Source organism: Ylistrum balloti, unplaced genomic scaffold (genome assembly GCF_031769215.1).
Source record: "Ylistrum balloti isolate Yb309-2 unplaced genomic scaffold, AGI_CSIRO_Ybal_v1 Utg370392, whole genome shotgun sequence".
NCBI classification, from domain to species: domain Eukaryota; kingdom Metazoa; phylum Mollusca; class Bivalvia; order Pectinida; family Pectinidae; genus Ylistrum; species Ylistrum balloti.
Window position 1 is genome coordinate 830,218 of NW_026782271.1, and position 72,089 is coordinate 902,306.

General features: G+C 34.0%; 4 protein-coding genes across 4 annotated transcripts in view; 2 read left to right on the forward strand and 2 right to left on the reverse strand.

The window, feature by feature from the left end:
- Window positions 1-440: 440 nt before the first annotated feature.
- LOC132554335 (carbohydrate sulfotransferase 3-like) lies at window positions 441-7,288 on the forward strand. Its single transcript, XM_060218641.1, has 3 exons — window positions 441-568; window positions 5,683-5,895; window positions 6,502-7,288. The coding sequence occupies exons 1-3, from the start codon at window positions 441-443 to the stop codon at window positions 7,286-7,288; spliced, it is 1,128 nt and encodes a 375-aa protein (XP_060074624.1).
- Window positions 7,289-11,160: 3,872 nt separating this feature from the next.
- Window positions 11,161-26,457, reverse strand: LOC132554344 (chitin synthase chs-1-like). Its single transcript, XM_060218651.1, has 21 exons — window positions 25,924-26,457; window positions 24,651-25,571; window positions 23,326-23,472; window positions 22,640-22,802; window positions 22,163-22,311; window positions 21,272-21,368; window positions 20,409-20,605; window positions 19,790-19,957; window positions 18,414-18,669; window positions 17,967-18,082; window positions 17,482-17,602; window positions 16,949-17,146; window positions 16,198-16,285; window positions 15,692-15,840; window positions 15,319-15,428; window positions 14,901-15,071; window positions 14,353-14,503; window positions 13,844-13,897; window positions 13,105-13,263; window positions 12,613-12,738; window positions 11,161-11,492 (listed from the first exon to the last, which is right to left on the reverse strand). Exons 1-21 carry the CDS (start codon window positions 26,455-26,457, stop codon window positions 11,161-11,163), a joined length of 4,407 nt encoding a protein of 1,468 aa, XP_060074634.1.
- A 12,904-nt stretch (window positions 26,458-39,361) lies between these two features.
- Window positions 39,362-41,104, forward strand: LOC132554336 (uncharacterized). Its single transcript, XM_060218642.1, is given in 3 exon segments — window positions 39,362-39,468; window positions 39,794-40,265; window positions 40,268-41,104. Coding segments are annotated over 3 exon segments (1,416 nt in total).
- A 28,297-nt stretch (window positions 41,105-69,401) lies between these two features.
- The window catches only part of LOC132554346 (flavin-containing monooxygenase 5-like), a 7,539-nt gene continuing 4,851 nt past the window's right edge, over window positions 69,402-72,089 (reverse strand). Inside the window, exons 3-6 of the mRNA XM_060218653.1 lie at window positions 71,675-71,862; window positions 71,079-71,431; window positions 70,533-70,636; window positions 69,402-69,878 (exon numbers count right to left, since the gene is read on the reverse strand). Of these exons, the coding sequence (XP_060074636.1) occupies window positions 69,402-69,878; window positions 70,533-70,636; window positions 71,079-71,431; window positions 71,675-71,862 (1,122 nt within the window). The remainder of the gene's footprint in view (window positions 69,879-70,532; window positions 70,637-71,078; window positions 71,432-71,674; window positions 71,863-72,089) is intronic.

Consider the following 72,089-nt stretch of genomic DNA (forward strand, 5'->3'; position numbering starts at 1 on the left):
TTTCGTTTATTTATTTTTTTAATTTGTTTTTTACTGGTGTGTAAACTGCATTGTTCTATAGTTACTTACAACAGAAAAAAACTAACATTCAAAACTATATCTGAAAGTGAATTCAAAGTTATTCTACACATTAAAATTAAATACCATTAACTAGTGAAAATCGATAAGTGACAATCTCGATCAGTTACTAATAGTTATTCATTTATCTCAAGTTTACTCCGTGGATTTTAGAATCATTTTACAGATAAGTGTGGACCATGACTGGAACCTTTAATATCCTCAGCCATATTACATACGAACCAGATGAATTATACATGAAGTATGTACGACTGTTATGCCTGAATTCACACTAACATATTGATATGCTCGGTTCAAACAAGCTGATATTGAATTTATCTCCAGTGGGTGCCCCGGCCTCAGAGCCTTTATACTAGACAACAATGACGAGGAATCTTCTTCAGAAGATCAGGTTAAAACATTTGATGTGCGGTGCAATACTTACTTTGCTAGTCATCGTTGTTTTATGGATGCGGGTAACAATCGAAAATGTGTATGTCGACATCGAACGGTATGTATACTCAATATCTATTACTACAAAACGTAACCGTGTGTAGAATATAGCACTTCATCTGATTGGCAGGTTAAACTCAAAGATACACTATATATGATATGTACGTATAGTGAGCTCTTGGGGGTTTCAGTGTATTTCTGTATTCTCTATAAAGAAAACAATGTACCGATAGTGCTATCAAATCTATATTTATCCGAGACTGATGTTTCTATTTGACACTTTTCCTGACAAATATTACTAAACATCAGTAATATTGATTTCAGTATTGAGTATTTTGTCTATAACTTCTCATTTCACTGATTCTAGACATCAATATTGTTGGAATATTCGATATTTTTCCAATATTGTCCTCCCCAAATTTCTATTACATTGAAAACATTTTACGTTTAAAAAAATGAGGTATCATTCTTACAAGTGTGATTTAACGGAATAAATGCAATCCCAACCCCCCCCCCCCAAAAAAAAAAAAAATAATAAAATTATATAATAGAAAACAAATAAACAAACAAGCAAACGAGAATAATATATCACGTTTTCTTTTCAAGCATTTTTGGACATGTTATAAAATAGTCTTCACTGACAAAGAAATTTCAGAGAAATTACAACCGTTTCACATTTTCTTGTGTGAGAGTTTATATAGAAACAAATCAAATAAACGCGTTTCACTTTTAATTATTATTAATATTCTACGTGCCACTTACTTTTCATATATTTAGTTAGTTTATCATTGACTTCACAAAAATGTAGGTAAATATTTTGTAGAATTGATTTCAATATTCGAAAGCCAGTTGCATTACTCAGTATATAGAACCAATACATGTTTGGACGCACATACGGAATGGTCGTTACGGTTCCAATCATCACTGCTTACCTGTAGGTTAATTGTTTGCTTTTTTGTATCGATGCTGTAATACATTTCATATCATTTCTTTATCGATTTTACCTTAAACCATATTTACACTGTTCACCTACTGTTGTGTCCCCAACAAAGACTGATCGCTATCACAGAAATTGATTATTGGAAACTGATCTTTGCAACGGTATTGTGTGTAGTATATCAAAACTAATATGTTCATAATTATTCACATCAGACTCATCCTCTTTCATTTACCAAGCGACAGTTGATTTCCGGCTCAATATAGACCGCACCACATCTAAACATATTTTTTATACATATACATTATATATAACCACAAACAGACGTGCTAAACAATACACACTTGTTTCCTGTGATATTTGGTTTATACAACGTGTATGATGTCTGTGTTGGATCATTACACTAATTTTATCCACGAGTTTCAATATATTATTTAATGAGAGGATACTCTAAAGGTTAACTGACATGCTCCATATTTATTTTATTTCGTTTTTTAGAAATACACACATTCGTTTTATCGAAATAATATTTTATTTCGTTTTTTCGAAATAATAATTCGTTTTTTCGAAATAATATTTCGCTTTTTCGAAATAATTTTTCGAAAAAACGAAATAAAATAAGTATGGAGCATGTCAGTTAACGGGCTCCGTATTAAGGTGACACACACCGAAATACTTAGATTTTAATTTGTACTCGGTTTTTGAATACACTAGAATCTGTTGTCCCAATGTGTTGAATTCAACAGTTAACATAACATAAAGTAATATTTGATGTCCCAATGTGATGAGTTGACTATTTAACATTTATGGAAAGTAATATATGGTGTCTCTGTTGTGACGAGTTGACCTGCTGACATAATGTAAAGTAATATCTGTTGTCTCAATGTGACGGGGTGACCATTTAACATAATGTAAATTAATATGAATTTGCTCTGTTGTGTCGAGTTGACCATTTGGCATAATGTAAAGTAATATATGTTGTCTCTGTTGTGATGGTGTCGACCAATTCATAATGTTATCTGTTGTCTCAATGAGACGAGCTGATCAACTAATCTAATATATGGTAACATCTGTTTCTTAATGTGACAAGTTGACCAACTGATAAAACATAAAGTAATATATGTTGTCTCAATGTCACGAGTTGACTGTTTGACAAAATGTTAAGTTATTTTGTCTCTGTTGTCACGAGATGAAAATTTGACATAATCGTTTGTCTCTGGTGTGACGATGTTGACCAATTGACGAAAGTTATATCTGTTGTGTCAATGTGATAACGTGACAATGGAGTCTATTTTTGTATCAGTTATCTCTTTTTGACCAGAAAATAGAATTGTTAGGACACGAACGTAAATCCAAATCGGCCTATACAAATACATAACTATAGAAGAACGGATGCTTTTAACCTATACTTGAAAGGTATTTTCTCCACACTAATTGCACCATCCCTTTACAGAATGTACAGTGCATTGGTTCTCAACACAAAGTGTTATTCTCCATACTTAGTACAGTTTCCTATATATAGGCTGCTCTTAAGCTATGTTACCGGCTCCGCACTCTATGGATTGCCTTCATGTTAAGTGTAAAATCCAATAAGTGTACCATTCCAACATAAAGTGCCTAGTCCCATACTTAGTGCCCCCGTCCCTTATACTAAGTGCCCCCGTTCTCTATACTAAGTGTCCCGTCCCCACACTCCGTGCCCCGTCCCCTATACTAAATGCCCCGTACCCTATAATAAGTGCCCCCGTTCTCTATACTAAGTGTCCCGTCCTCACTCTCCTTGCCCCGTCCCTTATACTAAATGCCCCCGTCGTCTATATTTAGTGTCCCGTCCCCACACTCCGTGCCCCGTCCCCTATACTAAGTGCCGCGTCCCCTGTAATAAGTGCCCCCGTCCTCTATACTAAGTGTCCAATCCCCACACTCCGTGCCCTGTCCCCTATACCTGGTGCCTAGTCCCATACTAAATGCCTCGTCCTCTATACTAAGTGCCCCGTCACTGCACTCCGTGCCCCGTCCCCTTTACTAAGTGCCCCATTCCCTATGCTAAGTGCCCCGTCCTCTTTACTAAGTGCCCCGTTCCCTATGCTAAGTGCCCCGTCCTCTATACTAAGTGCCCCATTCCCTATGCTAAGTGCCCCGTCCTCTATATTAAGTGCCCTGTCCCCTTTATTAAGTGCCCCGTTCCCTATGCTAAGTGCCCCGTTCCCTATGCTAAGTGCCCCGTCCTCTATACTAAGTGCCCCGTTCCCTATACTGTGTGCCCCGTCACCACACTCTGTGCTCCGTCTCCTTTACTAAGCGTAATGTCCTCTAAACAATGTATACTGTCCTCACACTAAATATACCGATTCCTTACTAGATGTGTTGTCCTCATACCTGTTCCTTACTAAGTGTGTCGTCATCATACCGGTTCCTTACTAAGTGTATCGTCCTCATACCTGTTCCTTACTAAGTGTATCGTCCTCATACCGGTTCTTTACTAAGTGTATCGTCCTCATACCGTTTTTATACTAAGTGTATCGTCCTCACACCGTTCCTTACTAAGTGTATCGTCCTCATACCTGTTCCTTACTAAGTGTATCGTCCTCATACCTGTTCCTTACTAAGTGTATCGTCCTCATACCGTTTTTATACTAAGTGTATCGTCCTCATACCTGTTCCTTACTAAGTGTATCGTCCTCATACCTGTTCCTTACTAAGTGTGTCGTCATCATACCTGTTCCTTACTAAGTGTATCGTCCTCATACCGTTTTTATACTAAGTGTGTCGTCATTATACCGGTTCCTTACTAAGTGTGTCGTCCTCATACCTGTTCCTTACTAAGTGTATCGTCCTCATGTCTGTTCCTTACTAAGTGTATCGTCCTCATACCGTTTTTATACTAAGTGTGTCGTCATCATACCGTTTTTATACTAAGTGTGTCGTCATCATACCTGTTCCTTACTAAGTGTATCATCCTCATACCTGTTCCTTACTAAGTGTATCGTCCTCATACCGGTTCCTTACTAAGTGTATTGACCTCATACTAAGTGGACCGCCCCAACACAAAATCTATCGACCCACACCAAGTATACCATCCCCATACTGCTCCAAATGCTCAAGTGCCGCCTCCTATGATAAAGGTTCGATACCACATAAACCCTGCATAGTCACATGTTTAGTTCAAATGAATCCTATAATGTCGACTGTGCCATTATATAAATACATTTGTGTGTGTCGTATGGAAAGTCAGCAAAGTAATTTTGCCACGATTCTAATTCATTATTGATGAGGCATAACAACTACACCGACAACATCGGTAAACAACAGTGGTCACATAGGAATCAGGTTTTATAGCTTCACGGTCGTGTGATTATGTTGCTTGTTATTTTAGTGTGAATTCCCTTAGCTGTAGTTCTCCACGGACGGAGTACACACACGTTTCTCTTCTTCTTTTTTTTTTTTATCACAGACAGACATTTAATAGCAAATATTAATGAGAATTCTTATAGTCTAGAGAGTTTGGTATGTCGGGAATTTCGGTTCGATTATTTGTGTAATTGTTGAAGCGAATGGAACATTTTACAGTGTTTCAATAATATACAGAAACTCGGAAACAATAGAACGTGATAATGGATATCTGTATGAAAATATTTTTCATATGGAAGAATAATTTCTGAAATAAAAGAACGATGGTAACATTTTTTTTACAAAAGTATTTATTTAGTTAATTCCTTTTTTCAGGATATTTCTGAACATACTGAAAACTACTTTTGGGGGAATGCGGCATATTATGATGTGATAGAATTGTTCAACTCTTTGAATGAAATTGATATAATTTGTTATCTCATTTTACCTTTATGGGGGTGACGGGAAAGAGGGCCGGGGATAATATGGTAGCACAGGGACCTACTACTTGGTCACAATCTAGGTGAATATGGATGTAACCTCGTCTATTTCTAGGGTTTAAGACATTTTGTGGGGACAGACCTGTTTATCAAGGACTTCCTCTACATACCCAGTATCCTTTTATAGACGTTTCGTCGCCAACATAGTTTCACAAATATCGTTACCCAGTTCTTTCCTAAACTGATTGAGAAAATTTTGCGTTATTCTTGCCTTTTAGATATTGTTTTAATTGTATCTATGTTGCACATATCGAGACTTTGTCCGAACAGCGGGTATCGGAAAATGAGGTAGGTTATATAATTTGCACCTTGTCTTATTCCTATACTGCTACATATCGATTTCAGGACAGTCAATCCAATCCGGCCTCCGAATTTTTCCAAAAAAATGATAAGCGACGTACTCTTCATCGGCTACGTCATGGGAGGCACCGTATTTCCGGCTGAGGTACTGGGCATGCGCCCTGGACATTTTTACGTGCACGAACCCCTTCACAAAATCGCCAAGTATCAATATTTCAAGCCTGGCTATGTCTGTAACATGATGAATATGAATTGCAAGTAAGTGGTGTCGTTTCTTAACGAAAACCTGAATCCTTAGCTCGTTGATATGTGACATTTTCCCCGGAAACAGTATGTACCAGTAACAAATAGGACGATATAGGAATAAATTCGTCGGTATTTTTAATGAAAAACCGTAAACTGAAAATTTCTGTCTCTAAAATGATAATTCCATGCTTATGTTATTAATTTGATCGGTTATACTCATTTAAGATATAATCAGTTGTATGCGTGTATCAAATATCAATTCATTAAAGATGAAAATCAGCACGGAATTATCATTTTAGAAACAGAAATTGTCAGTCTAGTAGGGACTTGTTACGAAACGTATGATGAAATAGCGACACTCACTGAATCGCACTATGTCGTATTTTATATACTCATAACCATGGCAACTTGAATTCTCTTCCTCTCGATCTGACTGACATTGACATTATCTTAATGGGGGTGCTTTTTTAACATATCAACATGGTGACCAGCAATTCTTAAACTGTTCGTCTCTTCATCAATTTGCATGTATGCCTAACTTCACCTCTGATGCGCCTTTCGCCCTAGGAAATACAAGAAGGTACTGTAACGTCATGTGATTTTTGTTTGTATTTTCAGCGCTACTCAAGTGGCTGACAGAGAGGCACTCGGTATTGTTAATGCTGTGTATCAATGCGACAACACTCGTTACAGAGGACACTTGCGGATGTGGCAGTTACGCAAAATTGTTGGCGACCAGTTAACCTGGCAACGAAGCATGCAGGTACATTGTGGAGGCGGACAGCATAAGGATTGTCGAGGAAAGCTTTTAAGTCAATGTTCTCATTCGATGTCAAGGGTCGTTAGTACCCCTCGACTAAGTTTAAGTCTTGCTTCACGTTTATTGACACAACTGCCCAATCTGAAAATCGTTCATGTATATCGTGATCCTAGAGCGATAATGTATTCAAATATTCATGCTAAATGGTCTTTTCCTGACGGAGAAATGGACACAGCCAAATCGCTTTGTTTAAAAATGAATGCCGATTTGGCCGAATCCGTTCATATAAAAAACGTTTTCCCCAACAAATTCCTAACTGTTTTTCATGAACAACTGGCGACAGCACCAGAAAAGACAATGCAAAAAATATTTGATTTTGTTGGATATGAAATGGATGAAAATGAATCGGTAATTAAGAAGTTCAAGACACTATTTTACGAAAACTCTACATTGAAACCGAGGACATGGAGAACGCATGCGTCGTGGTCTTTTGTTAAAGTTATTAATGAAGCATGCGCAGGGCTTTATCGCTCACTTGGTTATCCAGACTTAGCCGATAGATACGAAGTATCCAATAACAGCATACCACTTTTGATATCGACAACTGGTAACAACATACCAGCTCTAAATGACACCGTCAAGTAGTTTGGTTTTAAAACGTTGGCAACGAAATCTGTGTTGTAACTGTAAGACATTGTAAGACAATGACTTTGTAGCTGTTTTGATTTGTTGGTTGTAACAGTTTGTACATTATCTTATAGTGAGAATCACAGCAGTAGACGTTTATTGAATGTTTAGTTGAAATATATTTCTTGTTTCATTTTACTTCAATTTAGATACAACTTAATAATGACATGTTTTAGATTTCATTACTGCATCAGATAAGGAATATAGGACACCTTCTTCGATGACACTCAGCAAACATTTATCGACCTACTTCATCAACGGCATTTGTTAACATAGTAACTTTACTTCATCAGCAATATTTGTTGACAGTAACTTTACTTCATCAGCAATATTTGTTGACAGTAACTTAAGTGCATCAGCAATATTTGTTGACATAGTAACTTTAGTGCATCAAAAATATTTTTGACAGTAACTTTAGTGCACCAACAATATTTGTTGACAGTAACTTTACTTCATCAGCAATATTTGTTGACAGTAACTTTAGTGCATCAACAATATTTGTTGACATAGTAACTTTAGTGCATCAGCAATATTTGTTGACATAGTAACTTTAGTGCATCAAAAATATTTTTGACACAGTAACTTTAGTGCACCAACAATATTTGTTGACAATAACTTTAGTGCACCAACAATATTTGTTGACAGTAACTTTAGTGCACCAACAATATTTGTTGACATAGTAACTTTAGTGCATCAGCAATATTTGTTGACACAGTAACTTTAGTGCATCAAAATATTTTTGACACAGTAACTTTAGTGCACCAACAATATTTGTTGACAATAACTTTAGTGCACCAACAATATTTGTTGACAGTAACTTTAGTGCATCAGCAATATTTGTTGACACAGTAACTTTAGTGCATCAAAATATTTTTGACATAGTAACTTTAGTGCACCAACAATATTTGTTGACAATAACTTTAGTGCACCAACAATATTTGTTGACATAGTAACTTTAGTGCATCAGCAATATTTGTTGACACAGTAACTTTAGTGCATCAAAAATATTTTTGACACAGTAACTTTAGTGCACCAACAATATTTGTTGACAATAACTTTAGTGCACCAACAATATTTGTTGACAGTAACTTTAGTGCACCAACAATATTTGTTGACATAGTAACTTTAGTGCATCAGCAATATTTGTTGACACAGTAACTTTAGTGCATCAAAATATTTTTGACACAGTAACTTTAGCGCATCAACAATATTTGTTGACATAGTAACTTTAGTGCACCAACAATATTTGTTGACATAGTAACGTTAGTGCACCAACAATATTTGTTGAGTGCACAACAATATTTGTTGACATAGTAACTTTAGCGCACCAACAATATTTGTTGACATAGTAATATTAGTGCACCAACAATATTTGTTTACATAGTAACTTTAGTTCATCAGCAGTATTTGTTTACATGGTAACTTTTGTGCACCAACAATATTTGTTGACATAGTAACTTTAGTGCACCAACAATATTTGTTGACACAGTAACTTTAGTGCACCAACAATATTTGTTGACATAGTAACTCTAGCGCACCAACAATATTTGTTGACATAGTAACTTTAGTGCACCAACAATATTTGTTTACATAGTAACTTTAGTGCACCAACAATATTTGTTGACATAGTAACTTTAGTGCACCAACAATATTTGTTGACATAGTAACTTTAGCGCATCAATGACATTTGTTGACATATTAACTTTAGCGCATCAATGCCATTTGTTGACATAGTAACTTTAGCGCATCAATGCCATTTGTTGACATATTAACTTTAGCGCATCAATGCCATTTGTCGACATATTAACTTAAGCGCATCAATGCCATTTGTTGACATAGGTACTCTGGTACAATTTAAGCTAGCTTTCTTGGGTACATTTGTTGCTTAGTTTATATTTGCAACATCTTTCTCACATCATTCTGTAGACAGTTAACGAAATAACACAATAAATCATCTTGGCGAATATCTAGACATATAGACTTTGAAAACCAGCAGAATGTTCTTTCCACGACCACCAAAAAAAACCCAAAACACCATTTAAACAGCATCTTCATACATCATTTCTTTATTTCACCTGGTATATAGTTTTACAGCAGAAAAAAAACTCATAGACAATCTCTTGACTCTAAAAGATCCAGACTTGTTGCATTGGTCAATATGAATAAGATTTACATGGATTTTTAACATAGAAATAAGTAACGTCACAATGAAGGGCGCTAGTTTTAGTGCCATTACATGCTTTTTATTTCCGAACTTCTGTTACAAATATTAAATATAAAACACATAGCTAAACCCTTGAATATAAGCTATTGTTTACACTGTACTTAGCTGTCATTAGTTTAGAGTTTCATGGCTTGTTGTCGAAAGAAGCTCATTTCAATTTGTCTGTTTTGTTTTGTTTTTGTTTTGTTTTTGTTTTCTTTATTTTTTTGTTTTGTTTTGAAATTCATAGCTTATTTGTGATATCGGCTGATTTTTTCTGATAACGGTGTGTATCGACGGGAACTATCTATTTAGAAATCTTTGATGATGTTCATGTTCGACTCGTAGAATACCCCAACATGAAACATTTGAATAAATAAATAAATAAATAAATAAATAAACAAATACCAATAGTCAAGGGTATTGTTTTCTTTAACATAATAAACGCACTTCCATTGTTTATGTTTGAACATTTGCTCTTAAAGGGCGCTGACAATATCAATAAAACCGTAGTAAAGGAGAAGTCATATCGAGTTAGAATTTACAATATACAAAACACATTTCTATATCAAATAAATCCGAAAATATTTAGAGGGGTCATTTCCGATATAGTAGACGTTATATAAAACCTTAATTACTCATTAATATTATCTAAAGCCATCATGCATGCGAACATCGCTTTCGATCTATCTCTCATTACTATGACCACGGACTGAACTTTAGATCTAAGTCCTAGATATTGCATTGAATTGTCTCCCTTTTATAGACTGTAGTTGTGTTTAATAGACAAATCGTCACGTCAACGGAATCAACGGTAATAATAAATCTATAGTATGAACCAATATCTCAGTGTTATTCTACTACATGAAAGCTTTTAAGACAACTCCATTAAGATCTAACGATAACACACTCATTGAAAATCTTGCCCGAAGCAGTTAATATACTTATTACGCCATACTATTAGATCGAGCATTGGGAGCTGAGTAATATAAATGGAATTATATTAAATTAAACTTCATACATTAAACGCAATGCATTTGCAGTTTTTAATTGATTGCGTCACTGTTATGATAACCCCATCATGTTTAGGAAAGTATGATGTTGAAATGGCAATCCTTATATATACATATATATATATTCCAGCTGAATTTGATTCCTTATCAGTGATCAGATACGTATCTTTTACATTGTTTTTGTTCAAATTAAAAGCAATGTCCAACGTACTACAAATCTAAAATTTTACATACGAGTAATATTGTTCCTTTACATTGCGCAGTTTAGACAATAAACACATGTTTTGTAAATTACATATAAGTATGAAATGGACATAGCGAGTCAAAGTCAATTTTCGACAAAACTTTGATTTTGAGATAGAACAGTCTTACACACATAACGAATGTCTATTCGTTACTTATATGTATAAACTTTACTGTATGGCTGATACACTACGTAACATCTCTATTATTTAATACAAACGCGTGTCACTTATGTATTTAACGAAATACGTTAAACTGGACATGTGTAAACATCAGAAGCAACTTTACTCTGACATTTCAGAATAACCGGACATGCACGTCAACCAATTTGATTCACCTGATGGACTTTTTCCCCTTCCTAGTGGAAATATTTAACTATTTTCCAGAAGGCTCAACATATCTTCTCCTGCTTTCGGGTTTTTTTTCTTTCTAAAAAAGTTAAGAGGAGAATTAAACATTGTTTTGATTTTCATGTTTCCCTCCTTTGCAAAGCTTAAAGCCCTTTTGTGAGCGGCTTTGATGTCATTTAACGATAGGTCCACTTTTATGTCTCGAAGTTTCCATGCGCTTAACCGATTGTATGACTGTCCAAACTTGTAAGGGGCACGTGCACAAAAGTGACCCAATGTGATGGCGCGATGTACTACCATACCGATAAATTGGATTACAAAGAGGGACACAAAGACACTCAGGAACAATAATCCTGAAAAGTAAAAATCATTCATTGGATATATTTGTTATAACAGGTAATAGTAACTGTGATAAAGATCCTACCTATTTGATAATACTGACATAGATAAAGACCCTACCGAATCGATAATACTGACATAGATAAAGACCTACCGAATCGATAATACTGACATAGATAAAGGCCTACCGAATCGATAATACTGACACAGATAAAGACCCTACCGAATTGATAATACTGACATAGATAAAGACCTACCGAATTGATAATACTTACATAGATAAAGACCTACCGAATTGATAATACTGACATAGATAAAGACCTACCGAATTGATAATACTGACATAGATAAAGACCTACCGAATTGATAATACTGACATAGATAAAAACCCTACCGAGTTGATAATACTGACACAGATAAAGACCCTACCGAATTGATAATACTGATATAGATAAAGACCCTACCGAATTGATAATACTGACATAGGTAAAGACCTACCGAATTGATAATACTGACATAGGTAAAGACCCTACCGAATTGATAATACTGACATAGATAAAGACCTACCGAATTGATAATACTGACATAGATAAAGACCTACCGAATTGATAATACAGACATAGATAAAGACCCTACCGAATTGATAATACTGACACAGATAAAGACCCTACCGAATTGATAATACAGACATTCTATCAAAACTATATGGAATGGTTATCCTTTTTTATCATTCATCAATAAAAATACTTATTCATTGCATGTTGCGTTCAAAAGAACGGACAACTATTTGGTGTAATTTAAATAAAATCGGTCGAAAAATGAAGAATCTTCATTATCAAAGTCTCCATAATGACTTTTTATGACGTACATTTTTGTTCAAGTTACCCTCTCATCAGATACCAGTTGATGCTGAATCGTAAAACGAAACTCTATAACACATCATTCGTGCAAAAAAACCCATTGAATTCATCACCTTCTTTGAAATATAATACAATCAATAGATAAATGATCACCGGAAGTGCTTATATCATCTTTTACACGATATCGCTTATATCATTAACAATCGATATTATTAGCGTTAAATGATTGAGATATTTTACAAGTTGTCGCTTATATAATTAAGAATAACGTTACCTATGGGATCAGTTCCATACATCTTGAGCTCTAGTTTCGAGGCCAACGTTGACAGAAGAATGAGCCACAACATATTAGAAACAGCAAGGGTCATCAGAAAATTGTTCCTTAGTTCTCCAAGTTTTTCTGGAACAAAATGATGTATGTGATGTGAACTATCTAACTATACATGTGACACATGTAAACGGATAATTGATAGAAAGGGAAACACGCTTTAATTTGCTCTCGTATTATCATCCAAGGAGGAAAATGCAGCCGGAAAGCAATTTAAATACATATATGTCATGTAGAACTCGCAATTTCCAAAACTAAGCAAAGTGACCAAAATACAAATCCGTTTAAGGTGCATGTGTCAAATGACTTGTCATTTTATTCTCACCTGAGCATTTGTAATTCTGCCAAAACCGGCTATTTATTCGTTTAAGACTATATATTTGGGGATATATGAAAAATACTTCATATTTTCTAACCATGGGACAACATTTTACGTACGCATGAGGTCTTCCGTGTGTCCGAAGGCAGCGGATCCTGGTTGTAGACATGTGTCACGTAATGTGATCCAGAAAGCATGCTCATCAGGGTTTATAATCGACAACTCAAAGAAGGCTAATGCATTCAATCCTCGTTTCACTTCTATTCGCTTCAGCTCCTCTATAACACATTGAATAATTTTCTCTTATACTTGGATTAAAGAATGTATTTTTTAAGTTTGCTGTACTGTGAATTAATTCTTTATCATTATAAAAAAGAGATTGGTGCTGAAAACTGACAACAAAAAGAATAGTGCATTGCAATCAAACAAAAATAAGGCTATTGAAATTTTAAAAATGTCAATATTAAAAGGAATTCAAAGTTTAAAAAATTTCAATGCAATGGTGATTGATGAAAACGCTGTACAAATATCAAATCTTTTAAGAATCGTCCGGAGTTCCTGTATCATAATCAACTTACCTGTGGTCGGATTACCTGTATCATAATCAACTTACCTGTGGTCGGATTACCTGTATCATAATCAACTTACCTGTGGTCGGATTACCTGTATCATAATCAACTTACCTGTGGTCGGATTACCTGTATCATAATCAACTTACCTGTGGTCGGATTTCCTGTATCATAATCAATTTACCTGTGGTCGGATTTCCTGTATCATAATCAACTTACCTGTGGTCGGATTTCCTGTATCATAATCAACTTACCTGTGGTCGGATTACCTGTATCATAATCAACTTACCTGTGGTCGGATTTCGAAGTTGTTTGATTGCCATCAAAAGTCGTGCAATATGACCTAATAAACAAAGTATAGCGTATTTCAATTAATTAATGAAGTATAAACCACAGTAAGATAGAAACAATAAAAAGACTGAAGGTAATTCAATAAAAAATGGAGAAACATATTACATAAAATTAGTAATTTATAACAAAAAATCAACCAAATACATTTTTGAGCACTTGCTGTAAACAACAAGCATGGTAAATTGATCAATGAAATAATAGTAAATTTATATAGACAATGCGTATTGTGTTAAAGTAAATCTCTCTATATGTTCGGTGTTATTTTTTCTCTGGCCTCCTGCATTTCCTTTAGACTTCCAATATAACAGATGAGTCAAATATTCACGACTCGAGTAAATTAAAACTTTATATTAGATAATGATTTTAAGCGTGAATCCAGCAAAGAATAGATTCCAATTAAGGTGTTACAATCTGTATTAACGCCGGCTACATGACTATTTAACGCACCTGCTTTAGTTATCTTTAACTCCGTTTCGATTTCTTTCCTTGAGAAGGATTTCAATACTTCCAAATCTTTTGCAGTGATGATTTTGTTGTTTTCGAACCTATCAAAGTACTGCTCAAGGCCAATATCATGAAGCCAGTCTTTCACGTTGTTCTAGAATTAAAGAAATATCGATTGAAGCATTCAATTTTCAGTTAAAATAATCATTAGGACAATTTTCATGTAGACCTATATCAAAAATAACGACATGTTAATACTATACAAAAATTGTAGACAACATGTAAACTAGGCTCTGAGGGAAAATGTACTTAAGATAGTTATTGAGCATTACATTTTACGACAGACATGTATTTACATCCAATCTAATGTAGCATTATATTGAACATAATACATATATTTATAGTAGAATAATTGCAAAAACATTATTATATAATGCAAGATAATAAAATTAGAAATTATGAGAAACAGTGAGAGGTGATCTGCAATGACCAATTTTCCTAAATGTATACAATAATGGTGCAAATTTCATTTTTTCGCATGAAATATTTACCGGAACTTTGACCTCAATACGGAAGTCTGGGAGATCGCGTATTATCTCGAGTAAAAACGTGACGTGAGCTTTTTTTCGGATTCCGATGTTTTTCAAATCTTTCTCATTCATCCCACTGATATACAGAGTATTGTCGAATCCGTGCTTTTTGAAAAGAGGTCCATATTCATCCTGTTAGAAAATAAAATGGCAAACATCAATATCAAACAGATACATGTTCAATATTTTTTTTCATTGTTTACTTATAGTGATCACGGGACATTACAAATGACACCTTTGTAGCATGATGATCATTTGTCATGTTCAAGATATTCTCCCTATGTGTTAAGTAACACTATAACTATATAGTACTGAAAGGTCAATACCATAAGTCATTAAGTACACGAAGATAATTAAACTGATATAGAATTAGGACTACCTTGAAGTCAGTGTCAAGCCATTGATCCACCGTCATGGGAATAGGTTCCGGTAGAAGATGTGGGGCTTGTTCCTTAGCAACACGGTCCGTGATATTTACGATTTTCTTTGCTGTTAGAAATTAATGTTGGTTAGTGTAGATCACATCTTACGGTTTGTCGTTTCTCTGTATATATGACAATCTAGCTTTTGATAGAATGAAATGTCCATAATTTACAGTTATATTCATCAATGGAATCCTGATATCAGATAAACTTTGTTTTGCACAAATGACACTTTATCATTGTACATTGTGCGAACTATGAGTGGACCTACCATAAAATGAGAAACAAAATTTGACCGTAATTAAAAACAAACAAACGAGAAATACCTACAATTTTTATCGTCCTTGGATTCGGCAATAACTAATTCCCTGAAATTGGAGTTGATTTTGTCGCTGGCTTCGGATAAAGAATTTTCCCGATGCCGATTTGTAGTCGATGTATTAGAGTCATGAGGATGAGATGCCTCCTTCTTGCAACAACTGTAAATGACAACAACATGTACTAAATTAAAAGTCATTCTTTCAATGAAACTTCTTAGTTGAATTTTGTTGTATAAATATGAGTGACAATGACACTGAAATCTAAATTACAAGTTTTCTGAGGAAATATTAGTGACAAAAACTGTTATAAACCGTTTTGAAGTGAAGATCTTTTTTCCTTTTATGTTTCAATTAGGTATCAATGTAAGCTGGTTGTTATAATCCTAAAATTTTCATTTCTAAGTTGAATAACTTATTGTTTAACAAATGTAGAAGCAGAACTACATGTTGAGCAATTATATGGCATGAAAGTTATTAATCAATATATTCTTTAATATTTTTAAAAAGTTTACTTACAAAAATATGGTTTTCATTTTCTCTCCGAATATTTCATACCATGTTCTGACGTCACCGAAGGAAATTGGCTCCTTTTCCTCCCGTGTTCCTGTTTTAGTATACAATTTGTTGGATCACAAATTCATATCGTTATCGGGACTTTTCTTGTAAACCATATTCGTTAAAAGAAAAAGTTGGTACCTGAATGGTGTATAGTTTTGGAGAAAAACAACTAAACAACTTTGTCATTACTGGTATTACCGACTTTCAATTGATATACAATGTTCTTTTATCAATGCATTTTTCTTTCTTTCTTTCCTATTTTTAACGATTTTTAAAAATCAGAATTCGGAAGTAGAAAAATGATAATAATAGTATCTTCTCTCTGAGGGTATTGTGCCATTATCGCTACTAAATTTTAATTGCATTTAGTATATCTTCATCGGTTCTTATTAACTGATATTCGGAGTGTTTTGTATATACTAAATAAAAACATTTACGTTCACTAAAATCCATAGCATCTGCCAAATAAGTGATCCCTTATGACCCGTTTGTGCTGTATGTACTTATGATAATCATAATGACGTAACATTCAATCACATCGTGCTGTATACACATTTTGATGACGTAATCGACGACCATCATTCACTAAAACACTTCCAAACCAAATTGATTACGCACCCCACGACAATATGTTGCTGTATGCAATATCAAGATGTTAATAACATACATCACGACAATGATTTGCTTAAAATGCTATAATGTGACGTACCCCAAGATCTGTCTGTGATATTGCACACACTGTAGATGTTGAGGATGAGGTATCCGGACGGAAGACACATGAGGTACCAAAAGCCGTGAAGGAGACACAGGAAGTCTCGTGGATGGAGGAGTCCTGCCAGTATGAAGAATGCGATCAAGATGCCTAGATAAAGACTGGTCATGGATATCTGTATGTCGGCACTGATATCTGGTCAGGAAAAAAGGAAAACTGACTTTAGAGATTATAGAGGTCGTTAGATAAAATGAAAGGCAATTATTGATTATTGTTTATAAAAACGAGTGATATATACACGTTTTTTCGATAATCTAATAATATAAAGGTGACAATGTGTTTTGTGATTCCAACTGACAGGCAAAATCGAAATATCCATCACACATTATCAACATGACTACCAGAACAGAATAGAACAAAGCTGAATAAATATCAGATCACTGAATCTGCTTTCAAATGCACGATAATCAGCCCGTTTTAACATACGTAAACACATAAAGTTCTAGATGATACTGGAGGATATTTGGTACCTGACGCATCAATCTTCCCGCCATGTAAATGATTTTCTAGATCCTTCACCACTTGTTGGGCCGTACCAACAGCAACTGCCATCATAACGCATGCGTACAGAAACGTGAGGAACTTTGCTATCTGAATATGTAGAGGTATTGGCATTTTATAATGAATAATCATAGGCAAGATGAAATAAAATGAGAGTTAACACAGTCGATACTAATTCTGTTTAGTATGTTGACATATTCCTCGGTTAATATTTAATGAGTATTTGTTTCAGTGATTGGACATTCACGTGATATAATCATGGTAGGCCAAGTTATTTTGTTTCAAAAACGTGACTTTTACTTCATCATGATTTCATTTTGCTATACTATTACTTTCCTGGAGTTTTGGAAACTTTCACGTATCTAGCTTTGATCATCAACAATTTGAACATAGGATAATACATGTATCAAACTGATGACATCTTATCTGCATTTCTTGATTTTTGGTGACATACCTGTAGTTGAGTGTTATTGGAAAAGAATAGACAGAACATCGCAAACATCACGCATATCAGACACTGCAGGACGACGGTATACATCCCATCTAGGTTCCAGGCGTACAACAAACCACCTAGACAGACGTATATTAAAATATCAAATTTTTCGAAGAATACATCTCTTTTAAGGTAACTGCTATTTATCAGTGCAACTATGTTCCATATTCATGCAATGTATACTGATCTACCTGCAGATATGAAAACAATATCGACAAAATACGTCAAATATAGAACTACGGTATAATCTCATTGGAATTTTCATTCGCTGTACTGCCAAACTCTCATATTGCCATTTACTTTGCTGTTTTGACATCAGTTGTGTGAGTGTATATAGGATTAATCGAATGAGATACACTTACCAGTAGATTATTAAGACTAGTTTTACGTTTACAGTATAAAAATTACCTGATACAATCAGTACGATGACACTGGGGCTGATCAGGGTGGACAACAGAAGAAGGGCCTGGTAAATCAGGAATGGTAATGATACGCGATAATTAAACATACTAATCTTCTTCCACTCCTGAACCAGAAGCATAATGTTAGCAATAGTTGAGGCGATCCACCTCCTCCTCTGTTTGTAGAATTCTTCAAACTCCTCAGGACAATGTGTCCAGTTCTCCGCTGTAGCACAATACTCAATCCTCCATCCACTTTGGACCTAAATAGAAAAAAAGAAGCAGTAGATACACATATGTAACAATCTGACACACGGGAGGCTATTTTCTCATTATTATTCAATGTCATTTGTAATTGTAAAGGCCAAATTTGTTAATAAGTGATCAGTGCGTTGAAGGAAAAATAAGATCAAGATTTAACCGTTGGTAAATTACGTCAAGCCCCCGCTGAGGCTGGTAAGAAAAACTCTATACTTGTTTACGGTGCAATTATATCGCGGTTGTCTCACAACATGGGTAGTTCACGGGAATTAAATTTCGGGCATGTATACATGCTTATAACATAGATATTTTAATTTTTTGATTCTTTAATAAATGTTCCCTGGACATTTATTCTTGCACTACATCTTCATTAACCGCAAATGGAGCGAAATCACACATCGCGACTTTTAACAACTACACAATAATCAATGGTGAGAGAAGTTTTCAAATTGAATTTTGTGAATTCTTGAGCAAATTATCTTGATATATCAAAACATTAATATTTCCAATGGACTTTTTCGATAACTACTATTTCTAACGAACCATGAACTAATACGCTTTTGCTCTTCTTTGAAAAAAAAACACATTTGAAAAAAAAAATATAGAAAGAATGCTACACCTCAATAGATTTTGTGGTTTAACTTACTAGCATGATATTTTATAAACATATTTAAGAAAATGTTGAACTTGTTTCTTCTAAGGTCCCGTAAACAATGAAGACCCATCCTATTATGTCATGTTGCTTATGATATTTTTATTTGATAACTTGACATCGTGCGCTCTGCATACAACATCGATGTACAGAAAACATATTTAGAATGTACCGTGAATTTGTAGATTGGTTTTGTTACCATTATACACATTCTCAGAATCAAGAAATTGAATCATTTATCTACAAACAACACTATACCTAAGAAACTAAAATTAGACTTCAGTGAATCATCAAGACTATGTTAAATAACTGACATAGTAATTACTTCTGACGACATGATCTCAAAACTGAAGTGTGATAATAGATACGGTTATACTTAAATACAGGTAATAGATTTAATACATGTTTTACTATCTTTATATATGATATACAGATGTTTTCTATAAAAGTGTGTTTGTTGAAGTACTTACCAAGAGGGTACAGAACCACCTGTCTTCCCCCATGTCTTTGGTGAGAAACTCAAAGGCCTTTTCCACTTCTGAAGCGTACGTAGTTACAATGTCCCTTATTGACCTGACTCTATAGACACTGAAACAGCCCGGCGCACACAAAACTGTGCCTAATACATGCTCAGCTGCCTGTAGACAACACATGGGTTTTCAGTTGTTACCATCGAAATATACAGATAGGTAATAAAGACAAGGATTGAAAAATCGTGATTACATTTTTAGTTTTGTAGAATGAGAATGAGTAGCATCGGAAACATAGGAAAACAGATATGTTATTAATTTGACCTTTAGTATTGGTGTCAATTTTTTTGTTCAATAAGTTATCCATATATTTAACACAAATTACACAAATCAACATTTGTTATATTTACTTGCATTGGTGAGATATAGGTTATGTGGAAGTGAATTCATTCAACAGGTATCACTGAACTATTCCTCTACGCCTTTTGACCAATTAAGATGAACCGAGGTTGAGATGCACCGCTTCCGCTCGAGTCGCTGTATGTTGGTATATGCTCTGTGTACAGACCTCTAATTGGCGAAGTTAACTTAAGCACTAACAGTTAAAGAAACGACTCACCTTCTGAAACCAATGTCCAATTGCGTATTCAAATTTCTGGTACCAGACCAATGGACCGAAACCAACTGGATGAGTGCGCGCGCATACGGCGCCGACTGTGTTGTCACATATCATAAGATCCAACAGAGCGTCAACAGAGTTAGGCGAGAAATCAACATCAGCGTCCGTGGTCAGTATGAAAGCGTTATAATCGTCAACTGTAAATATGAAAATAATAAAAATAATCATTTGATCGTAATTACAAAAAAAAAAAAAAAAAAAACAAACAAACAAACAAACAAACAAACAATACCAACTTGTCAAAATAATCATGATCCATACTCAAATGCATAAAACTATCGCAAAATAGGATTAAACGAAAATTTACGAGGAGGTTCATGAAAAAAATACAAAGACAATAAGATCACGTGTTTTGACGACATCCGCCATGTAACTCTCGGACAATCCAAGTCAGTAATGTTACATTTTCAAAGGAGAACAAGGTATATAACGATGAAACCAACTGGCAAACTAACGAGCATCGAGCAGATCCAGCTTCCTATCACACACAGATATAAATTATTTCTCATTAAATCACTATGACGACCGTTAAACTTCCCTATAATTTGTATCACCCTGCACTTTTTGAAACTCTGTGTTCCAAGTTTGTCCGTCAGGCATATTGTGAATCAGTTGAATTCTTTCTTATGAAGTCATACGACATGGAACAATAAACGTAACATCTGTTGAAAATCTCTTTAAAAATGAATAAATTTTAGGTATGTAAAGGACAAAATCTGACCAAGTAAGTACTACAATTTGACAATTATGTATATTTTTCGAACGTATGTTCTTAAAGTGTCATTGCATTTTTATATATTTACCTTCATTGTTTCCGGAAGAATCATTGTTGTGCTTGACAAGGAAATCTAGTACATATGACATATACATGATCTGGCTCCATCTTTTTTTGTTTTTTACCTAAATAAATATTTAAAAAAAAACATTCTCAAGATCAGAATGTAAATGATAGAGACGGTACCATGCATCCATGAGAATCTATAACGTTGGTATTTAATAGATTTAAGTCAGGCTGACACATAGATTCAGTCAAAAAGATTTATCTGTACGTTAGATATTTCTTTTGTAACTGGACATACGCATAGAGGATAGGCATCTGGTTGACATCCATTTGATCAGTTGGTGAAAAATAGTTGCTACAACATATCCAAGATTCATTCTGTAGTATTAAGATATCTCTTGGATCTCGTTTTGATCGATTCCATGGGGTTGTGAAATAAATTACCACAATGTCACATTATGATTTATTGAATAATCATCATGTCTGTTGGTAATCTTAATCAATGTATATTCTGCAAATCTTGAGTATTTTTAATAACTTTTATTTAAAGTTCAACATCAAATATTTGTAAGGGTATTCTCCCCGTACAGAATCTGTACCTAACATATTCATACACTCAGATCAAAGTTAATCTAGTCAAATTCATGAACAAATGAAACAGGCTAAATTTGGTAGTTTCATATAGTTCAGCTTGTGTAGAAAGCAAAATACTTGTGATTAATATATCTTCATTCGATTAGTGTAAATATGTAAATTGTTTGTTTGTTGGCTGGGTCTATCGCCCCGTGTACAGCTAGGATCATATGAATAGTTGGGTATAAATGTGGCCTGGATGAAAAACTTCGGTAAACATAATGATTGTTAGCAATTGTCATCTTATAGTCAATGTATCGGGAAAAAACTAAATTCTCACCTTTCTATTGTCTTTAAGATGAATTGCAAATTTCATTTTGCGCGAGTTAAGTAAATCAGTATGTAAACCTGGCTCTCCTGTTGAAAGTTCCCATGTCAGTTTCATCCCGTACGGAGTCATAAATCTGTTACAACACGACGTATCACACCCTACAAATCGTATGTTATAGAATAAGGATCGAAAATAGTAAAATAAATGGACATTTCAAAAATAATAGACAGAAATATTTTCCGATTCAGTTCATTTCACCAATATTGTTGTCTGAATAGTCATATTTTCCTTGTCTCACCAATTTTTAAAATATGAATGTGTTACGCATGTCGTTATTTTCTTATTGAAGCAAATACCTATTTGGTATTACAGTATCTAATGCCATTTCAGCATTGAAAGATGCTTTTCACTTGTATGTCTCCTGTTCAATCCTAATATTTCATTGTAGACATCAATATTAAGGCGATTTCATTCTCTATGAGTTACCTAGAGTATCTGGTAGTAGACTGATGAGCTGCAGAGCGAAGTCAGTTGGTGTTTTATCCTTTACGCCTCCGTCAAAGAAAATATGTGACTCATAATACTTGTCAGAGTAGGATTTCTGTATCCGATGAATGGATTTTAGCAATTGCTTCATTTCATTCCTTGTCTGTCAAAACAGGGCAGGCTCATATGTTAACGTTATATGTCCAAATATGACAATTATTTATCAATAAACATGATTGGAGGTTTATTGCATGTGTGATAACGTCTTATTAATTTATATATTTTGTTCTTAGAAATATGTCTTTTTATATCTAATACAATCCCTTTCTCCTGCTCAATTCAATTTTCTGTTTCCAATGTAAAACACTATTTTGTTGAATCTTATTGCGAAGGTAAACTATAATGTTGCCTATTGTTTTCTATTTCGTTGTTCGTAAGCGTGGGTTGAGTGTTACGAATACGTTCAAATTCATATTCTATTCAAATATATATTTTTTCAATTACTAGTTCAAAGATATCAGGATCTTGTTCATGGAAATTCAACTGTCTTAGGAAAGAACGTTTTGTCTCAGTAACTTAAAATATACAACCATTATACTGTAGATGATAGAAAGTTTTTCATTTTTGTTGTATTCTTTTCCTTCACGTCTTGTACAAATTGATATTCCTACGTCAGATGACCTTACCTCCCTGTACATCGTTGTACATATGTAAACTTTTATTTTCTTTGCGACACACTTTGGCGTCTCTCGCCGCTCTGTTAGCCGATTACGTCTTGACACCAAAAGCCATTCCATTAGCAAAATACCAGAAAATGTAGGAAGCCAGAAAATCTGTCAAGTGCCATAAAATTTTATTTGAATATTTAAAGGAGAATAACACCAACGAATTCATGAATTTGACGTGCTAATCATTCTAAAACTTTCTCTTGTCGTTTAGACTGTTTTAATAATCATTTAAATATATTGTTTAGCAGCATTTAAAAACAAGCTCCTTCTATAGACCGTCATTTACCTGTATATAATGCTTTATTGAATTGTTTTGGTATTATCAATAAGACTTGGGAACAAAATGATATACACTAAGTAGATAGAGAAGACAAAGTAGATAAGAAACGAAAGACAATGAAAACATAATGCTATATAAAACATTCATTGAGCAATTGACAAAACACCAACATCAATCTCTTCATTATAATCTACACATATCAATCGTATATTAGCAACAAAACAAATTAACTCTGTTCGATTGGCGATGGTAATGGGAAAAGATACACTCAACTCAAAAAAGGATTGCCATTAGCGAAAAGATATTTAGCCCATTTATCGGACGTAACCATAGCAACATGCTTAATCTATTTAATTTTCAAATTCTTAAGATATTGAGATACTGAAAAGACATTCAATCATCGCCACTAAAATACGAAACATCCATAATGCTGTTGTTACCGAGCATCAGCAATTAAATAAGATATTTCAATAATACTAGTGCGAAACCAAAATCAGACATTTCCATCTCGCTGTTGTGAGCCATTGCAATAATGCTATTGTAACCGAGCACCACCAATAACATAAGATCTTTTCACATTGCTAGTGCAACTTATCATCGATACTTAAATAAATCTATATCGCTATTTTAACTGGACATCACCAATAAAATAAGACATTTCCATAATCCTGTCGTAAACGAGTTTCACTAATCAAATAAGACATTTTCAAACTTGTAAAGTAACTTATCATCGAAACTTAACTAAGACATGTCCAAATCGTTATTGTAAGCGAGCATAACCAATATAATAAGACATTTACATATTGCTAGTACAACTATTTAACGACATTAAAATAAGGGATATCCAGATCGCTATTGTAACTGAGCATCACTTCACTAATGAAATAAAACATTTCCATAATGCTATTATAACCGAGCATCATCACTAAAATAAGACAAATCATCGACACCATAATAATTCATTTCAATAATATCAGTGTTTCTAAGAATAATTTATTCTTACCTCTGCTTCAGTACACAAGACGATGGTATTCGTGGTCCAAATTATCCATCCCAGTGAAATACACAAAGCTAGAAAGACACAGATAATTGCTGGGATGTTGAACATTAGCTTCTCGTGTTGACACATATGTAAGTTATCTGGATGAAGTAGGCTTGTTATTTCCTTACATGCAGTCTCAATAGACAAAATTGAGAAAATGACCGGAGTGGCTAAGACAAGAGGCAGGACAAAAGCTCCTCTCTGCATGGTGATGCGACATGCTATTGAGGAGATGAAGTATCCGCCAAACGTACAAAATAGATTAGTAAGAAGCATTTTGGGTTCAATGTGTTCAAAGTGCCAGTCTAATGAATCACGAAAGGATTCGATGGCATCCTCGTTTTTGTATTTGTCACTGTCGACGAAATGCAACAGCAAGGAAAATGCAACTATACAAGGCAAACGGCATGCTGATAGGATGATAGCGGATTTCCAAGAACATTGTGGTCGCCTAGTTACCAGGATGTCCCCTTTCTCTGTTATATCATGGAGTGGTGAATTTTGATCATCATCAGGTTTTTTGTTACCCTCATTTAAATTGATCAAACGTTTCTGTACTAAAGGTGACCATACAATGGTTAGGCAGATCACTGCAGCCGGGATAAGCCATAGATCTTTGAGGTTTCTGAGCATAAAACTGAAACCACCAATACATGAAAGAAGTGAAGCTAGCACCAAGAAGAAAATTGCAATTAAGCAAGCTAATTTTACAGAGCGAGGGTTGTCAGATTGTTCACGGGATCTAAGAATATAAGTTATTGGGAAAATGAAGAAGAGTGCTGTTGATAAAAGAAGGCCGTTGACGCCAAACAAATGTAAAGACAGGATCTTGAACGCAAAGACACATAATCCAAACGACTCCAAAACAGATGTCAAAAAAATCTGAAAAATATAAGAATATTCAATTGAATGAGAAATATATTATCCATATACTGAAATAATTAAATTTGATAATGAAAATAATTGAATTGTAAAAAAAAATGTTAAGTGTTTTGTACCTTTAAATGATTCCGGCTTTCCAATATTTTCCTTGAATTTGGTCAACTGTTTCATTGATGTAAAGCGCGTAATTATCTCTCATGTAATAATTCTGCAGTTTTGTTTTAAATATAACTTTAATTGGCCAACAGTTGTTTAATACATACTAAAAATGAAGCTACAATAACCTTAATTCATTGTTGACATTTGCTAATCAAGTTAAGTTCATGGGGACGTTTATAAATAATGTACGTACCCAGTTGATAGCTCGTTTGTTTGGCCATGGCATGTCATGTCGGCGCAAACCATTCCACAATGACCGAAGAAGGTTGAATACATTTGGAACAAAGAGAATAAGAAGTATCGTTGAAAAAGCTGAACACGATTCTTTGTTATCTGCCCCAGGTAGTCTTGCGGCAATCTCAATGAAAGAAAGGCTGCTTCCAACAATACAGCCAAGTCCGATCAGAGCAAAGATCAAGGTAACCACCCATTTAAAAATAACCACAACTTTAGAAGGTGACAAATCTAGGATTTCTTTTTTGCTCATTTCTCTCTCGACTTTGGACTGTTCATCCATGGTTAGTTGGAATGAGACGTCCTGAGATTGGTTGGATATAACGGACATCCGGGGAGAATTAGACACTTCTTCTTTTGGTGAGGCGATATTAACCATTGTAAACGAGCTTGACACGTCATGCTGAGAGGAGTTTCTTGTCAATGTTGTCTGTTCGACTGCTATTTCTGGATTGCAGTTCATTGTTAAGTGATGCTGATCCTCTTTAGTCATTGATAACTGATATATATTCCTCACTACAAGTCAAACGTAAAGAACTATCGTAAAGCGATATATGTAATAATGATACAGTTTTGCCTTTGTTTTAAAAGTTTGATTGAAAAAGTGTTGAATTTTGTAATAAAAAAATAACGGAAAGTGATTTAATGCTCGAGTTCAAATTCATTTGCCAGTTTTTGTGGCTACAGACAGAACAAGTGCTTTAGTTTTTGTTCGGTTGCTAAAACTGATCCGGAAAATATGAGCACGTAATGCATGTGTACGCTTTTGTCGAATTTTCTTTCGATATCGTTGTAACTTCAATAGTTCTACATCAAATAAGGTACATATTACATCCAAAGAGACACATGATAACTACTTATAACGTTGCTTATAAGTAAAAAAACTCAATACAGATTTATTTTCTTCACAGCAGATTTAATTTTATGATTTTCTTACATAACTAAGATTTAATTATGTATTGATAGTTTTGATTTCATTATAAGTAAACTCTGCGTGTGACAGCAAGTTAATATTCCTGTAACCTCAGGCTATCTGAGTATCTGTCCAGTTTTATAATGTACAGTAATGTTGTGAAATGTTTGTTGGAACGTGCTATCGGGAATTATTATCTACAAAATTTAATTGAATGAGCTCTGCACCGTCCAGGCAATATTGATATGAATACACGTTTATATACAGGATTGGAGATGGAATACTGTATCGTATCGAAACCTCTCACTTATTTTCATATGAATTGAAATTGTGTAATGTCTCGCTATAGAATTGCTTTGAGCGATAACAGTCGGTAATATTATACAACGTAACTATCGTACCATCATTCTTTACTAGGGAAGAACATGTTATTCAACGTTACCAATACATAACAATATAATAATTCTACAGGAAAAGCAATTTATTCGTGAATCATATTTGAAAACACCATCAAATAAAATTCTAGTCAATAATCTTTTGAGTTTATGTCATTTTAATTTTCAAATTTTCATTTTTTCTCATTTAATTCTAAAATTGGCGTAATGTATCAGTTTACTTTGTAAAAGTAATATTGTTCATGCGATTAAATGAAACTAAACAGAAGAAAATATTTCCTTAAGGTTATCAAATGAATATATAGCAAATTACGTTTTCTCCCTGATATGGAAACTTGATAAGTACGCGAGAACAAGGCGAAATAACAATAATATGTGTAATTTTAATGGAGAGGAAAAAAAATTACCGATACGATTACGATACATTGCTTTGAATGGTAGAACGTTAAATAATTTGAAATAAGTGAACAACATGTATAGTGTCAGAGTTGACAATGACAATGCACTAAATGAATCAAGATATGAAAATAATTATAACTTCCCTATGTGACACCGATCCTAAAATCTCTGATCATAGCCAGGAGTTTTCAATACGTAGGAGTTTCCATAATGTAAATAAAATGTGTATTTTCTGTAAATCTCTTAATTAGAAGCATATCATAATCGGCAATAACATTTTGTTTATGAAGTTTAGGTATTCGATTAAAACCGGGAAGTTTCTAATCAGTACCATGTATTCGTAATCCGACATGTTACAATGTTGAAGTATGACTAACTAATTTTTCTGGAAAGGTTAGATAATGAGTAAGTAGGATTTCCTTTGGTTATCACTCAAGTATATAGTGTATGCAGAAAAGAATAAAGTAATCTTTCATGTAATTATTAGTTCACTAAAATAATTATGTTTCATATTTATTTTATACATCTTCCCATTCATCATTTACATATTTTGCAGTATACGTATACCTAATTTTAAACCTAATTTATCTTGATTAATTCAAATGTAATCCTTATAGCAAGTTTATGTGTGGAAGAATTCTGTTTTGAATAAAATTTTTATTCACCAATAAAAGTATTTTTATCTTAGTGATATACTCTTTTATTTCATAGTCACATTGTATTAAATGCCATCGTTATACAATGACAACCAAGTCAAAGTTGAGATATAATTGCATATCTCAATTCGAAAAAAACGTTTTAAAATTCATGTTTTCGCTATAAAAATTCAAAAGAGAACATTGTTTACAGTTCATTAGTTCTCTTTTGGGTTTCAAGTTTGTATTGGATAGAATTTTCCAAAGTAAAAAATTGAAAAATAATAAAAGCAAAACAGAATTATTCCTATTGAAAATTACTTACAATTCTGCGACGTTCAATTGTAGTTCTGAGTTGAGTCAGGAGAAACAATGACTTTATCCTAAATCCATCTGATTACTTTTCCTTAGATAGTACACGCAAATACAAATCTTGCGTTAGATAAATAAGACACAAACTTGATTAAACTTTATCATAACGCTGTTTTATCACTTTAGGTCTAAATTTTGAAGCATAGGAGACTTCATCGAAATATGATTTCAAAAGCCAAAGAAGTTTTATTGGAAGGATAACAATATTGATTCATCAATAGATAAAGAGTTTTCGATAAAAAGTACTATTTTTCTGGTTGATCAGTTTGATGTTTTTTTAATAATACAAAGATAACAAAGACATGCTGAAATAAAACAGAAATTTTCATATGTAAAGATTACCATTTAATGATTATGACATCGGAAACATTCGAAATTTTAATTTATTCTTAAAAGTTACTTTATCTAAAGACATGATATTTCGACGGAAATTGAAATCACAATCACTACTTACAAATTTGATGAATAATTAATTATATCATTTAGAAAAAAATTCTCACCTTTAGAGGTATCAGTATCAACAGGGCAGGGATCTTTCTAGCACGAACTTGGCTTGACAGCGAGGCCGTTCTGGTTCAACAAGCATATATAGGTCGTTGGAAAGTCACGTGATCAAATGTCAATTGAATTGTGTCGTGTGATGACCATGAGGTCACTACATGCGATATAATCTGACATTACATCTTTATTGTTTTTATGTCTAAAGATTTTCTTCGAAGGGCATTCAGGTCGTGTACATATTGCATAGATAATTGTCTTTGACATGAAGTCATTTGCATGAATTATAAACCACTCCTATGTTCTGTTAGACGTTAGTTTGAGTACAAATTGTACAATTCATCTGGTAAGATTAATCAATTTTTTCGTTCTCTTCAAAAAAGTACATGCATTCCTATCAATATTTCTGTAGGAATTTGTGAAAAATTCAGTTAATCAACTCAGCACATTAAAGACATCCTGTTTTATCTGCAAAATTCTGGCGGGATTTGTTGTTCAATAATAAGTTAGACTTCACAGTATAGAGCCAAATAAATACTATAATTCTTCTATATATCATTTTACGATATTGAATAGATTAGTCTATTTTCTCTGTAAATACATCCATACATCCATTCATACTTACATATATATATATACATACATACATACATACATACATACATACATACATACATACATACATACCATTTTTTTCTTGAGAAACTGACCTTTGAACTATTAAGGTAGGTTAATATACTCTTATTGCATGGTCAAACGCTCTGATTCCTAAATGGAAATCGTCTCGCATACGATAACAAATAGGTCTTCAATACAAAACTGCTACGGGCATGGTCGGTAGATCCATTATACACATTGACATAATTGAATTATTCATCACAACAGTTATATTTCCTATAGAAAGGTATATTTAGAAAATCAAATGCATGATTAATGAAGCACTTTACAAAGAGAAATTATTTCAAAATGATGTATTTCTCGATTCAAATGTGTATAAATCAATGGAAATCCAGAAATGTGCTACTATGTGCTACCATGATAAGATCATTTACGATGATTCGCGAAAACGTTAATTTACTTTTAGAGTAGGATGCTATTTTCTTAGTTTTTTTTTTTTTTTTTTTTATCAGCTGACACATTACACAATTTTCTGTTTTTGGAATAAATTTTCTGTTTGACCGTGTCGAAAATCGTTATCTCGAAATTCATGTGACCGTGGAAATTTGTTTTGACTTATCCGAATTTCGACTCAAATAAAGTGTCCAGATAAGGTACAAACAGCGTAACTTAATTTGTTATTTGAAATCGCAGTAGATAAACAGAAGCAAATTTCTACTTTCTCCTTTTATTGTGTATAACCATAAAAAGACCAAAAATCTCGAGTTACCTATAGCTATCATATAAGTAACTGTGCAATAAGTGAATCACTTATAAGGCAGCCCTAGGTAACATTTACAACAGTTACATACTCGATTAGAACAATGGATGAAATCACAATCATGTTTAAGGTGAATATGTAAAATATGCTCAAAATTTAATTAATGGACCAGTAGAGTGTGGTGCATTTATAGAACGACTAATACAATGCAGGTATGTCAGCTGATTTAAAAAAAACAATTGTCATGGCCTTGATAGTCCGAAAGAATATTTAAAGTAAAAATTAAGAACTACAAACTACCTACAACTTCAGATAGTGATCCGACATTAAATCAATGATAATTTCTTCTACTAATAGGTTGTCTGCCCCTACACTAGTTTCAATTACGTTGAGTAAAAAGTGGCCTTTATACACAGTGAAACTCTCTAACACTATGATATAAATGATGGTAATTCTTGCCTTACATTTCAGTTAGATAATTATTCATCTGAATCTATATTCTACATTCTTATTCCTGGAATGCTTTCATTATTATTTAATATATTTAATTTTGATTGATGTGTTTGTGTACTTGTTTAAGTTGTACGGAGGGGGCTTTCATAGGCTCTGCCTGTTGCCCAATTACATTTGTCATCAACATAAAGACAATAAAATAATCTGAAATGAAAATACACAGTGAAACCTAGTATCATGGCTACACGGTTTCTATCCTTTTTAGACATGTCAATAAAAATATCAAACATATTTTATATCTTCACAGTAGATAAGTGTTCTTTTATAGCATGTTACCTTTCTAAGTTCAATTATATGAAATCGTGTACCTTGTGGGCCATCACGTGACGTTGTTATCGTAAGCGGTGGCTACATAACACAGAGAAAGAAATCGGATACTATCGAAGTGATCAGTTGTGTGTTAAAATTAGGTAAGTCTTTTACACTTTTCTGTGTATTCATTTAATGATAAATTTTAAAAGAACCAGAGGTTTTTTTCATTATTAAACAAGATATGTCACAGACTTCGTCATATATCATTAGTCTGTATCTATGTCTAAAGAAACCGAAGTTGGGTACGTCAATAAATGAGAATTTGCATTTTAAAGCAGATTTGATTCTATCTTAAAAATACTACGTTTACATCTTATCAGTATTTATATTTGTTAAATACACAGTATTATTACAGCGTTAATAATTATACTCATTATTCATCGCTTTGACCTTTATGAAGGTTTTGTTACATTGGAAACAGAAACTTTTTTCATCAAAAGCCGAGCGTTTGATTCGTCCTAGAGGAATAGAAGAGAAACCAAAAAGTATGCTGTGTTTCGAGAAATGTACATGAGAATATATATCATTTGTTGTACCTTCATACTGTCCTCAAATCTGTTCTTCAGTTGATATGGACATCGATATGACAAAATATAAACATTTATACAAGCTTATCAGTTTATCCTTCCACTAAAAGATCCATTTTTGTGCTGTGAAAATCAGTTTATCTTTGTCTTTGGTGTTATGTAATGCGCATGTATGTTAAACAACGAACCTAAATAGGGACCGGATATCTAGGCAATAGTGTTTGTAATAAAACTAAAACGCATTTATAAAGTATGATTTTTGTATGGAGGTAAACTTATATCATGTCTGTGATAACATAATACGTTTTAGTAAGTAACTGAGAGTTTCATAAAATATAGCACTACAATGATAGTGAGCAAATGCAGGTTTATCTATGGAAGAAAAAAAGGATATTTTCAAGGTCAGCCTTTTTATTTTTTTAACTGGGGAACAATACATAATGAGGTTTCCCCCCACATTTCACACTCTGACCTTTAAAAACTCATTCCATATTAAATTTATATCAGAAAGGTTTAGAAATACGACATTCAAGCTTATTACCTTGATAAGCTATTGTTTAAATATATACACAATAAACCCGTGTGATTTTTAAATTGGGTCAAGATGCACAGTAAATCATTCCTGAAACTTCCTGGTTAGTCAGTAGAAACTTTTTAAATAGACTAATTTGAATGATATTGTTTTCAGTTGTGGGTCTTAAGTGATTGAAAAAAAAAATTCTGACATATGTCTGGTTAATGCTTGTTCCAGTAGTACGAACCTGTAGAACTAAGGGATGTTCCCTTGTCATATGGCAATCACATAAAAAATGTGAGTGAGTGAGTGAGTGAGTGAGTGAGTGAGTGAGTGAGTGAGTGAGTCAGTGAGTGAGTGAGTGAGTGAGTGAGTCAGTGAGTGAGTACCACTCCATTACTGAGTCTTATCTAGATGTTCATTTGTATAACTAAAGCTTATTACATGTAACAATCAAACAGAAAATATATTTCCTTCTGTCCTATTGTGGTTGAGTATCTGATCAAGCCACTGGAACTTTTTCCATAGTTATTACATTATATATTATATTTTATTCTGTATATATTGCTTTTCTATTTTTTTATATTTCGTCGGTCATCACTTGATTCACATGATAAAAAATTATGTGTATGCAGAAAATGAAGTGAATCTCACTGATTTAATTGAATAAAGGTTACAGCTACAATTTGATTTGAAGGTTAGGTACTTCCATATGCCTTACGTTAGGATCGCTATAGCTATATGATAAGTTACCTACTGACTATTATGATTTGCAGGGTTTAGAATACAAATGTACGTATGCAATATTTATACAACAAGTTTAATCACATATCATTGGTCTCGATCAAATATCTATATCGTGACGAGTGGGAGGGGTACGGCGTTTTACGAATAACAATGACGGTCTATTCATATACACTGAAACTGCATGCAATAAACCGAAAGTAAACACTTATACTAGCATACTATATAAAGATAAAACTATTCTACCACTATAAATTCCACTATGTTTGTGTTGTGAAAACTCAATATATCTTTGTCGTTATATAATGAAAAGATAAGCTGAACCAGAAACCTGGATAGGGATTAGATATCTAACCACATAGTGTATGTCATATATCATTGTATTCCGAAGTCTGATTATTTAGGTAAATGTACATTAACTGGCAATACAATTGAAAAGTCCGTAATTATATAATAAGCTTCATGGGAAGTAACTGAAAGTTTTAAAACAAGATAATTTATATGTTACTAAATAATAGTGCGGAAATGCAGGATTATCTATTTTTAAACAAAGCTAATTTTCAGGATTGGATTATTCTAAGGTCGACTTGTTTTCAGGTTTTTAGCGTATATCAAGGACAACACATAATGAAATTACAGCACAATTCACTATTGGGCCTTTCAAGCGATGCACTAAAATGCATTTGCTAAGAGTATGTTATCTCATAAATTTACAAATTTACAAAGCTATTACATTCAAGCTGGTGTTGTTTAAATATGTACAAACCCCAAGGTGCACAATACATCATTCCCCTAACTTCTAACTTATTCAGTAGAAACTGTTTAAATAGACTCATGCAGGGTTTCAAATTTAAATTAACTTCTCAATTATTCAGTAGAAACTGTCCAAAGATACTCATGCAGGGTTTCAAATTTGAATAATATTGTTGAAAATAATTAACTTCCAACATATGCAAAGTAGTTTCATCCAATTATTGAGAGTAATCCCGATATTAGTTCGTCAAGTTACAATCAAATAGAAACTATATTTATATTTGTGCAAATGAGTTTGAGTAAGAAATCCAGCTAACCTCACTTATTTATTAATTCCGTCTCCCTTTTCCAATTCCTCCAATTCCAATAATCGCATGAATATACTAAATCTAGCTCCCTCCTCCAATCCCAATAATCCACTTTATCAAGGACCTTTCTTAAATCCCTTATATCCTATTATCTACAAATTCCAGCTCCTTTTTCTAATTCATCCAATCTTACTTATCCCACTTCCCACTAACTTCACCCCCTTTATGCAGTCTTACTAATCCCACTATTCAACTAATCCATCTCCTTTCGCCAATTATTTGAATCCCTCTATTCGACTAACTCCATTCCCTTTCTCCAATCTTACCAATCCAACTATTACACTAAGTAATGTCACGTTCTCAAAGAAGAACAACGGAAATCATAATAATGGGAAAATGTTCCAGGATATTGAATCAAATGTGACATGTAAATACAAAAGGTTAGGGTTGCAAGGATATATTGTTATCAATGAATGGAAAATAAAAATAGGGAAACTGAAATAATTAGGTTTAACATACAGTTTGGTGGAAAGCCGTCCATGTTGAATCAGCTGATGTAGAAAGGTCTGTCGTGTCCTTGATTTCGGAATTCTGATGGGTATATACGATATACATTGTCAATAAATATCTTGGTATTTACAAACATGTCGTGATAAATAATCTGAAGCAATTTTGCAAAGTCGTTGTGTCCTGTTCAGATAAGCTCTTCTATAAATTGAGCCTCTTTTGAAACAAAAAAATAGCTCAGCCACCAGAGAAACATATTTCCAGTAAAAGTCACGAGTTCTCATGTAGACCCTCCAAGACGTTTATGACTATTGTCTGTTTAAGTTTGTGATTGTTGAACTGCAGTTTTTTGAAAACTTATTTATTTGCAGTAATTTTACTTAACCCGAATATTTGATATTGTGTCTAGGAAAGATATTAGTATCATTTCAAATGACTGTAACTGTCAATTTCAATCGATATCACTTTGCAGGTCAACAAGCATGGCATCCAGGAAGAGGAAAGACTACACGAAACTTCTATCTATGACGGAATGCGGTATCTGTCGCTTGGAACTTTCTGACCCACGACGAGTAGAGTGTGGACATATTTTCTGTCTCGTTTGTGTAAGAGATCATATGAAACGTGAGTCATCATGTCCGATGTGTAAACAATATTTAAATCCAAAATTAGGAAAAGTAGAAAACTATCCTGTTGTTACGGAAATAGTACACCTGCTGCAGTCTTTACATACGGTCGCAAGATGCGGCCATATCAAAGATAACAAGAACAATGCAGAAGATGAATGTCAGTATGCACAAGTTGATGATAACCCTAATCAACTAAATTTCCCTCCGCATTCTGAGCCTAAAATGCTGATTGAAGTATGTGATATTCATGGGCAGAAACTGTTTTTTGTTTGTGTAGATTGCGATGATGAACTCATCTGTGAAAAATGCAGCATCCATTCTTCACACAGGAAAGTACAGATATCTCAATACGCAGAGGGTCTCGAGCACTTTATCAATAAACAAATGGATGCGTTACTACAAAAAAAAAGAAGACGACAGAGCAGATGAGGAAAAACTACAGGAAATGATTGAAAAACAAGTTGAACAAAGAGAAACCATTAAAGACAATATTGAAGAAGTAGCTGAAGAAATGTTTGCACAAATTCACAGGAAAAAAGAGGAAATGCTTCAACCTCTCGAGGAAAAATCAGATGAGTATGTTAAACAGCTGACAGAAAGGCAAGAACATATCAAAGATAGGATAAATGAGTTCTGTTTCATCAGTGATAAGATAGAAAAACTTAAAAATGATGGAACCACAGAGTTCTGCAGAAGAGCCAAGAGGCTGGTTAAACAATCGACCATTGCTCTGCGGGGAGAAAACAAGCCTATTCCTGAATACCAGACCATTGAATTCTCCAAGAATGAAACAGTCTTGAAAGAGCTATTGAAACTTCAGTTGGGAAATGTAAAGATAAATGAAGTACCCATTACAGAGGAAGAGGAATATACTTCCGATTTTGTTTCTTTTGATATGTACGAAAATTCATCTACGGCTTTATCACAACCAGCACCTCCGCCACCGATTCCAGTTAAACCAAAAGTAAACAAAGTTGTAAACCCAGACATTAGAGAAGAAGAATCAGTCAGTACTTATAAAAACATTTCTCCTAATCCTCGTCCTCCACTTCCTCCTCGACCAAAGCCACAAAATCCCTCGACAGCTGAAAAGGCAGATGAGCAAATCTACAATGAAGTGGGTGATACACTTTATGATAACACCACTGGAAAAGAAAAACACCAGCCGGAGATTCCGAAAGAGAAGGATGACAATCAGAAGCGTCACTACAATCCCCCTCCATTATCTCCATTTTCAGGGACATTCAGGAAATCCGTCTCGATATTAAATGATAATTCAGCATTCCCCCAGAGATTGATTCACCGTGTGTTTCTCCCATTTCGGCCCTCTGGATTCACAGTTGTTCATGATTCCCAAGGGAGCTGCTACACCTTTGTTACTGACGATAACAATGTGAAAATGTTTAGACAGAATGGAAATTTCTACAGGACAATCACAGATGTGGTTCATCCGTTTGACATCGCAAGTCAGCAGCGTGGAGAGTCTTTAACGCCGATGTACATTACTGATCAAGGTAAATAAACAAATATTTCATTTGCTCGGCAATGCCAGTATAGCCAGGAAAATATGTGATTCAATGTACAATAAATACCATACAGTGTTGTGAGCATAGAAGCACTGACGGTACGCCGTTATAATAGTTTTCCCATATGGGGGATTGCATTGTTGGTATTTAATAATTCATTACATCAAACCGTATCATTAGTAAAGAATTAAAATACAAAAAATAGCAAGTATACAAATCTCATCAATAACGACATTGAATCCAATTACAAGGCAGTAATAAAGTCGTAAATCAAATATGAATTCAAAAAAATATTTCATTTTGATATCAATTAAATATGATATTAGTACTTTGAAGCCTTTGAATTCTAAAAACAAAAACAAAAACCTTCGATGTGAGTAATATGTTTCATGTATTTAATGAAAACATTGTTTTGCCTCGTCTGTAGCAAAACAAAATTAAATTTTAAACTGATATCTGTGGAATCAGGGCAGATAAATTGCTGTGATAGTTACAAACCGATATAAGAATTATACTTTAAGGAATGAAATGAAAATATACATGAGACTGGTTGAAACAATATAATCGATCGTCCAACATTGAAAAATATTAGTTATTGCTTATTAGTAATTTCTTAACTAAAACCAACATCGAATTTTTCAGGAAAACGAACCGGGGACGGAAGTGTCCGAGTGTATAGTTCCGAAGGAGAATTCCTGAAAGTGTTGGTTGGAAAACTTAGGAGACCACAAGGCATTTCCATATCAAGAGTTGGACTCGTATACGTGTGTGACGAGGCAAATATACTTGTGTTTTGTCCTAAGACGGGAAAAAAGAAGAGAATCATTTCTGCAGTGGGGAAAGACCCTCTGTTTATACACCCTATGTATGTGATGGTCAGTAACACAGGGAAAATCCTTGTCTCCGATGTCGGTACCAGAGAGCTCAAAATCTATGACGAAACCAGAAAGTACACTGACAAATTTAAGCCAGAAGAGGATGAAGGAGAGCTTTATACAAGCTTCACTCCTGGAATGTGCTCGGAGGATTCCTCTTCAAATTACTATGTTATTGACCAGGAGAGAAATATGCTGTACATGTTACGAGGAGGAGGCAGATCAGAGAAGCTAGAACTTCCACAGAAACCAAAAGGTCACGATGGAATACCGACAGCGGTGTCCTTCGATAACGATACGGGAAATATTGTTGTGTTTTAAAACATGGTTGAATCATGTATACCAAATGTACATATATATATATGTATATATTTATCTTGACAAAAAGTTTTCATTCATAAGAAAACATTACTTTGAATAGAAATCAACAACAAATCGATCCTTCATGTCACACAGTATCTGTATTTTACGGTTCGATTTTAAATGTAACGTAGTAATGTAGGATTGAAGTAGTTTTCACGTGTTACAGTTATTATTTTAAGACTGATACATAAAATTATGAACACAAATGAATTTAAAAGAAAGCAAATTAATTTCATGACTAACAGCACACATCTTCGGTCAAAGAAATATCAAGAGTGTTTGCCGTTGTTCTAACCATAGCTAGCCTGAATCAACCGGAAAACGCATGATTGAAACAGTAATGAACGTGTTTCTCATGTTTAATGCTAAAAAGTAACGCTTTGGGAACGAGTAAAATTATAATACAAGTGACAGTATTTCCCCCGATTTTTATTTCAAAATTCCTTAAAGTAGACCGAAGTAAATGTCATAACCAACCATAATGGCGACGTTGAACATCACACGACATTATCTCTGATTTAATATCCTGACTTGTAAGGAAGCAGTCAAATTCTAATCGGCTGTATCCCCGAACGCATACAATTTAAAAACATGTCTTGGGTGATATGTTTACACAGTGATTATAGTCTGTTTCCTTGTGTAGGTAGTTATATTTACCTGTACAAGTTACCTGTATTTACCTGTGAGTGTACAGGTATCCTGATTTTAGGGTGGGAAATTACAGATGAGGACATATAGTGTATAATAGACTTATTTCAAGTAAAAAAAAAAGAAGAAATTACAATTGTATGGATTATATATATAAACTTTAAACAAATTATTTAAGAAATGTTCAATTTACAAGATGAAGGATATAAATTGTGTACAATTTTGTTTTAATATTTTTTAATTTATGCACAATTATGCATGCATTCAATTTCATTTATTCAAATCACAATAACTGCTTGATATGATTATTTTGATTATTTTCTTTAAAAAGTGTTTGTATAGTAAATTTTATATTCAAATGATGTTTGCTAAATAAATTAATTGATCTAAAACTGTTCACCTCTCAAAGATCAATTAAAAAACTGATGAACTCAGTTAATAGGACCAAAGCTACAGATGACATGACACTTTGAGGTGAGTATCCAAGCTATTCATGCATTTTAACTATATAAGCTCCCACATTTTTCACATTGGTATAATTTACTTTGCTATCATTCAACAAATCTTCTAGTGTTTCAATTCCCAATCATGGCTAACGCTCAGTTAAATTTTAAGTTCATTAGAAATAGACTTGGGGGTAACAACTTATCATATAATGGTTACTTGTACAGAATTAGATCATCTCGAGGAGAAAGGTAAATACTGATGTAAAAGTTGTTTTGTAAAAAGAAATATTTTGTTAATTCTATCCTTGAAACAAAAACTCATAAATTGTATCAATGGACTTTTTTGCTCTTATGTATGCAATAAGGAAGAAATAATTAGAGATAAAAAGTAAATTGATGAATAAATAAATAAATGAAAATAATAAATCATATTTTTTATACATCATACTCTTGAAGTCACAGTAAGTGTTGCTTTGAAACACTGATAGATTTTTTTTTCTACATATAAATCTCAAGTGTTGCAAACTATACATTTATGTGAACCAGACATTAATATCTTCTTTTTCTCTTTCAGAACTTACTGGAGATGCACCATTACCAACTGCCTTGCTACAATCAACACCCGCAACAACATCATAGTAGGAGTTGGACGGCAACCACACAATCACCCGGGAGACCATGCAAGCATCGTAGCCAAGGAGATCATGAACTGCATCACTGACCGCTGCCAGAAAGAAATCAGACCAATCCCTACCATCTACAGTGAGGAACTCTGCAAACTGCGTGACAACGAATGGGATGAAGAGACAAGAACCGTTGTAGAGAAGATACCCACCTTCAACTCCAAGAAGTCACAGCTGTACAGAGCCAGACGCAAGCTTACACCAAAGCTACCAACCACTACCCAGGACATTGATCTCGAGGGAAGATGGACGGAAACCAACACTGGAGAGCGCTTCCTACACATTGACGATGGTGACCAGAACAGAATCCTTGTCTTCGCCACATCAGAGGACTTGGCTGAGCTCGCCACCGCCGACCGCATCTACTGTGATGGTACTGTGATGGTACTTTCTACACGTGTCCCAACATCTTTCATCAGATCTACACGATACACATTGAGATAGATGGATCCATGTACCCAGTTGTCTACTCTCTTCTACCCGGGAAAAGTCAGCACATCTACACAAGATTCTTCACACTACTCAAGACATTCATGGCAGACAACCACCTACCCATGTCGCCCGACACAGTATTCGTTGACTTTGAGACAGCTGTCCACAACGCAATCCGCACCGTCTTCCCAGGGACCGATATCAAGGGCTGCTTCTTCCACTACACCCAATGCGTCTGGAGAAAAGCACTGATGACTGGACTACAGCTTCCATACCGGGACAACGAAGACATCAGGAGACTGGTTCGCCGTGCAGCAGTCCTACCTCTGGTACCTGAGCAGCAAGTTGAGGATGTCTGGTTTCACGCACTACAGGACATTGAGTACGCCGACCTACCAGCTGACGTGACACCATTCACGGACTATTTTGTTGACCAATGGGTGGATGGAGACCGACCAGTTTGGAACCACTACGACAACGATGGACCACGTACCACCAACCACCTAGAAGCCTGGCACGGGAAGCTGAAGAAGATTGTGCAACACGCCCATCCAAACATCTTCGAGATCATCCAGACATTCAAAGACATTCAGGCTACCAACGAAATTGCAAGACTCCAACGACGCGCCGATGGAACCAGACGACCCCGACCCAAGAGGTACAGAAACATTGACACCCGCCTTGCCCTGCTGAAACAGAGACTGGAGAGCAACACCATAGACATCATTGCGTACGCTGATGCAGCATCTGAGCTTCTTCACTTGGGTTGAAATGTCTTGCCTAGACTTGCTCTGAGCAAAACGAATGACTTTGTACGTTGTGTCATTGTTGCAGATATTTATGTCAGTGCTATATATTCATCATTGAATTAGTGTTATCACTTATCAGTCTTTAGTGTCTCGTATATGCCGTTAGTGCTGTAACATCAATCAGTTTCTAATAGTGTGACATATAAGTGCAGTGTATTTATTAGTATTCATAGTCATGTTGCATATATTTGTCATTTCCTGGTGCTGTATATTTATAAGTTTTTGTAGTAGTGCTGCATATATTTATCATTTCCTAGTGCTGTATATATGTCTTTAGTTATGTGCTGATATGTTGTTCATTGATCTTTCTTTAGATCAAAATATTGTACCTTATAGATTTGATTTGAATTTAAAGTTAATTGTAATATTATGATAGAATATATTCATACATGTTGAACTTGATATTTTAGTTGAAGTTACATGTTATTTAAAGGTAATTGTGCTATTATGATAGAATATATTCATAAATATTGGCATCTTTGTGTTCTTTCTTTATATTAAATGTATTTTAAATTTAATCAATTGTAATATTATCATAAGAAAAGTTAATAAATATTGAACTTCATATTGATATCTTAGTTTTCTTTCTGCAAGTTATCACAGGTTAATACAGGTAACACAGGTAGATCCACAGGTAAAATATCTCAGGTAAATATAATACATGTATGATATAGACTATAATTACCCTCCCTTTGATGTTTCTACCTATTGTTCTAGACATGTATGCGTTCAGGGAACACACCTTCTAATCTGTGTCCTGTCATTAATTAACCTCGTAACACAGAACTAACGATTGCAAGTAAAAGTCTTTGCTGTAATGTGTGAAATTTTGCCGCTGGGCGAAAATACCTGTACAATGCAGGTAAGTGTTTTTGTTCGAATCATGAAGTGCCAGTGACTATGTGATCAATCATTATGGTTCGTGAAAAACTTTCGATTCATAAAGGGGTAGGTTAGTTGTAATATATAGGGATAAAATTTGGAACCGGAAAAAAAACCTTAGATACATCGAGAAATTCGAATAATCGAAGTTCGATTCATAGAAGTTTGACTGTATTTAGAATAATTATTAAGTCAAACAGTCCTATTTGATGTCAATATAACTGATGTTTTAATGTTAAGGAGTGTTATCAATATATTTTTATTACGTAAAGGTATATTTATTATCCACTAAATCTAAAGACACGACATAAGCTGCCATTACAACATGTGCTCGAATTACTTTCATGAGCTGATGAGTTGATCCCATAGATTGTAGTATGTTAGACAGTTTTATGTACAGTTCTGGGGTAACCGCATATATGTCTGTCCCCATCAAACATTCATTCATTTTACTCAATAGTATTTTAAGGATATTTCATTTTAATGTATTTTTTCTCAGGCTGAATTCTCAAGTGCGTGCACACATACTGGTGTTTAATCAGTTTTTGCTGTGCCTTAGGAAAACATACACATATTTCAGTAACGATGTAAGTATGTTCATCAGAATTCTCTACATGTATCTCGTATTAATGTTTGTAGTATATATATATATATATATATTCACACATACCAAATGAATACTATCTCATAGGTACAATATTTGCAATAAATACATTATGTTTAGGTTTACATATTTCAGTGTTGATATCTTTTTTTAACTTAGAGGAAGTAGGGCTAGTTAAATATACAATACTTCAATTTTTCACACGATGACCTATGTAAGAGTAAGACCCCCTGCTTTCACACTACTGCAGTGGTAAACACAGTTTAAAGATATTAATGGATATGGCGATATGATGAGATACCAAACAGCCTCCATCAACTAGCAAATCCAAAACTGCCAGTTATTTGACGAGACTTTTCCGATATTTTTTCTACAAGTATAAATCAACTGGCATACCCAACACTGGCGCTCTCAGTGATTTGACTAGACTTTTCTCACGATTTTGTCTACTAGTACAAATCAGCTTGCTAACAGTTTATTAAACGGGTCGCATTAAATAATGTTCTTCATTTGTGTCACACTGCCTTTCTTATTTTAATCAGATAGGTTATCTCCCTTGTTAAACGTCACGTGACTGTATCCTCATAGGTGGTGTCTACGTACTATAAGGTAGGGGTGAGGAAAACGTAACCTTTCAAAGTTATCAGTGTTGTGTTTAAATTAAGGTATGTATTTTTTTAAAATCCCTATCAAATTTGATGTAACATTTGGAAACAAAATATGAAAAGACGTGTTTTTTTATGATTTATATGCTATGCATGCCAAAACCGAAAGTACTTAATCAATATGTATATACATAAATGCAGAACTGCATTTTACATCAGATTTGATTCTGTCTTAAAAATACATGTACAGAATTTTCAGTATCTGTTTTTAATAAATATGTACTATAATTCATATTGCTAGTACAGTCATTTTCATCTGCTTGCCCATTCCTTTGATCTTCTTGAAAACTTCATTTAACTACGAGCTAAGTAATATTAGGCTACGTCATCGAAAGCAAATGGTTTTAGTTATCGTTATTTAACGGGAGCAATGGTGCAAATGTTATAACATTTGATGTAACCAAAATCGAAACAAAAAGAATGGAATCTCCCGGAAGAAATTTCCCCTGTGTTTAACTAGCCAGACGTCATGGTTATGGATGAGTGCATTTCATTGGGTAGATCTTGTTCGTAGTAAACCTTACGCATACTGTCCTTACACTCAGTGTTTAGTTTGATGTGTAGAATGTTAACTATTTTATCCTCTTGCAGTTGATGTCAAGTAATTTTACAACGTGGACAGTTTATTAAACATGATGGCGTGCTCAAAGAAGGCCCTTGAGTGACAACTATTAGAACTCATAGATGACTGTATTCGTATATCATGACAAACCCGTTACGCATTAAAATTGACAATGTTTTTCTTCATTTGTGTCACACTACCTTTCTTATTTTAATCAGATAGTCTTGTTAGACGTCACGTGACGGTATACCACTGGTGGTGGCTACGTACTTAGAAGGTAGCTGATTTCTAGTAATGTTACAACGGGGAATGCACGTTTTCAACATCGTTGTCGTGTAATTACTTGGAATATTACTGTATGTATTTGATATTTATTCACGGAGTATAACTCTATCATAAAGTAAAACCATATACAATCAGATTTAGCACATCACAGCAGAAAATGCAAACGAATCTCTACCTACAACGAAATATATTCTACATTATACTCACAAAGCCGACCTTTAACTCAAATTACACAATAGACTCACAAAGCCGAGTCTTACCTCAAGTTATATGATAGACTCACAAAGCCGGTCTTTAAATTTAATTACTTAATAAACTCACAAAGCCAACCCTTAACTCAAATTACTTGATAGACTCACAAAGCCGGTCCTTAAGTTAATTACTTGATAGACTCACAAAGCCGGCCCTTTACTCAAATTACTTTATAAACCCTCGAAGCCGACCCTTAAAGATACCAAATGGTTAGATATTCATTTCATAACTGATAAAAAGTATAATAATATTTAAATACCTGTTCAAAATTGTGTACTTTCTGCTAATTATAAAAAATTTGAAGTTTGCATAACCATTTTATTAACAACGTCAAAGAATTAAAATAAAATATGATCGACCCAACTTCATTTATTTCGCTCTGTTAAGCGTATAGTGTGAAAAACAGGCCATTTTATAAAGTAAGAATTAAAAAATGACTGGCAAATTAAGTTTTGGCTAATTACATAATCATACATAGTAAGAAATCATATCAAAACGGCGAATTATACCGAGGCTCCGAAAGGTCACACGATGAGCTCAGCTATCTCCGATCAAAACAATGATGGGTGGTAGACACAGCAGCGAGTGTCGATTTGCGTTAGTTTAAAAATGAAAATCTTTATCAATTTCTGTCAGATTGTGTGATAATGTTATGAAGAGTCTAATTTTAAGCTATACAATGTTTGAAATCAAACGCTTAGGAAAAAGAACGCAATCTAGCGTTTGGCCCCTTTAACTCAAATTACTAGAAATAGCAATAAATCCGACCCTTAACTCGTTTGCCAAAATAGACTCAATAAACCCTTCCTTAAGCCATAATTGAATATTACCTAACTCATCACAAAAATGGAACTTGCGGTTTAGTGATGAATGAAAAATCCATTTCATATTTGAAAAAAAAAGACCCACAAAGCCGACCTTGGACCTTTATTACCTTATTGACAAAAAAGAAAAAATGAAAAATTGACAAATTAATCTTGATTATCTTTTCGACTTCTTAAAGCTGACCTTAAGACATATTTACCTGGTTTAATCATACCCATATCACCTTATAGACTTACAAAGCCGACCTTTAATTCGCATTACCTTTCAGATTCAGAACGCTTACCCACAACCAATATTACCGTTCAGAATCAGAAATATTACAGACTCACTAAACCGAACCTTTACCCGTATTGCCTAACAGACTCAAAATTCCGACCCCGTAACCGGTATGGCGTTGTGAAATCATAAAAGTGAGCCCCAATCTGTGTTGTATTATAGAATTTTAACTAAATAACCGCCTCTTAATAATGCACTGCTGGTAATTAACTTGTAGTATGTAATAATTTGTAATATAATTAAACCGAAATCCCATAAAAATATAACACTAGCCTTTGAAATTTGTAATCTGAGTCCTCCTGCTCACTGCGTACCTACTCGCTGTATACGTGTAGGCGATCTAGATATGCCGCCAAGCGTAGATTGAATGTTATAGATACTTTAAAATGTTATGTAACTCTTAACATGTTTGGAAGGGTGTATAATGTTGTCAGCTGTCAAGCAGACTCCACTATTTATGATAATTTTACAAATTTAAATGAATTGTTGTTTACACAGGCTTTTGTTTTTCTCCTATTTCTGACTGAACATTAGTACTGATATCTTTGGACAAAAACTGTAAAACCAAGCATTAATTTAATTGTTACCATGTTTCTTTCCATTATTTGTAAAAATGTTTTCTTCGTTTGATGTGTTACTTTCATTTTCAACAAAAAGTGAACGAGCAGCACGTCTCCATACAGACCAACCTAAAGTTAAATAACTATGCACGTTTATTTCATCTATCAAATGTTTTAATTCGTCGTTGTTGAACTCCGGTTAATTAAAAAACAAATTTGCTTGAAGTAACTTTATTTTATCCGATATGTTCAAAACAAAATAACGTATTTGGTACTGTAAACAGTTACAGAACCAACAAGTATACTAAATGACATCACGCATATATCTAGGCCCCGATCTAGCATATCGTCACCCTTTATCGTCAAAGCTTGAAACATACTTGCTTAAAACAAAATTGTGTTACAGATGGTATTTGATATACCATTATATGTAATAACTGAAAAAGACATATCCGTCAATTAAGATGAACAAGCAAGGCAGTGAATAATTACATTGATGCTAGGGTACATATACTAAATAAGATGACAAAGATATCAAAAATATTCAACATGAATTGAAGAAAATATGTTACTTTACAGGTCAACAAGCAATGGCATCCAGGAAGAAAAAAGACTACACGAAACTACAAGCCATTACGGAATGTGGTATCTGTAAGTTGGAACTATCGGATCCTCGGCGAATAGAATGTGGGCATATTTTCTGTCTCCTTTGTATAGGAAAACACATGAAAAATACGTCTTCATGTCCGACCTGTAAGCGACCTATGAATCCAAAATCAGGGAAAGCAGAAAATTACCCTATTGCTACGGAAATAGTACATCTGCTGCAATCTATTCAAAAGGTCGCAAGCTGCGGCCATATTGTAGATGAAAAAGACGATAAGGAAGGCAATAGCAACGACGAAGATGATTATCAGTATGCGCAAGTTGATGATAACCCTAACCAGTTGAAGTTGTCCCCGAAACATGAGTCTAAATTGCCGATTGAAATATGTGATATTCATGGTCAGAAACTAGTTTTTGTTTGTGTAGATTGTGATGATGAACTCATTTGTGAAAAATGCAGCATCCATTCTTCACACAGGAAAGTACAGATATCCCAGCACACGAAGGATCTTGCGCAGTTACTCAATGAAAAGAAAAATGATTTACTCCAAAGAGGAAAGGACGACAGAGAAAAAGAGGAAAAACTACAGGAAATGATTGAAAAACAAGTTGAACAAAGAGAAACCATTAAAGACAATATTGAAGAAGTAGCTGAAGAAATGTTTGCACAAATTCACAGGAAAAAAGAGGAAATGCTTCAACCTCTCGAGGAAAAATCAGATGAGTATGTTAAACAGCTGACAGAAAGGCAAGAACATATCAAAGATAGGATAAATGAGTTCTGTTTCATCAGTGATAAGATAGAAAAACTTAAAAATGATGGAACCACAGAGTTCTGCAGAAGAGCCAAGAGGCTGGTTAAACAATCGACCATTGCTCTGCGGGGAGAAAACAAGCCTATTCCTGAATACCAGACCATTGAATTCTCCAAGAATGAAACAGTCTTGAAAGAGCTATTGAAACTTCAGTTGGGAAATGTAAAGATAAATGAAGTACCCATTACAGAGGAAGAGGAATATACTTCCGATTTTGTTTCTTTTGATATGTACGAAAATTCATCTACGGCTTTATCACAACCAGCACCTCCGCCACCAATTCCAGTTAAACCAAAAGTAAACAAAGTTGTAAACCCAGACATTAGAGAAGAAGAATCAGTCAGTACTTATAAAAACATTTCTCCTAATCCTCGTCCTCCACTTCCTCCTCGACCAAAGCCACAAAATCCCTCGACAGCTGAAAAGGCAGATGAGCAAATCTACAATGAAGTGGGTGATACCCTTTATGATAACACCACTGGAAAAGAAAAACACCAGCCGGAGATTCCGAAAGAGAAGGATGACAATCAGAAGCGTAACTACAATCCCCCTCCATTATCTCCATTTTCAGGGACATTCAGGAAATCCGTCTCGATATTAAATGATAATTCAGCATTCCCCCAGAGATTGATTCACCGTGTGTTTCTCCCATTTCGGCCCTCTGGATTCACAGTTGTTCATGATTCCCAAGGGAGCTGCTACACCTTTGTTACTGACGATAACAATGTGAAAATGTTTAGACAGAATGGAAATTTCTACAGGACAATCACAGATGTGGTTCATCCGTTTGACATCGCAAGTCAGCAGCGTGGAGAGTCTTTAACGCCGATGTACATTACTGATCAAGGTAAATAAACAAATATTTCATTTGCTCGGCAATGCCAGTATAGCCAGGAAAATATGTGATTCAATGTACAATAAATACCATACAGTGTTGTGAGCATAGAAGCAGTGACGGTACGCCGTTATAATAGTTTTCCCGTATGGGGGATTGCATTGTTGGTATTTAATAATTCATTATATCAAACCGTATCATTATTAAAGAATTAAAATACAAAAGAAATAGCACGCATGCAAATCTCTGTCATTCATAACGACATTGAATCCAATTACAAGGCAGTAATAAAGTCGTAAATCAAATATGAATTCAAAAAAATATTTCATTTTGATATCAATTAAATATGATATTAGTACTTTAAAAACAAAAACAAAAAACTTCGATGTGAGTAATATGTTTCATGTATTTAATGGAAAACATTGTTTTGCCTCGTCTGTAGCAAAACAAAATTAAATTTTAAACTGATATCTGTGGAATCAGGGCAGATAAATTGCTGTGATAGTTACAAACCGATATAAGAATTATACTTTAAGGAATGAAATGAAAATATACATGAGACTGGTTGAAACAATATAATCGATCGTCCAACATTGAAAATATTCGTTATTGCTTATTAATAATTTCTTAACTAAAACCAACATCGAATGTTTCAGGAAAACGAACCGGGGACGGAAGTGTCCGAGTGTATAGTTCCGAAGGAGAATTCCTGAAAGTGTTGGTTGGAAAACTTAGGAGACCACAAGGCATTTCCATATCAAGAGTTGGACTCGTATACGTGTGTGACGAGGCAAATATCCTTGTGTTTTGTCCTAAGACGGGAAAAAAGAAGAGAATCATTTCTGCAGTGGGGAAAGACCCTCTGTTTATACACCCTATGTATGTGATGGTCAGTAACACAGGGAAAATCCTTGTCTCCGATGTCGGTACCAGAGAGCTCAAAATCTATGACGAAACCAGAAAGTACACTGACAAATTTAAGCCAGAAGAGGATGAAGGAGAGCTTTATACAAGCTTCACTCCTGGAATGTGCTCGGAGGATTCCTCTTCAAATTACTATGTTATTGACCAGGAGAGAAATATGCTGTACATGTTACGAGGAGGAGGCAGATCAGAGAAGCTAGAACTTCCACAGAAACCAAAAGGTCACGATGGAATACCGACAGCGGTGTCCTTCGATAACGATACGGGAAACATTGTTGTGTTTTAAAACATGGTTGAATCATGTATACCAAATGTACATATATATATATGTATATATTTATCTTGACAAAAAGTTTTCATTACTTTGAATAGAAATCAACAACAAATCGATCCTTCATGTCACACAGTATCTGTATTTTACGGTTCGATTATAAATGTAACGTAGTAATGTAGGATTGAAGTAGTTTTCACGTGTTACAGTTATTATTTTAAGACTGATACATAAAATTATGAACACAAATGAATTTAAAAGAAAGCAAATTAATTTCATGACTAACAGCACACATCTTCGGTCAAAGAAATATCAAGAGTGTTTGCCGTTGTTCTAACCATAGCTAGCCTGAATCAACCGGAAAACGCATGATTGAAACAGTAATGAACGTGTTTCTCATGTTTAATGCTAAAAAGTAACGCTTTGGGAACGAGTAAAATTATAATACAAGTGACAGTATTTCCCCCGATTTTTATTTCAAAATTCCTTAAAGTAGACCGAAGTAAATGTCATAACCAACCATAATGGCGACGTTGAACATCACACGACATTATCTCTGATTTAATATCCTGACTTGTAAGGAAGCAGTCAAATTCTAATCTGTGTCCTGTCATTAATTAACCTCGTAACACAGAACTAACGATTGCAAGTAAAAGTCTTTGCTGTAATGTGTGAAATTTTGCCGCTGGGCGAAAATACCTGTACAATGCAGGTAAGTGTTTTTGTTCGAATCATGAAGTGCCAGTGACTATGTGATCAATAATTATGGTTCGTGAAAAACTTTCGATTCATAAAGGGGTAGGTTAGTTGTAATATATAGGGATAAAATTTGGAACCGGAAAAAAAACCTTAGATACATCGAGAAATTCGAATAATCGAAGTTCGATTCATAGAAGTTTGACTGTATTTAGAATAATTATTAAGTCAAACAGTCCTATTTGATGTCAATATAACTGATGTTTTAATGTTAAGGAGTGTTATCAATATATTTTTATTACGTAAAGGTATATTTATTATCCACTAAATCTAAAGACACGACATAAGCTGCCATTACAACATGTGCTCGAATTACTTTCATGAGCTGATGAGTTGATCCCATAGATTGTAGTATGCTAGACAGTTTTATGTACAGTTCTGGGGTAACCGCATATATGTCTGTCCCCATCAAACATTCATTCATTTTACTCAATAGTATTTTAAGGATATTTCATTTGAATGTATTTTTTCTCAGGCTGAATCCTCAAGTGCGTGCACACATACTGGTGTTTAATCAGTTTTTGCTGTGCCTTAGGAAAACATACACATATTTCAGTAACGATGTAAGTATGTTCATCAGAATTCTCTACATGTATCTCGTATTAATGTTTGTAGTATATATATTCACACATACCAAATGAATACCATCTCATAGGTACAATATTTGCAATAAATACATTATGTTTAGGTTTACATATTTCAGTGTTGATATCTTTTTTTTAACTTAGAGGAAGTAAGGCTAGTTAAATATACAATACTTAAATTTTTCACACGATGACCTATGTAAGAGTATGACCCCCTGCTTTCACGCTACTGCAGTGGTAAACACAGTTTAAATATATTAATGGATATGGCGATATGATGAGATACCAAACAGCCTCCATCAACTAGCAAATCCAAAACTGCCAGTTATTTGTCGAGACTTTTCCGATATTTTTTCTACAAGTATAAATCAACTGGCATACCCAACACTGGCACTCTCAGTGATTTGACTAGACTTTTCTCACGATTTTGTCTACTAGTACAAATCAGCTTGCTAACAGTTTATTAAACGGGTCGCATTAAATAATGTTCTTCATTTGTGTCACACTACCTTTCTTATTTTAATCAGATAGGTTATCTCCCTTGTTAAACGTCACGTGACTGTATCCTCATAGGTGGTGTCTACGTACTATAAGGTAGGGGCGAGGAAAACGTAACCTTTCAAAGTTATCAGTGTTGTGTTTAAATTAAGGTATGTATTTTTTTTTTTAAATCCCTATCATATTTGATGTAACATTTGGAAACAAAATATGAAAAGACGTGTTTTTTTATGATTTATATGCTATGCATGCCAAAACCGAAAGTACTTAATCAATATGTATATACATAAATGCAGAACTGCATTTTACATCAGATTTGATTCTGTCTTAAAAATACATGTACAGAATTTTAGTATCTGTTTTTAATAAATATGTACTATAATTCATATTGCTAGTACAGTCATTTTCATCTGCTTGCCCATTCCTTTGATCTTCTTGAAAACTTCATTTAACTACGAGCTAAGTAATATTAGGCTACGTCATCGAAAGCAGATGGTTTTAGTTATCGTTATTTAACGGGAGCAATGGTGCAAATGTTATAACATTTGATGTAACCAAAATCGAAACAAAAATAATGGAATCTCCCGGAAGAAAATTCCCCTGTGTTTAACTAGCCAGACGTCATGGTTATGGATGAGTGCATTTCATTGGGTAGATCTTGTTCGTAGTAAACCTTACGCATACTGTCCTTACACTCAGTGTTTAGTTTGATGTGTAGAATGTTAACTATTTTATCCTCTTGCAGTTGATGTCAAGTAATTTTACAACGTGGACAGTTTATTAAACATGATGGCGTGCTCAAAGAAGGCCCTTGAGTGACAACTATTAGAACTCATAGATGACTGTATTCATATATCATGACAAACCCGTTACGCATTAAAATTGACAATATTTTTCTTCATTTGTGTCACACTACCTTTCTTATTTTAATCAGATAGTCTTGTTAGACGTCACGTGACGGTATACCACTGGTGGTGGCTACGTACTTAGAAGGTAGCTGATTTCTAGTAATGTTACAACGGGGAATGCACGTTTTCAACATCGTTGTCGTGTAATTACTTAGAATATTACTGTATGTATTTGATATTTATTCACGGAGTATAACTCATCATAAAGTAAAACCATATACAATCAGATTTAGTACATCACAGCAGAAAATGCAAACGAATCTCTACCTACAACGAAATATATTCTACATTATACTCACAAAGCCGACCTTTAACTCAAATTACACAATAGACTCACAAAGCTGAGTCTTACCTCAAGTTATATGATAGACTCACAAAGCCGGTCTTTAAATTTAATTACTTAATAAACTCACAAAGCCAACCCTTAACTCAAATTACTTGATAGACTCACAAAGCCGGTCCTTAAGTTAATTACTTGATAGACTCACAAAGCCGGCCGTTTACTCAAATTACTTTATAAACCCTCGAAGCCGACCCTTAAAGATACCAAATTGTTAGATATTCATTTCATAACTGATAAAAAGTATAATAATATTTAAATACCTGTTCAAAATTGTGTACTTTCTGCTAATTATAAAAAATTTGAAGTTTGCATAACCATTTTATTAACAACGTCAAAGAATTAAAATAAAATATGATCGACCCAACTTCATTTATTTCGCTCTGTTAAGCGTATAGTGTGAAAAACAGGCCATTTTATAAAGTAAGAATTAAAAAATGACTGGCAAATTAAGTTTTGGCTAATTACATAATCATACATAGTAAGAAATCATATCAAAACGGCGAATTATACCGAGGCTCCGAAAGGTCACACGATGAGCTCAGCTATCTCCGATCAAAACAATGATGGGTGGTAGACACAGCAGCGAGTGTCGATTCGCGTTAGTTTAAAACTGATAACCTTTATCAATTTCTGTCAGATTGTGTTATAATTTTGTGAAGAGTCTAATTTTAAGCTATAACAATGTTTGAAATCAAACGCATAGGAAAAACAACGCAATCTAGCTTTTGGCCCCTTTAACTCAAATTACTAGAAATAGCAATAAATCCGACCCTTAACTCGTTTGCCAAAATAGACTCAATAAACCCTTCCTTAAGCCATAATTGAATATTACCTAACTCATCACAAAAATGGAACTTGCGGTTTAGTGATGAATGAAAAATCCATTTCATATTTGAAAAAAAAAGACCCACAAAGCCGACCTTGGACCTTTATTACCTTATTGACAAAAAAGAAAAAATGAAAAATTGACAAATTAATCTTGATTATCTTTTCGACTTCTTAAAGCTGACCTTAAGACATATTTACCTGGTTTAATCATACCCATATCACCTTATAGACTTACAAAGCCGACCTTTAATTCGCATTACCTTTCAGATTCAGAACGCTTACCCACAACCAATATTACCGTTCAGAATCAGAAATATTACAGACTCACTAAACCGAACCTTTACCCGTATTGCCTAACAGACTCAAAATTCCGACCCCGTAACCGGTATGGCGTTGTGAAATCATAAAAGTGAGCCCCAATCTGTGTTGTATTATAGAATTTTAACTAAATAACCGCCTCTTAATAATGCACTGCTGGTAATTAACTTGTAGTATGTAATAATTTGTAATATAATTAAACCGAAATCCCATAAAAATATAACACTAGCCTTTGAAATTTGTAATCTGAGTCCTCCTGCTCACTGCGTACCTACTCGCTGTATACGTGTAGGCGATCTAGATATGCCGCCAAGCGTAGATTGAATGTTATAGATACTTTAAAATGTTATGTAACACTTAACATGTTTGGAAGGGTGTATAATGTTGTCAGCTGTCAAGCAGACTCCACTATTTATGATAATTTTACAAATTTAAATGAATTGTTGTTTACACAGGCTTTTGTTTTTCTCCTATTTCTGACTGAACATTAGTACTGATATCTTTGGACAAAAACTGTAAAACCAAGCATTAATTTAATTGTTACCATGTTTCTTTCCATTATTTGTAAAAATGTTTTCTTCGTTTGATGTGTTACTTTCATTTTCAACAAAAAGTGAACGAGCAGCACGTCTCCATACAGACCAACCTAAAGTTAAATAACTATGCACGTTTATTTCATCTATCAAATGTTTTAATTCGTCGTTGTTGAACACCGGTTAATTAAAAAAAAATTTGCTTGAAGTAACTTTATTTTATCCGATATGTTCAAAACAAAATAACGTATTTGGTACTGTAAACAGTTACAGAACCAACAAGTATACTAAATGACATCACGCATATATCTAGGCCCCGATCTAGCATATCGTCACCCTTTATCGTCAAAGCTTGAAACATACTTGCTTAAAACAAAATTGTGTTACAGATGGTATTTGATATACCATTATATGTAATAACTGAAAAAGACATATCCGTCAATTAAGATGAACAAGCAATGCAGTGAATAATTACATTGATGCTAGGGTACATATACTAAATAAGATGACAAAGATATCAAAAATATTCAACATGAATTGAAGAAAATATGTTACTTTACAGGTCAACAAGCATGGCATCCAGGAAGAAAAAAGACTACACGAAACTACAAGCCATTACGGAATGTGGTATCTGTAAGTTGGAACTATCGGATCCACGGCGAATAGAATGTGGGCATATTTTCTGTCTCCTTTGTATAGGAAAACACATGAAAAATACGTCTTCATGTCCGACCTGTAAGCGACCTATGAATCCAAAATCAGGGAAAGCAGAAAATTACCCTGTTGCTACGGAAATAGTACATCTGCTGCAATCTATTCAAAAGGTCGCAAGCTGCGGCCATATTGTAGATGAAGAAGACGATAAGGAAGGCAATAGCAACGACGAAGATGATTATCAGTATGCGCAAGTTGATGATAACCCTAACCAGTTGAAGTTGTCCCCGAAACATGAGTCTAAATTGCCGATTGAAATATGTGATATTCATGGTCAGAAACTAGTTTTTGTTTGTGTAGATTGTGATGATGAACTCATTTGTGAAAAATGCAGCATCCATTCTTCACATTTGAAAGTACAGATATCCCAGCACACGAAGAATCTTGCGCAGTTACTCAATGAAAAGAAAAATGATTTACTCCAAAGAGAAAAGGACGACAGAGAAAAAGAGGAAAAACTACAGGAAATGATTGAAAAACAAGTTGAACAAAGAGAAACCATCAAAGACAATATTGAAGAAGTAGCTGAAGAAATGTTTGCACAAATTCACAGGAAAAAAGAGGAAATGCTTCAACCTCTCGAGGAAAAATCAGATGAGTATGTTAAACAGCTGACAGAAAGGCAAGAGCATATCAAAGATAGGATAAATGAGTTCTGTTTCATCAGTGATAAGATAGAAAAATTTAAAAATGATGGAACCACAGAGTTCTGCAGAAAAGCCAAGAGGCTGATTAAACAATCGTCCTTTGCTCTGCGGGGAGAAAACAAGCCTATTCCTGAATACCAGACCATTGAATTCTCCAAGAATGAAACAGTCTTGAAAGAGCTATTGAAACTTCAGTTGGGAAATGTAAAGATAAATGAAGTACCCATTACAGAGGAAGAGGAATATACTTCCGATTTTGTTTCTTTTGATATGAACGAAAATTCATCTACGGCTTTATTACAACCAGCACCTCCGCCACCAATTCCAGTTAAACCAAAAGTTCTGAACCCAAACATTAGAGAGGAAGAATCAGGCAGTCCTTATAAAAACATTTCTCCTAATCCTCGTCCTCCACTTCCTCCTCGACCAAAGCCACAAAATCCCTCGACAGCTGAAAAGGCAGATGAGCAAATCTACTATGACATGGATGATGACCTTTATGATGACACCATTGGAAAAGAAAAACACCAGCCGGAGTTTCCGAAAGAGAAGGATGACAATCAGAAGCGTCACTACAATCCCCCTCCATTATCTCCATTTTCAGGGACATTCAGGAAATCCGTCTCGATATTAAATGATAATTCAGCATTCCCCCAGAGATTGATTCACCGTGTGTTTCTCCCATTTCGGCCCTCTGGATTCACAGTTGTTCATGATTACCAAGGGAGCTTTTACACCTTTGTTACTGACGATAACAATGTGAAAATGTTTAGACAGAATGGAAATTTCTACAGGACAATCACAGATGTGGTTCATCCGTTTGACATCGCAAGTCAGCAGCGTGGAGAGTCTTCAACGCCGATGTACATTACTGATCAAGGTAAATAAACAAATATTTGCATTTGCGCGGCAATGCCAGTACAATCAGGAAAATATGTGATTCAATGTACGATAAATACCATACAGTGTTGTGAGCATAGAAACAGTGACGATACGCCGTTATAATCGTTTTCCCATATGACGGATTGCATTGTTGGTATTTAATAATTCATTACATCAAGCCGTATCATTAGTAAAGAATTAAAATACAAAAGAAATAGCACGCATGCAAATCTCTGTCATTCATAACGACATTGAATCCAATTACAAGGCAGTAATAAAGTCGTAAATCAAATATGAATTCAAAAAAATATTTTTTTTTATATAAATTAGATATGATATTTGTACTTTGAAGCCTTTGGATTCTAAAAACAAAAACAAAAAAACTTCGATGTGAGTAATATGTTTCATGTATTTAATGAAAACATTGTTTTGCCTCGTCTGTAGCAAAACAAAATTAAATTTTAAACTGATATCTGTGGAATCAGGGCAGATAAATTGCTGTGATAGTTACAAACCGATATAAGAATTATACTTTAAGGAATGAAATGAAAATATATATGAGACTGGTTGAAACAATATAATCGATCGTCCAACATTGAAAAATATTAGTTATTGCTTATTAATAATTTCTTAACTAAAACCAACATCGAATTTTTCAGGAAAACGAACCGGGGACGGAAGTGTCCGAGTGTATAGTTCCGAAGGAGAATTCCTGAAAGTGTTGGTTGGAAAACTTAGGAGACCACAAGGCATTTCCATATCAAGAGTTGGACTCGTATACGTGTGTGACGAGGCAAATATCCTTGTGTTTTGTCCTAAGACGGGAAAAAAGAAGAGAATCATTTCTGCAGTGGGGAAAGACCCTCTGTTTGTACACCCTATGTATGTGATGGTCAGTAACACAGGGAAAATCCTTGTCTCCGATGTCGGTACCAGAGAGCTCAAAATCTATGACGAAACCAGAAAGTACACTGACAAATTTAAGCCAGAAGAGGATGAAGGAGAGCTTTATACAAGCTTCACTCCTGGAATGTGCTCGGAGGATTCCTCTTCAAATTACTATGTTATTGACCAGGAGAGAAATATGCTGTACATGTTACGAGGAGGAGGCAGATCAGAGAAGCTAGAACTTCCACAGAAACCAAAAGGTCACGATGGAATACCGACAGCGGTGTCCTTCGATAATGATACGGGAAACATTGTTGTGTTTTAAAACGTGGTTGAATCATGTATACCAAATGTACATATATATATATGTATACATTTTTATCTTGACAAAAAGTTTTCATTCATATCAAAGCATAACTTTGAATAGAAATCAACAACATATCGATCCTTCATGTATTAATTGTATTATAGACAATTTACAGGACTATGTTTCATATATAAAAAATGCATACATGATTATTTTAATTCTCAGAATTATAGATATATATCATGCGTATATTAACCAGTGTTCATGTAGCTACAAAAATAAATTGAAAAAAAAAGTTTATATATATGGAGTAAGTTCTTTTATGATACATGAGCGATAATCCTTTTGACAGAACTGTCTTTTATCCGCCGATAAAACAGTCGATGTTCCTAAGTTAACGGTTATTTTATATGGCTTTATCCTGAACAATAAAAGAAAAGTACAATGTTTCATAATAACTTATGAGTCAAATACTGGGCATCAAAACTATTATATCGGTAGTTTTTAGAAGAAAAATTTGGAAGAGTTTGAAACCGGATATTGTCTTTGAAATTTGTGGTATTGGTTCTTTGATTAATGTAATAATACGTTTGTTTATTATTGATGTGAATTTCGTTAAAAATACGCCATTTAAATTCACACTTCACTTCTCACGCGAAATAAAAATGATGGTAGGTCTTAATATGTTTCTTTTTGTACATGTTTATATTCGTATTCATCTTGAATTATCAAATGATTGTTACATATACATGTGTATTATGTATGAGTTGTGTACTTCCATTGTTATAATTGCAGATAACTGTGTAAGTAGGATAAGGTTAGGGAGAGGGTTGATTATCAGTGGAATGATACTCTGTAACCATTTACACAACAACATATTACAATCGATTCTGGGAATAAATGTACTCGAATCATTACACAAAGAAAAAAAGCAAATGATCATTCATTTCTTTTTTCATAAGTATTTTGATATTTTAATAATATTCTGAGTCATTCAAAAATACTATTGAATTAGTATGAATGCTAACAGTGGATTATGGTAAAAAAAAACAGTACAATGCATTACTCTTCAGCACTCTATCCTTGTTATCTTAGTGTAGTAGAATGTATTTGTATCTTTACATTTCAACTTCCATCAAGTTAATAATGTGTGTGTGAGTATTTTGTTAAGTACACGTAAGTTTGCTATGTGAGTGTAAGTGGGTGTGAATGTTGATGAGTGAGTTAATGTGCAGTAAGTAGTAGATACATGTGCATGATGATAAATGGATATAATAATCTATAGTTAGATTTTCATTTGAATTTATTAAATACAATTTTTGAAAATTGAAAAAAGACAAGAGAGTCCATCCTTTTCTGTCATTATGAACGATTAAAATGTTGTTTGTTTGTACTTCATATCAAATGCATTAGATTTAAATCTTGAGCTTAATAAGCTTCCTTTTAATTGCTAAATTTAATGTTTCCTGTTTAGTATGTGAAGCTCTGTTTTCTAAATACATATTTAATGATACTCGATTAATATCACATATATGTTTGACAAAGTATTTGTATATTTCCGATATATTCCAACATTGTAAAGCTGTTTTCTGCAAAAACCAACTTATTCAAATTTCATTTTCGTTTGATCATGAAAATATATGCAGTGACTAGAAAGCATCGCTTGCGTTGGTTAAAATATACAAAAGTTATTACTGGAAAAGTGTAATCTTCTCTATTTGTTATATAAGATTTTTTAATCATCATTGCAATGATGAAAAAAGTTTTTAACAAATTTGTATATTTCTATATTTTACTGGCAAAATTGTAAGGAACAGAAAATCTTTATTATCTACTGATGATATAAAAAATGTTTACTATAGAGAATTGTGTAAAGATCAACTAATTGTGTAATAATATACAACTAAATAAATAACTGATAACCTGTTGTTTAAATGTAGAACTATTTCAAGAACAATATATACTGGCTAAATACAGGTATACATTTGTCAAATTCCATGTTCCAACAAGAATGGTGACATGATTGTGTTGAAAATGTGGTCAAAATCTGCAGTAGGAAACTTGTAATTGCAGATCTTAGGAAGAGTACATAATAGGGACTGTCCTTCACGAAAGGTTCAACACTTTAATTTGGACACGATTGACCATTGTATAAGATCGTATTTGGAATCAACCATCAAGCTGGACTGATTGCAGTATCTCTGTACGTCGACTTCGGTGCCCAGCAGTACATTATGTTTCAACCCACCGTCATCATTCTGTAACGTTAACATAGCGCCATCTCATTTAATGCCCCGTGACGTCACATCACGCTACAACAGGGTAATACTTGACAACACGCTACTCGTCTCATCTACCACTATAGAACACGTGTAAAATGACCTGGAACGACGTCGATGCCAAGTGTTGATTCCGTCACTGACGCTGCAAGAGATGGCGAAGATCTGCAACGCCTTCCTTCAGGCATTATTCTGCAATACTATTAAGTTCTTGTGACGTTGATGCCTAGTCTGTACTGATGAAAATATGCGTAACGGATCAGATCTTCCACCAATCCTCCAAAAGAAATGGGTTACAATTTAATCATCTATATCATTTGATTTTTTTCTCAAACATTGTCTAATTATTTGACTTGGAGAAGAACATTTTGAATTGTACGTTTTCACTTATTAACAATTAATTAAAGCACAGTATCTTTTTTGATACATATACAAATCTGACCTTATTTTCTTATGAGAAATAACACTAAAATATTATCAATTATTAATCTATCAAATTTATTCAGGACAAGATATTTCAGAAACTTCAGATTTTTTTTGTAATCGTAAAATCAAGCTGCTCTTACTAGCAATATCCAGTCAGATCGAGAAAGGAAATATTGGAATAACAGTTAGATCATTACCTTGAATTCAAAAATAGATTAATGAATAAATAAAAAGATTACTCCAATTAGAATAGTCATCGGATTCCAGCAAGTCAAATAAATATGCATTCATTCCAGTGTATAAAAACAATAACAGTAAATCGTTCTTTCGATAGTTGATAAATTATGAGGTTTTTCTTGACTGTCTTGAGTTAGGGGCATAGTCATAATTTCAATTTAATATGAAGCATTTTGTTAAAATATAAAAAAAACACTCGATACAGCAAGGATAAGGAAAAATGACAAAGTCATTTCTTTATTTTCTCAATGACCAAAATTTGTCCATAGCGTCCTGAAAACAGTCCAGTAATAAAATTACATTTAAGGATAGACGAGTTTTCTCCCTTCCGTTATTCTAGATGCAACAATTTAGGCCCTAATAATCACGGATGAGTTTGGCCCTAGTGTAACTAATTTTATATTTGTTTTGAGATATCTTTTCAGAAAAATATATCATATTGATATATCAATATATGTCCAGACCGACTTGGTTTTAAAGAGTTGGAATAGTAGCCAAGTCATGTGGAAGAGAATTTCCTTTTGTACCAGAAAATCCAGAAAACTACCTTCGATTCAGACACCAACAGAACTTACCTATAACATTACTTGTTCAGTTTTTTGAAAAGTACATTCAGAGTTTAAAATTACTAAAATATTAACTCATTTTGACGAATAATACAATCTTTGGCTGATATGGATTACTTTTACCTCTTACTTGAACCATAAATAACACTCAGTGGTTTTTATTATTAAGAGTATATTTACCTGCATTTATAATAGGGTCATAAAGATTAGGCTTTAAACTGAGACGACAACTTTGATAGAAGATATGTCTATCATGTAAGTACATATAAGAAGCAATGGGCTATACAGAAATAGTTCTATAGCTTTACGTTTCAGATTTGTTTTCTGTCAGCTGTAGCCATGCAACATCAGACGATAGCATACTGAACTATAATATAATAGTAATATAATATTATGATGACACAGTATTATGATAATATAATATTATAATAATAAAATGCCAATGCCAATTTAATGTATTATTTCTTTCTTGTTATTGCTGTTCAACATGTCGGAGGATTATGTGAGACCGGAAATTATCGGAAATACCTCAAAACGAATCCTTGTGATTATTGTAGAAGTGCTAGGGTGAAATAAGGTGTTTGCTGTCACCACCGTCAATTTAAGGAAGTTGTGAGTTTGGACATCAATTTTTTTTATGACTCGTGTGGAAAAGTAATAGAAAAGTGAATGAAATAAATTCGAAATGAAAATGTTAGGAGACCCCCACAGCTGAAATGATGAATAAAGAGGGATATTTTCGTCTGTACTGGTATATTTAAGATAATTAATAACAAAATTGGTGATTTCTTCCGAAATATTTTTTTGAGATGAATGTTACAATATGCAGGGAGAGTTAAGAGTGAAATATACATACATTTGAGTAACAAGAAGCATTCTGCGATCACAAAGCGCGTGATTTTAGCTGCATTCAACTTTGTGTTTATCTTAATACATTAGCACTGCTGTGATATGTATAATTATATTGCCTGTTTCTTCTCCCACAAAGAGAATTTAACTTTTTTATTTCCACTTTTGACAGGTTCATACATGATTCTGGAGTCGTTCCGGTATAAAGTGATGGCTATGAAAATTAAATTTCGACATTTTATTTTATCATAATTTTTGCAAATTATTTATTGTGATACGAGTTGTGTAAGCAACGCAACGTTATCAGTTAAAGCTGTGTAAGCTAAGCGAAGTTATCAATTAAACCGACCAAAGCAGAATTACACGTGAAATTAAGGAATTATCGAAGATGTAGAATATAGTAAAAATGTTCTAATATATATATCAAAGGTGAATTGCTATAATCTGGTAAATGATATCTACATTATTCATAACAGATAGTCAAACAGTAGTAGATTTGTCACAACAAATAAGAGACCTGAAAATAAAAACATTTCAGATGTAATGATTTCTGTGGTCCACCGTCAACTTACAATCAATAGGTAGGTACTGTTATTGCGGAAAAATTTAAAAAGTAAGGGAACAATATCGTTTATCATTACAAATTTCCTGGTAGGATAATGTAAACCAAATCCGAAAACAATAAATGAAAAAGAGACAGAAAGTTTCGACCTCACATTTTTGGGACGAGGAAATATGGAAATATTTAGTATTCCCTCCAACATCTTAAACTTTCCTCTATAATCCCATATTTTCCTCGATCATTGTTATACATATGAATAGGTCAGCCCGTCCCTTTAAATCGTGACGTAGAAACCGTTTAACTTTATTGACACAATTTATTATAGTAAGGGTAATTTATGGGGTGTTCGAGGCATGAACCCAATTATTGTCAATGTACTTTAAATGCATGCAAAAGATTTTGTCAAAAATTGGCATATTCTGTATTTATAACTTATTCTACTGAATAAGATAACCAATTGTTAGTTCTTCTGCAATCTACAACCTTCCAGATATCTTCAAACATACGAGGTTTCATTAACACAAACAATGCACTCCGCATGTTCTTTGTATTCTTTAAAAATAATCCCATAATCCGAATAAACTATGAATGAAATAAGAATGTGTTAGATCAGTGCACCTATGTCTTTAGCTATTTGATTGAAATTTTATTCCATTATTAGACAGACATGTAAAATGCATATCATTCGTAAACCCTTAGATCCAATCCAACCTCTTGCTCCTCCCCCCGAACCAATTCAGACAAGTTTTATGTTACGACGAGGAGAATATGCACATTTACGCCAATGGAAATTCACTAACAATGCATCCATTTGGATAAATTTGATTGTGCTCACTCACCTACTATATCTCCACAATTTGTTTTAAAATTTTGTTTCATAGTTTTCTTCAAATATCAATATATGTAAATAATAACTATTTTATTATCAAAATATATTATGACATTTAAAAGAATTGACAAACGGAACTTTCATATAACTATTGATCTGACACAAACTGACAAAATTTTTACTTCAGTGATTGCACAAAAGTTGCTTTGAATGACGAGATTTTTTCTGGGGTTAATAAGATTATGACAGAAATTAGTTGTTTTTTTCACTGATGTGTCAGGTTATATTCCGAGCTTATCACCTTACTGATCAACCCCTTTAGTGTGTCCAGATTTAAACACAAATTGGCTGGATACCTACATAGCGTAGGTAATACCAGGACGTCACAATAAGTATTACCTTATCGATTTAAGTAAAATCATACCAAATATTTGCTCATCCCCGCCCACACCGAGAGTAAATATTGCCTTATTTGTCAACAAAACATGTTTCTTCTTGTTCCGTAAATGGCTGTTTGTCGCGGTCTGGGATATTTACATATAGGAAAATGTTAAATTTCTCAGTCATCATAGCTTGACCACTGATACAGGATCACAGGTATGGGGTAAGTAAGACATTTAAATAATGGCCCGTGTTTCAACACATAGAAACCTGGCCATAGTTGCTCAAAGCTTGGTTAGAGTGAACCAAAGATTACTGAAAAAAAATCAATCACACAAAATTCGGATCACTTTATATTATTTTATAGCTGTATATTTGTTGAAACAGGTCAGGTTAATAGAGTAAGAGTGTCAAATTTCTTTGAAAGCACCTGTCTTATTCATTGGCAACAATGTTTTTACTAATCACTTATCTACTTCTACCAAGCTTGGACAACTGTGACCTGAAGTATAACATATAAATCGTTCTTTTTCTAATTGTTAGTATAAAGAAACAGTTTTAGAGCCTGATAAGAAAGTGTACAACTCTAAAAATATGGTGTGAACAAGGAATCGATATGATTGGACAGTGTAGAAATGAATGAGTTTAACCCTGCAAAACGATATCATTCGTGTCAATAAACCCCTTAACTAAATACCAGACCAGACAACTATAGCAATGTTTTAACCTTATACGACATTGCTGAGAAAAAGACAAATGACAACTTCTACATTTGCATGGTTATCCCCATTGAACTTACGTGGGAAAATGTTAATAACATTAGTGGTTTAAGGTTATACTTACGACATACACTTGAAAGACACAGATTCAGATGATGTAGAACCAAATCATGAACTTAACAGCAGTATACAGCGATTGTCCATGATGCTGAGGGTCTATTCTCCTGAAATCTAGGAGGTGACCTAGGAAGTTCAACGTTGGTGGAACCTAATGTAAAACAAAAGATGGTAAGGTAATTTGTTCCAAAATTTATGCAGTGCAGTAACATACAGATCCGCGACTTAACACTTTGTATAATATCGTGCTATATTGTACCTATAAGCTTTGGTTCTTTCAGACTATGTTAGTAAAGTATACAATGTAGTCCTGGTAAAATACACAGTGATACCCAGGCAGGCAGGATAACACTTCATGAGCAGGCTAATACTTATATATCATATACTGACACCCAAAAACCTTTTTTTCTCCTGTATCTTCAATCACTGAAAAACTGAAAAATTAATCAAAAATATGTTCAAAACTAAAACAACTGATGTATGACAAAATGAGACTAAATGAGATAATGTATTACTCTGATAATAAGGGAAGGAAGGGTTGTAGGTACATTGATACTTCAGAAAGTTTGGGTTTACTTAGCTATGTGAACCGAAGTCAGGACCTTGCCAAAAAGTGCTGTAATACATAACTATTGTATTATGTCGTGCTACAATTCCATAAATATTGTAACTAACATATGTAGATCGCGTTGATTAATTCCGTCACTAAGTCGCATCTTCATGACGTCACACGAATGGTTCTTTAGTAAAATACGTACCGTCTGCACCAAAGTATTGAGAAATCAATTTGAGATATTGCGCTTATTTTTAAAAATACGGGTTATATGGTAAAGAGAATCTTACACTCATGCCGATGTAATATCGAATTGATTAAGTTCGTTAAAGGATCTAATATGTCACTCGCCTGAAGGCCCGTTAAACACCAAATTATTGAACGCGTTAAATTGATTACATAGACTCTGATCTAAGATCCCGTATGTATCGTAAGACAGTATAGATCTACAACAGCAGCTAAAGCTAATTTACTTCGTCGTCATTGCAATATAAGTATCAAAATATTAGATATGCATCAGGATGGGGCGAGGTGTTCCGGTTAAGAATCTATCGTACATGAATGATATTACAAGAGACACAAAGTAATTACTACCATTGAATAAAACTTAGATACAGTAGAACCAATCAATTAATTAAACTGAATCATGCTGCTGTTTCGTCCTTCTAGGACTCGTTAGTGATGCTATGGACCGAAATTTTGAAGCCATGGAGGCGACTAAGGAAAATCCAAAATGATCGGAAGAAAAGTTTTAATCTAAATGGGGAGGGGCACTAACCCTCTAAATGACCCAACAGAATGGTCACCTCTGATTTTCCCTCTATATTTTTAGTTTAAAACCTGTTTAAATTTGATTTTTTTTCTGAATTATGTGATGAAATTTATCTTGACTTTTTAAAGTTTCATAATAGCCTTTGTGAAGCTCGTCAGAAACTCGCCACACAAAACCTCGTAAGAATGGAAAACTGATTTAAGATTCGATGTGTAGTTAATCATGATTACTGCCTTTTCGTATGAATATTGAAGATTGCATTCACATAAACAGGCCAACAAAACGGAAGGCGGATGAGAGCCAGTCAAACGATATTAAAGCTGTTGCGAAATCAAAGAAAACGGAAACAAAAGGGAACATCTCTTCAGAGCAAGTGCGTACTTAAACAAACAGATATGAATGTAGAGAAAAATAATCAATGTTAGCCAAAAGTTAGACAGGTTTATAAAGTTTTGATTATTCATGTTATCAATATAGATTAATAATGGTAATATTATTTCAAGATAACAATAAATTATATGATTTTGTACATAAATACAACTAAAACTGTAGATTGGACATAAAAAAAATCCGTAGAATATGTTCAATGATTGTTTTTTACTTTTATAATTCAAAGGAAGAGAGGCAAATTAAGAAGCCAGAAGAAATATCTATTGGACAATTCGTAAATGGGCGAACAGATATATATCCGGTATGGCAGTCCCTTCTACAACAGTGGTTCTCCGAGGTCTCTACAGAAGTATACATTGTTACTCCATTCATGGATCTAGAACGGCTGCTTGAGATATGCTTTTTCATGCTTGACAATCAATCCACTGCAAATCTGAAGGCAATTTACGTAAGAGAAATCGTAAACGTCCGCGTCCCAAAAAAGAATCCCCCGAAGTTCATTCCTTATTGGAAGTTTGGTCCGGGGTACAAGCCTGATGATCCAGAGGCTTACCAAGGTTTGACAAATGCTGTCCTGGGCGCATTTTCGCCAAAATATCGTTCCTACGTAAAAGATCACGTGATTAATAAAATAACCAATCCAAAGTCGACGTTCCATGGCAAGTTCGCCGCTGGGGTAAAGAACAAAAGTGCTCAGGTTTTGATCACCAGCGCCAATTTTCAAGGTCACCATTTTGATCACAATAATTATGAAACGGTTTGTTATTCTACCATGACGAAATCGGACTTTGAAGACAGATTTCTAAATAATATACAATTGGAGTAGCACTCTGTGTGTCTAGACCATATGGCAGCTATTTAACAATGTTTGTGATTTGTTTAAAGTATCATATAACAGTAAAATATTGAAATGGATTTCTGCTTATCTATAGAAGCAACCTAATGTATTTCTATCATTTATTTTATTGAAGTGGATTCTCATCACATCCACCTCTGTTAACAAGTTTGAGGACTAATTAGGGCAATTGCGAGGTGTTTGCCGCAGGTCGGTGATTTTTCTCTGGGAGCACTGGATTTCCTCCACGATGCAAACCGGGCACGTCCTTAATGATCCCGACTGTTATGGGACGTAAAGCAATAATAAAATTCAAACCAAGAGATTAATTATAAAAGTAAAAAGAATAAACTTTCCGCCTGTTTTTGACGTTTTTATCAATAGAAAAACCTTTACGGAAACAGATATGATACATATGTTGAGATTATACTTTTTTCAAAATAAATCATAATTTATAACTTATGTCTGTCTCTTATTTCTTAATGATGAGACTATGCGCTCGTGATTTGAAGAAAAAAAAATTATTTGAAATTGAGATGATCTCGCTCACAACCTTTCGGCTTTTTCCGTAAACTGTTTCTAAAGCTTAAGGAAATAGCTTAGAGGCTGGTGAACGAGAATAGAACAAAGGTATAATAAAAATTGTTTTAAGGTGAATTTGTGGTTGTTATGTGTTGATGAACTAAAAACAGATTATATCATGGCCTCGTTACCAATCTATCTGGCATAACACAAACTTTCCATACTGTGACGTTTACTAATGTTTAAGAAGAAAAACGTTTTCTGTCTAGAGGAAATAAACTGGGAATTCATTAACACAAAAGAAACGTCAATAATAGATAACAGTTTAATGTAAATATGGCACGATACATATAGAGTAAATACAAATATACGTAACATAGCATGATATTCTTCATAAGTGTTAGCAGATAATAACGAAACTGTACTTCAGTTATCAGGCGTTTCAACCATAAAACTAAAGTTGACCCATGTCCGACGTTTTGGTCTGCCATCTTTAATCTTCCAGAATGCATAGCAGTTCCCTTTTCTGTATGGGATCGAAATAATTAATTCTGGGAAATATTTCTGTTTGGAGACTGAATCTAGAATCTAAATAGCAAACGGGTTTTAATTGACATTTAAATATTTTTGCAGCTCTGACCGTTCAATAATCCAAAACGAAAAACACGGTCTTTTCGAAAAGTATTGATGGTCGTTTTACTTTTCAAATCATGCTCTGTCACATTTTCACGAAAAATTTAACTCTGGATTCGAGATGAATATATTGATTAACAGAGTAACAAACCGAAATCACTTTTTTTAATTATCAAATATTTTACATGAGTTATGTCCCTTTATTTTTGATAATGACATATGCCGTTATTAAACGAAATCTTAACTGTCGACAACAACGTTTAAAAACTCGCTTAACTTTTGTTTTTGCGAAACTCCAACAGATTTCGTCGCTTGTTTTTAAATAAAGGCTTTGATAATTTGATGTTAATGTTACCAAATTATAGGAAAATAAACTTGTGATATTGAAATTAAAATATATACATACGTACATTTTATTGTGACATAAATGGATTCTAGCCTTAGTAAACGATTAGGTCTATTACAGTTATTGTTAAAATGACACATAGAGGCGATACTGACGCCATACACATCACAATATGATTATAAATCGAAAGTTACATTTTTACACCGAACAACTCAAAAAAAAAAATAATAAAATAAAAAGAATTAAAGCGATAAAATATATGTCGCAATTGCAATTAATATCAAACTTACTGATAGCATACTGATGCAATTTTATTGCTGAAGTACTACAACATCACTATAAACAAAACAAAGCTATTTTGTGACTTACAAAGCCATTACGAATAGGATCACATGCAAAAGAGTAGTTAAAATGGAACCCTTTCTGACTTACATCAATAAGTCAATTTTACAGAAAACGTGGTGGACGGTGGTGCGAATAGATGGATGACGTATCAGATACATGTGAATTATAAAGCATTACATATAAATAAGACAATTATATAGCAATATCGGAATAATAGTTCAAAGTATGGGGCAGTTTTTTTGTTTTTTGTTTTTTATTTTTTTTACAAATCTTATTTGGAACACGTTTGCTTCGTAGTTCGTGAATTGCCATATATCTTCCTTTGAGGTTCATACAAGACACATGCAAAAGAACAAAAACATGACAATGAACAGTGTGTAGAAGGATTTCAAAAAGGTTGGGAAAGAAGCAATATTAATATTGGCTACAGTAGTTTTCTGAGGTGAGTTGTCGTTCTTGTTTGTCGTCATGGCAAATTTACGGTTCCAGGGTCCTGTACACGACGAATCAAGGCTTTGTTTTTCAGTCGATGCTGAACTGTCGTTTGTGTTTTGAATTCCAGACAAGTTATGATTCTTTGGCATAACTTTAGTCCTCATTGAAGCGCTATATCGTTTCATGGCATTAAGGATTGAGGATTTGGCGCCGTTCCATTTCCCTGGTCCCTCTAAGCGGTACTGAGCGGGAAGGCATGGACCGAACACACAGTTCAGGGCAAGGTATGGCTCCTCGGTAAATGTTCGCCATAAGTTAGGTTTCGCGCCAAATTGTTCCGCAACATCATCCATGTAGTCTATCCAGAAAGTCTAAGAGAACAAAAGAATGTAGGTCTTATATACTTCAGCTGATGTTAACGTTTAATTGTTTTATCGATAAAGGTATTTCGTATGATCAGTGGATTTATGCAGTGTTAATGATATCATATACCGTGACTTTGATGTTTATGTGACATGCTAATTAATACAAAACAAAAAGAAGCAACTCCAGAACATTAACACTATATCAATACTAGTTACTTCAATGACAGGTTTCGTCAGTTTAATCATCTGTTTGTGGGGCTCAGTTTTCGTGGTTTGAAAGTTGATTTCGTTGATAATTATAGTCTAATAAGTCACTTTTACTTATTTTACAGGTCGTGGATTAAGAGTACCCATGCAGTCAATGTGAAGTGGACAACTATCATAAATATTATTTTGAAAATGACCTGATGTTACAACATAATATTGTTAATCACCGTTTCTCGTTTTTGTTTTTTTGTTTTGTTTTTGTTTTTGTTTTTTTTTCTATTGAAGCAAATTTTCCGAAAAAAGTCGTTGTCATGTCATTGTATCCAATCATTTAAAGCTATTTGTGCATTAATATCGTCCAAATATGGACACATTTAGCAAGAAAATATGATTCTGCACTAGTAAGGGGAGATAACCTCCAGTTTCCTATTGGCGTACGCGACACAGACCTACCTGGATAGTGTGACGTTTTGCGGTGTAGTAACCACTAGCAACCGTCTCTCTTTTCAGCGCTATGTCTGCCATCATTTCTGCCTCCGTTGGAAGTTTGCACAGTCCTTAGAAAAACAGAAAATGAATGCGAGTTAAAAAAAAGGTCAGTTTCTGCATTATTCCGGAAAAGATGTCAATACTATATCTATATATCCTCTAGTGATACGTGTCAAGTTTTCCAGCTTATATATACCTCGTATCTTAGTAATTCAAACATTAAGGAGCGACACATTCTGCTTGATTGATATTTAAAGACATCGATACAAATAAAAAAAAACTATCATTAGCAATTCCAAAGGCGCTCCATTCTATCTGGATGAAACAAAGGAGAAAAGCAGGTATCTGATTTGGAGTAAGACTGGAATTAACCACATTTACCCCAGGGAATACCAAAAATCTACATTCTAATAAAACGATATTAAGATCATGATAATTTTACTAAAAACTGTATTCAATTTTCCATTTTTTTTTTTTTTCGCAAAATTTGAAAGCGCTAAATCACCTCACCCTTTATGACCCTAGTGTACCATCGGCACTGTATTTCCGATATTGGCATCACGGCTCCGATAGCCTGGACAAGTCCAATAATGCCTAGAGTGGGATGTTTAAGGTGCGGAGGGTACATAAACTTGTAGAGACAGGTTTCGTTATCTTTCACCCTTGTAATGGATTCGTCTACTATTGGGATCCTGTAATTGTAACCAGTGGCAAACACAACTGTGTCGATCTCTTCAGAACTCCCGTCCTCAAAAGTGACTTTGTCGTTAGAGAAATGGCGGACATTTGGTTTGATCTTGATACATCCGGTTAAAAGACGAAGAGGAAGTTCATCGTTTATTGTGGGATGTGACTGTAAGGCCCTGCCATGAGAAAAAACATTGACATCTAAAACATGTAAACAAACAACTTTCATTTAAATTGACTTATTGATCTGCAGAGAGCTAAATTTTCGGTGTGTTAAAATTTGTTAGATAAAATATCTCGAAAAGGCATTTAATAATATCATTTGTAATTGTGTAAAAGTTATCTATAGTTCAGAGTCCCTTAGAGGGTATCTTGTGGTGTAAATCACGGAACGTGGTGTATTGTGAAATCAGTTTCACCTGTGTGCTGGTCTGATGCCGTACTTCTTGTGATCAAAGTTGAAATTTGACATTTTCTCAACTCCCCACTGGAGAGCCCTCTTTGGCAGCATGAAGGCAAATCTGCTATTGGCCATTGCATCCGCCGGAAGTCCCCAGAACCCCTTCCGGTTGATGATCCACGCACCCCTGCGCGTGCTTAGATACACCTGCAAATTCATAAAATATATATATATATATATATATTCAACACGAGAAATAGTGTTTATGACATTGCACTTTGATTTTACAGCTATCACTAAGACATTTATAAAGGTCGCTTACAACACTAGAAAGTGTAAACATCGTCTGGGTCATTGACGTCAATTCAATATTAATATTGGTAAAAGCTTTGCTCGATTACGTTTTCAAAATGATAACTGAGGCTAATGAGGGG

Excerpts from the sequence above, each read along its gene's own strand:
- LOC132554344 (XM_060218651.1), bottom strand. The coding sequence starts at position 26,457 with ATGACTAAAGAGGATCAGCATCACTTAACAATGAACTGCAATCCAGAA. Across the intron at positions 18,083-18,413 it reads CATCGTACTGATTGTATCAG|GTGGTTTGTTGTACGCCTGG; the intron begins GTAATTTTTATA and ends ACGTCTGTCTAG. Across the intron at positions 15,841-16,197 it reads AAAATGAAAACCATATTTTT|TTGTTGCAAGAAGGAGGCAT; the intron begins GTAAGTAAACTT and ends TGTCATTTACAG.
- LOC132554335 (XM_060218641.1), top strand. The coding sequence starts at position 441 with ATGACGAGGAATCTTCTTCAGAAGATCAGGTTAAAACATTTGATGTGC. Across the intron at positions 569-5,682 it reads GTGTATGTCGACATCGAACG|GACAGTCAATCCAATCCGGC; the intron begins GTATGTATACTC and ends TATCGATTTCAG. Across the intron at positions 5,896-6,501 it reads ATGATGAATATGAATTGCAA|CGCTACTCAAGTGGCTGACA; the intron begins GTAAGTGGTGTC and ends TTGTATTTTCAG.